A 70695-nucleotide genomic window follows, 5' to 3' on the forward strand; every position below is an offset into this window, starting at 1 on the left:
GACTAATAAGGGATGAGATGCGTCCTGTTAGGAAACATCACATGTTTGTGAGCTCAGATTCAATTATTGAACATCAGGACAAGCAGAGGGGAAGTAGAGAGAGAGCTGGACGAGCAGGGAGAGGGACACGCTCTGTCTGTCGGTGAACACGTTATTAATATCAGGTTTTTTTTAGTTAGAGGCTATTTTTTTTGCCAACCAATTTTGCCTGCTGAACAGTGGAGATGGAAACCTTGCGATACGCTTTTCTCCTGGTGTGTGCCTGCTTTATTTATCAAGCTGATGGACGCAGAAGTAAGTGGTGCTGCTTTAAAGTTACCCAGCTGAACTGAAGTTATGATATATGATTTTGAACTGTAAGTGTGACGTGATCTGATATAGAAATATTCACTGCAGACCCATCATAGATTTACATTTACATTCAAATATTCAAACTGAAATCATAGACATGATTTCATCGTATGGTTCTTGATTTAAAAGTATTATGTCGCAGGAGTTATTAGGTGGGAAATTGGCTTTTTGATATTCGATGTTTGTCTCAGAGTTTCTGTTATTTTACCTGTTCGGTCACCAGCTCAATGAGTCAGAGTCCCATGAGCTTCATTAAGACGTGAGCACTAGCAGACGGTCTCCGGGCAGATAACTAATCTACACAAGGGGGAGAACATATATCTGGATAAATCATGCTTTTCTTAATAAAAGCCTATAATTCACAAAAATGTCAAGCTGGTGTCACCTATGATTCGAATAGGGGAAAAAAACACATTTCTATTACACTTTATCAATGTGAAAATAACAAAAGTAAAGTTGTTTTATTATTATGACTAAATGCATATTTTAAAATGTTTTTCATAGAAGTCTGATTTTCCCACAATCATCTGGATTGTTCTCCTTTAATCAAATCACATATGGAATGTGTTGTTTTCCATCTGCCATCAGTTAAAACATGCACTCTCACATATAAATTAAGACTGAAGCCATAAAACAAATGTATGGAGTTAGAGAACAATATAATTGATAGATAACAGACATTTGGTAAAATCAGTTATATTCCTTCAAGAGAAGACCAGATACTATTATCTGGTATCAAAATGATGATCATCTCCCTCCCTCACAGATCAGCTGGTGTTCAAAGGTTGTTCCAAATTGTATACACTTTTTTTATGTGTTTGGTAGCTCCAGTGTTGAATTTTAAACTAAAATATTTAATTTAAAACTACCATTTAGAGAAAAACCTAATTTCATGATTATTATTTGGTATCCTCAAAAATAATCCCCACATGATAATCTTTCCTTTCAAGGAATTCCAAAGTCAGATGATTTCATTTTAGATGGGTTTTGATATATTTATAGGTTTTCATTTTTTTCTACAGTGCATGTCAGGTGACACAGCTGAAATCAAAAAAAAGAGAGAAGTCCATCATTCAAAGCCAGGACATATACCATCCTTGAAGACATGGGATAAAACAGTTTTGGAGCTTTTCTTCAAGTTTGCAAAATAAACTTCTGTTAAGCAGACATTACCTTCTATTATATTAAGGAAGACATTTTCTGGGACTTTTTTAAGTAGAAAGATAAAGATAAACTCCAAAACAAGACTCTGTGCATGATTGACGAAAAGGTTTTCACAAGGGGATAAACAAGTTTAAGTTTTCCCTTAGTGATCCTCACAGCATATTTTAAGGGACCTGGTATTCTTAACATGTGCTGTGTTCTTTCTCTCTCCAGCATACGGTGACATGTTCCCCCACAAGCATGTAATAACAGGGAAGTCACCATTTCCGATACCACCAATCCCTGGCTGGGATCCAGACACCAACCCGTGGGATGACTACCTCTACCCTCCATTAAACCCAAAGCCAAAAGGACTCATGCACCACAAAGGTGAGTACATTCATCTTTCTCCTCTGGATTATTCCTGTAATGATTTGAATTTTTCACATAATAGTCCACTCTTTCTGCAGGCAAACCCAAGGTTCATCTGACCAGCGACAGTCCGGCTCTCAATGGCTCTTCCATCTCCTTCACGGCGAAGCTGGAGTACCCTCCATGCCAGAAGGAAGATGCCAATGGGGACATCGTTTGGGATGAGCACTGCGAGGACGGTACGGAGCTCGAGGCCTCAGGTGCTGCCAAAAAGCAAGGCCAGGCCGCGCCCCCCCAACACATTACATTAACGTCAACTACAAAACATCACTCCATCATATTATACCGCTTTAATTAACTTTTTTGGCCATTTCTGGGAAACTCAACAAACTGTAAACAGAACAGATAATTAATTTATAAAGTTAATATGGTTAACATGCATTTGCCTTCTAACATATCCAGCAGACAAAGAGCAACATTAGCATTCATTTGGACTTTTGCTTCTGTCCTCCTGGTGAATGTAAGTCCAATATTCACTCTCCTTTTAGCTCTGTTTTTGGTCACCACCACCTCCTGAGGGAAACGCTCTTCTCTTTAGCCGCTAAATGCTCTGCTATGTTCACCCACCAGTCACTGACTTAGTCTGTCTGCTCTATCTGTTTGTTTGAGTGGATTTATTTTTTTATTGTGTTGAAAACAACTGCCTGCTGCTGCTAGAAACAATGATCATGAGACTGAACCAAAACAAGCAAGTTGCACGGCGTAAAACCAAAACAGTGAGCTGAAAGAGGCTAAGATGGACCGTAGAGCTGAGGGGAGCTGCAAAGTGGGAGATCATTGTCTATGGGATTTGTCACTGCATGCAACCCCTCTCACATTACTAGTAGCCATTTGACCCACTGTGCAGATTTTTTTTTGTTTGTTTTTAAATAACACAACCTCCCTCTCTTCTCTTCTGAGCAGCCAATGGACAAGTGCGTTCCGGCCACGTGTACAACTGGACTTCCTGGATGGACGACTATGGCTTTGGAAAGTGTACGGACGTAAATAAATGCAATGTGTTCCCCGATGGGAAGCCCTTCCCTCAGAGCAACGACTGGAGCCGCAAGAGCTACGTTTACGTTTGGCACGCAATGGGTGAGACACGCTGGTTTACAGATTTACACATATGCACGCGCATAAAACCAAAATGAGTAACTGTTTGACTCTCAATCCGTCTTCTGTGTTTGTCCCAGGCCAGTACTTCGAGACATGCGACGGTTCCTCCTCCAGTTTGACCATCAACACCACTAAGATCCCTCTGGGTGCAGAGGTCATGGAGGTCATGGTGTACAGGAAACGTGAGCGCAGGAAGTATAGCCCCCTCACCACTGACCACACCGTCTTCTACGTCACAGGTGGAGACAAACTCACACATTCAGCTCATACAACTTACAACATGTTTCAGCCAAACAAACAGATACAAACCTTGAGAATTAATCATTTATAACTCCCCTCACATACTCTCTCTTAGATAAGATCCCAGTTGCAGTTACCATCTCCCAGAAGGCTGCGGTCAACCAGTCTGAGAATGTTTTCTTCCGTGGTGAGGACGTGGTCTTCAAAGTCCAGCTCCATGACCCCAGCGGCTACCTCAAAACCGCAGCCGCCATCGACTACATCTGGGACTTCAGAGACGGCAACCAGCTGGTGACACACCGCGAAGTGACCACACATGCCTACAGCACGCTGGGGCGCATGAGCGTGAAGCTGGTGGTGGAGGCAGCGTTCCCTGTAGAGTGTCCGCCCACCTCTGCCACCCCGACTCAGAGGAGCTCTACGTCATCACCTACCACAGGTACTGGGCACAGACACATAAATATGACCCAAGGTGAAACATTTAAAACTTACCGTACACTGCACGTCTGACATGTACACCTGTAAAGATACTGCAATATACGTAATAATAGACAGTAATACGTATTTTACAATATTTTACTTTCCAACAAAAGTATGGTCCAGTTGCTAAAGATGATCAGTCAGTTTACACACATTACTAAAAACCCTGTTTTCTCCTATACTTCTATATTTAGCCATTCAAATCGTTTCTTGCAGCATTGCTTTTGACATCACAAGCTTCAGTGCAATATACGATATTAATAATAATAATTAAGCCTTTATTAGTCCCACAATGGGGAAATTATTTCTCTGCATTTAACCCATCCCGGAGGAGCAGTGGGCTGCAATGAAGCGCACGGGGAGCAACTTGGGGTTAGGTGTCTCGCTCAAGGACACCTCGGTATGTTGCCGGTAGAGGGGTTTGAACCACCAACCTTGTGGTTATGGGACAAGCGCTCTACCTCATGTGCCACAGCCGCCATTATTAAGAGCGTTTATATAGCAGAGAACAACTCTTTGCTATGTAAAGATATAGTGGAGTAATGTCTACCTGAGCAGAGAATGAAGTTGCTCTTTTTCTGTGTCTGTTGTTATCCAAGTTTCTTCTTGCTTTGTTGAGATGGTCAGGCCCGGTCGCAGATACTTTAAGTGTTAGCACCGTTAGCTGTTAGCCGCCTGCTCAGCCGTTGCCATGTTGAGAGCTGTTGAGAGGCAATCAAAGTTCTCATAATCTTGTATATAGCACCTTTCAACACCTTCACCTCCATTTATTGAATTAATGGGGCAGACATCCCAGGGAAAGAGGGCAAATAAAACCTAAACTATCAGCATGGTACATAACACAAGAAGTTAATAAGAAATGTTTCAGTTTTTTTTATCATTTGAAGCATTTACGCTGTTAACCTCAGGCAGGACATCGGATCACATGCTGTCACACATCTGCTCCTGCAATCTGATCTTGATTGACAAGACAAAGCAGGAGGCAACTTTCCCTGCAGAGCCCATTGACGTGTTACCTCACAAAACCAGATGTGTCATAACTGTATTCCTGTGTCTCTTCCTCCAGAGGCTCCCACACCTCCACCTCCTGGTACTCATGCTGCGACTGTCAAGATGGAGACAACCCAGGGTGATCTAACAGTGTATTTGTTTATGTGTGTATGAGTGAGAAAGAGAGCTACTGAGGAAGTGTGTGTGTCCGAGCTGGAGCTCATTAAATATGGATGAAGACCCAATAAATTGAATATAAAATACTTGCATTACAAACACTCACATTCTTGTCCAGTGAGTCCATATCTTCCCTCTTGTTTCCCTCCTCCTCCTCTCCACCTGCTATGACAACAGGAATGCCCACCACAGAGCCGCTCTCCCCTACTGCTGCCAATACGACCCCAGAGTCCAACACCACCACCCTGGCCTGGCTCCGCACCAGGAACCTCAACAGCAACGGGTGCTACCGCTTCGCCTATGGGACCTTCATGGGCAACATCACCATTATTGGTAGGTGTTAGACTGCATTTTAAAAGCGGTGCTCAATGCTGTGCGTTGGGGTGTCTTTTATGATAGTAACACTAGATGACGCCAAAGTCAGATCATTTTAAATTCAACACATACTGGCTTTAAAATATAATTCACAAAAAGTTTTGGACTATTATAATAATATGATCCTTTTAAAAGGGAATCATAGATCAGATTTAACCTTTCATTTACAATTTATTTAGTGACATGGCAATGCATTGACATTGAGATATCTCAACAACTCATGCCATGAAATTGAACAGGCATTTATGGTACTTAGAGGCTGAATTTCAATGACTTTGATGATCCTCTAGGGATTCCTTTAGTGCCATCCTTCGGTCAAAATTTATATTTGTCTATTGTCTGATTGGTTCATGGTTCAACTGAAAAAAAAAAACTATAAGACCATTCTCAGCTGTACTTTGTGTTAATTGCTATTATCAAATATAAGTATATTAATCCTAAAATGCTAAACTGAGATAGTAAACAAAGTTAACATTATCAAAAATGCTTTACTTTATCCAGCCTCACTGAGCTGCTAGCATGACTGAAGACCCTTCATCATGTTTTTTGAGGATGACACAAAACCAGTTCAGTGGGTTAAATAATTATTGTTTTCACAGCGTCAAATACCATGCAAAAAGTCAAATGTAACCCTCATTCCTTCTTTTCATTGTAACTTTAAACAAGTAGACACCATAGAGAGTAAACAAGTGACTGTGTTGTGCAGCTCCACTGAGCAGAACAGAGCTCCAGTCTCCCCGTCAACAGGGCAAATAGCCAGCCAGTGCTGGTCATGTGAAACTGGCCTTTTGTGTCTTGAGTTTAATTCTGTAGTAATTTATGCACAAATCTAATAATAACAAGAACATTTATTTCATATTCACATTTTTATGGGATGGAAGGATTGTAGTTTCATATCCAAAGTTACTCGATTCTATATTTATCTATTTATAGTGTCAAACACACCCTCCACTAAAAGACAGTGAGCTTCATCATTTTCATTTTACAAGAAAATGGTAACATAACAAAACCAACTGCATGAATCTGTTCTCCACAGAGCCTAAGCAAGCACTGACCAGCCAGTCAAACAGTCGCATTGTGGATGTGTCGGCTGCAAGAGTGACCAACACTGACATCAGCTTCCTGGTGAAATGTCTTGGCAAGTGAGTATAGAATTTTGCATTATTGAATTTAAATGAATGTTTAACAGTCTAAGTTTAAATTAATGTTTCCCTAGACTGCTATTGGGTGAAATCCAAAATTGTTTTTTCAAGTGTCATGAAGTGACCATTTTTCTCTCAGTAATTGCAAATGAAATCTGTTTTAAACATTTATGGCTCATTACAATAAATCAATACAACACGAAATTTGACTTAATATACAGATTTGATTATATTGTAGTGATACAAAATCACAGTGAAAAATTAACATCATGATAAGTTAACTAGGAAATGTAGGAAGTCAAAACACAATTTAAAGCCTTATTGTGAAGAGTTGAAAACCTGTTAAATGTTCTATATAACAGACGTTAAAGTAATTTGGAGCGTTAACATATTTCTTAAAGGAAAAATGTTTTGGGAAAAACAAAAAGCATTGGTGGTTTTATTTAACCCTTCATCTTTCCATCCCCTCATCCTCAGCATCCCTACTTCAGCCTGCACCATTGTGTCGGACTCCACCTGTACTCAGGTTCGCAGCATTATGTGTGACGACGTGCCACCATCGTCAGAGTGTGAAGTGCATCTCAGGAGAACTTTTCCGGAGCCTGGCACCTACTGCGTCAACATCACCCTGGAGGACTCCAGGAGCCTGACCCTGACCAGCACCACCGTCACCATCAACAAGTCCCAGGATACACCTGGTCAGTTACACAAAGACATTCATTTTGATATCCTACGCAACCATTAATTAGCAGCTTTGTGGACAGATTGATGTTCTCTGTCTCTGCATGCGTCTGTCTGTCCGTCTCACTGCTGTTCTTTTTACCTGTAGTGTCCAAGACTTCACACATTGCAGAGGTGGTGCTCTCTTCGACCGCTGTGCTCGTGGCTGCCTTTGCATTCGTTGCCTATCTGGTCTGCAAGTAGGTAGTCCTGTACAACTGACAAGTCTTAAAGTTTGTCCTTCCACACACAAGATGTCTAAGTGCCATTTCTTTTTGTGTAATTTTTCCCACCAAACATTCCCCCTCTCTCTCTCTCTCTCTCTCTCCAAGGCGTTACAAGGTGTACCGTCCCATTCGTAGGTCACTGCTGGAGGACGCCAGCGGCCATGCTGGTGTCGGAGGACGCATGGTCCGTTTGAGGGAGGCACTCTTCCCCTCCGGTGAGGAGAGCCATCACCTGCTGACTGAGAGACGCCCTGTGTAGGCTCCAGAAAGCTGCAAAGCTTTTCTGATCTCCTTATTCTACATAGTCATTGGATGAGGCAGTTGATAGAAGATGAATAAGGTTCAAGTCATGGTTATTTTCTGATCAAAATAATTGCTTTATTGCAAATTTTGTGCCAAGTGCTGCTTTACAGTTCAGTTTATACCATTTATAGTGATACTAATCAACAGTTTAGTATGAAATATGAGAGATAAATTCTCCAATATAAGATGTATACTAGTGAGATTGCTTGCTCTTCCTCAGTTGAATAAATTGATATTAGAATGTTTAACTTTAAATTTAAAAAGATACAAAAACAAATTAAACAAATTCAATGGAATAATGACCTGATTACTAATAAAGGTTGTGAACTAACAACTCATCTTTTGAACACTCATTTCTCTCCATGTCTTGTCATAGGAATTCTCTAAACAACCTTGCTTTAGTACAATCCACAGATAATTCAATGTTTTATGATTTTAAGGTAAGGTTTAAGCTGAAAATGTATTGTGATTGGGTTTAAACAGCTCCAAGAACAGCTCAGAAAACCCCAAATAAAATTTGGACCTTTTGAAGTCTTGGGACTTTTAAATGCCAGTGCCATTTAGGGTTAGTTTAATCTCTATGCGTAGCACAAGCTGTTAGTATAAAATACTCCTGTATAGCGCAAACATGCTGCTTGTCTTGCACGCTCACTGCAAAAAAAACAAGTTTACCATAAGTAGTAGTATATCATAATCAATTTAATCCAGTAGATGTATTGATCATGACACACAATATAGAGCGTGCCAGTAAGTCATCTTTTTTAAAAAAAGGATAGAAAAAAGGACAAACGCCACAGTTTAATTATTATTATTTTTTTTTTTATTCAGAGGCATTTGACAAGTGGAGCTGTGTGTGAAGGGGAGGTGAAGGGGCACAAGCATGGTTGCAGAAAGGGGGTGAAGGGAATATCATGCTGAAAATTAGATCACTTTTCCAAAAAAACTCAGAGACCCAGTCCCTCATATCTGTCTCACACCAAGATGTTCCACGTTACACAGCCAAGAAATGCTAACAGAAGAAAACAGCTACTGAATCAGCGAGTGAGTGTAGCAACTGTGAAAGACAAAAGGGAAAAAAGGACAGGACTTGTATCTATTTTGAAGTCTTTCAAATCAGCAACAAAAAGGCAGGCCCTTTTTTTTTTTTTTTTTTTTTTTTTTTTTAAACTGTATTTTCTCATTTTAACTATTGAATGCAAAATCAAACACGTGATTTGACCTTTTTTCACAAAAAAAACCCAAGCAAAAGTTCAAATACATGAAAGCCACACCACCAAAAATAGAAAGCAGAAAGAAATAACCATCGGTTGAGGATTTCAATTGAGCCAAAAAGAGTACATATAAACACTGACAAAAGAAAATATTTTTGATCACTTTCGATTATTTTCTCAATTCTAAGGAGTACATGATTTAAGTTTAAGTTTTCATTCATATCTGGGGAAGCATGGGGAGCCATAAAGGAGGGGGTCGGGGGGCTAAATTCTAACAAATAGAAGAATGCCTCTACTTCAAATACATGTCTAAAGAGGTAGATCAAAACAAACTGCGGAGGAGGGGAAAGGGGTGGAGAGGGTGGTTTGGCAGGAAGGAAGCAGGGAGTTGGGAGGTGTCAGGGATATGTTTAAGTATCACTTGTGCCCCTCAGTAAAGCGCGGTGTTAGGATGGCGCGCCAATATAGAAAGAAATGTTCGGGGGACTGAGGTATCAATGCGCGCTGGCGCTCAGTGGGGGCAGGGTGGGGGCCTCGTGCCACAACAAACCCCACCCCCTCAGCTGAGGTAGACGGCGTTCTACTGTGGAAGCATGGGTACACTCGAGATTTACCACAATCAACATATTTACATTCGGCATGAAGAGACAAATGATATAAATTGGAGATTTAAGTTTTGGATTCCTTTCCTCTTTTCTTACTCCCCCAGGTCAGGGTTCAGTCGGTATTTTGTGTGCCTTGTTTTTCCGTGTTTGAACAAAGTATCAAGTTACATTTGTGGGTTACAGAGAATGTTTTGTTTAAATCATTTTCTCATAGCTCAAAAAACAAACAAAAAAAAGTTTTAAAAGTTATGCGTCTATCAGTGTGACTCCCCCTACCCTCACCAAGCAGTGAACGACGTTAACATTGACTTAATGGCCTGGCTACAAGGGCCACTCCGAACTGACAAAGCTTGCTCTATGAAAATAAACCTAGTCGGGCTTGGACCTTTGCTAAGACACCATCGTCAAGGAGGTGGCAGATGGCCTGCGAACACAACAGACAAAAAAAAAAAAAAAAAAAAAAAAAAAAAAAAAAAAGACACTGCTGACTGAAGGGCAGCTAGAGAGAGGACCAATACAGTCCACACTGCACTGCCCTGACCACGGCCCTCCTAGGAAGGCCAAAAAAAAAAAAAAAGAAAAAAAAAAAGGATTTGTTTGACAAATTAAAGTACCATTACCAATAACAATGTCAATCCCAAAACTAAATGGCATTGCTGTAATTATGTACGGTTGGCATTACTTGCATGTCTTAGATGTTTTGTACTTATTTTCAGAAGATGGTGGACCCTCAGGGGAAAAAACTGAGGCAATTTTCTCTTGATACTCCTGTCAGCCGCCAGCTGAGTGGGCGCCAACTCTTGCTCCGGGGCTTCTATGTACAAATAGACTTTATGTACAGGGTCATCTTAAGTCACACATACACATGAACAATGCCACCTAAAGCACCCGAGTTGAAGGCAAGGTCAGTTGGCAGCTGACCAAATTTTAAATTTTCTTAAAAAAATAAAAATGTTCAAAGACTATCAGCTTTATAAAGTATACAAAATACCACAAAAGCAAAATAAAAAAGAAAGGAACATTTTTTTTCATATATATATAATCATTTTCTTTTCTCTTCTGAGGTACTAGATCCTGAGGTAGTTAAGTAAAATGCATATTAAATTGGTTTTCCTGGGCAGCAGCAGTTTCGGCACCGTTTCCCAAAGTGTCAGTCGTGGCGCTGCCCTCACCTCTAAATATATATTCATCTATGTATATAGGTCTATCTATAAAATGCATCCAAATTTATAAAATGCCACTATCATTACAAGGGCAGGACGCCCAATATAATCCACCCTTTTAGGGGTCCTGTCCTGAAACAAGAATCTTTCCCCTAAACATGGCCCACCCATTCTGAGCCAACCCTCCCCCAAAATAAACCTCTGTTGGTCCAACCAGGACCTTCATAGCAATGCCTTTTCCTTTCCACAGAAAATTCATGAGAAAGCTTCATCAACCAATTAAACACTGAAAGAAAAAAAAAAAAAAAAAAAAAAAAAAAAAATCTGAAGTCAACCAAAACATCCTGTCAGGTTTGAAGTACCACACCAAGGAGGCAATAGGAGGGGGATCCTTATTTCTTCTGTGTGATTGTAGTGTAAAAAGAGGACCCAAAAAAAAAAAAAGAATTGAACACACCCGTGGGGGGAGGAGGAGAGCGGTCGAGGGGTGCGTACATGTGAGGGCAGGTGACGTAGTTGGGAGCCCTCAGAAGTACATTCTCACAGAGATGCAGAGAGTTGAGGTGGGTGGAGGTTTAGATGGCGTAGGATCTCTTTTTAGCCACACTTGAATGTTCATCAAGTAAGACGAGGAGGGGTGGATGTTTGGTGGGATCTGATAACCTTTGACCCCCTGAGATGAGCGTTACGACTCCTCGTCTTCCTCTTCTCCCCCTGGACTCTTCTGCATCTGTCCATCTGTTGAGTCTTCTGGCAGATTCAGTCACCATTCCTCCAGGTCCGGAGCTTTACTTCCTGCGGGGCTGCGGAGGTTGGCCTCCAGATGAGGGTTTAGGCTGCTGCTGCCTCTTCACCTGGGCCAGGATCTCCTGGATCTTTCTCTGAGCCAGCTGGATGACACGAGAACACGTTAAGATCAGATCACAGCACAAAGAAGTCAAATAAAGAGTCCTTTATGTATTGACCATAATCAGATCCTTTTAGTCTTCTCAGCATGTACGCGATAACAGCCGAGTCTCTGTGGGCCAAGTTTGCCCTAAAGTAAATGAATGCATGACCTTTATACAAATGCAGAGCTGAAGAAAGACGATATGCCTCTGGAGCATCAGACTATACATCTTCAGTTCCTTTAGAGTCCTACCTGGCAAGCAAAGAAGTGTCCACTGATCTTGACTACGACCTGGTCATTCTCATCAGGCGTCTGGTCCCTGGGCACCACCACCTCTGCACAGGTCAGGTTCTGCAGATCAGTTACCTGCAGCCACAATAAAGACATGTGAGAATAATTACAACTTCAGAGATAATAGTTGGATAGTAAACTCCACTGTCTAACAATTCATTTTTTATTTGTATGAACAAACTGTAAGTTACTGCCAAGTTAGGTGCCATTTTTTCTTTTTTTACCGTTTTTCCACCTTTCCCGATGACTCGTCCAGCAGCAAAGGAAGGAACCTTGATTTGAGCCTCAAGCTTCACCTCTTCCTTGGGTCCAAAGAAATTCTCTTCCTTCAGCTTGCCAAAGATGCGACACTGAGCCTGCAGCCGGACAGGTTAAAATGCAGATTAATCATGGTGCATTTAAGAAACGGGATATTTCTTCCAGAAAAATAATAAACCCAAGAAAAAACATTTTCATACTGAAAGAAAATTCTGAGTGCAAATAAAAAGTCCAAGAGCTGCTTAACAGCTGCTACCATCAAGTTTAAAAAGGTGGCCCCCTTCTTTTGTTTCTACAAACAGTGTTGTGTGTGTTTATACGACTGTGAAGAGGTACTACACCTTAAACTGAGCCTCTGGCGGTCCAGCGATGGTCACCCTTCTCTGTGGTGTGGAACCCACTTCTTCTGCAGGGGCAATCTGAAGGAGGGCAGACAGACGGTATTAAATAGACGATAAAAAAAACACAACCAGAGACCGATCAGTCAAGGCAGGGACAACACGTAGACAGCCAGCATCGACACGTCATGATTGAGATTTCAAACGTCACTCACCTTGATTGAGGCTCCGGCAAAGTGTGACAGCTGTTTGATGTGTTGACCCTGTTTTCCAATGATGGCTCCAACCGCGAGAGCAGGGATGTACAGGTGAACCGTCTCCGACTCTTGGTGTCCCTGCTGGGATTAAACACGTTAGTGCTACTGTGGCCAGGAGATCTCACAGACCGTAACCGCAGACCACCTGCTTCAGCCACCAATGTGCAAGTGCAGACACTGGATCAAGCAAAAGCTGTTCAATCTTTCAAGCTGCATTGGAGCTCATGCCCCACGGTCATTACATCCTGTAGGAATATCTTACTATTGGGTTCCTTTTTCTGAAGGAGACCACACTGTATGTTCCAACACCACAGAGTTATAAATCTGTTCTACTGCTCAGAACTAAACTCTGAATTAATTTGCTAAATGTTTTTATACGTCGAACATAGTATGACACAAGCATGACTAGTAATTCCATCTTAAAAGAGAACCAGGTTGAAAGTGGCATCTGGATATAAAGTCAATGTTTAATTAGAGAAGACTGTATTAACAGATACCTTGTGCTCCAGCACATCACTTGTGTTTTAGTGTGTGATTGACTTGAGCTCTAAAAGGAGAGACGGTTTGGATCGTAGTAGCACGGATTATTTGGGATCAAGCCCAATATTCTAGTCAATATGTCATCTGACGGTATACTAACAACTCACTTTGCAGCCTACAAATCTGGAGAAGAGCTTTTAGTGCTGAGGATGTGTTTTACCTTGAGGATGTGCAATTTACCTTGCAAAAAAAATAATTCAAATGCAGCATATTTTGCAGAACACTGTAAAGAAATCTTGTGATCTAAAGTCTGACTAGTAGCCAACTACTGTTGCCCTCCAGGATTTAAGTTTTCTCATGCACAAAGATTAGGGCCGTCCTGAAAAAACAGAATGCATTAAAAAGGTCAAAGATTAAGGGGCAGCTAGCCGCCCTAAACCCGCAGCGAGCAGTCACAAGCCGTGCAAAGCACTTTGGGACGGGTGACTTACAGCAAGGGGCTGGCTGCTCGCCGACTGCATAGAGGCCCAAAATGGCCCCTCACCCCCATAAGGACTGTACTAAAGGAAAAAAGTAAACATGAGGCTGAGTTGCTAAAGACTAAATGTTTTTAAATTAATTATATTGTTTCCACTACCCTGACCCAAGAGTTGCAGAATATAGAGTTTAAAATGGAAAACGCAGCCAGTCCTGGGTTTGAAAGGGTAGCGTATGGGGGCGTACTGCTGTACTGTATTTGACAAGGAGACCGTCACTTACTCCAAATGATGAGCACCCACCGTGGGCTCCCGGAGGTGGCATATTGGACATGGAGGGACCCATGCCTGGTGTTCCACTGGGGAACAAACCCAAAGCGTTCAGATTCAAGCCTGGAATCAGGTTGGACTGGAGCTGGAGTGAAATGAGAAAATTTCAATCAACACATTAATGGTTGTATGCTTAGTTATCTTCTTTAAACTCACAACTGAGGACTTCAGATAAGAACCAAAATATAAAAATCCAGCAGGATCGGCTTGTTTTGAGCAGTTATGTTTGTAAACCAAATGTCAGCCTATCCTTCTACAGTACCAGTCAAAAGTTTGGACACACCTTCTCATTCAATGGTCTTTATTTATTTTTTATACATTGTAGATTGATATTGAAGACATCCAAACTATGAAGGAACACATATGGAATTATGTGGTAAACAAACAAATGCTCAACAAAACAGAATATGTTTTATATTTTAGATTCTTCAAAGTAGTTGAATGAGAAGCTGTGTCCAAACTTTTGACTGGTACTGTATGTTCTTGATGCATTTTCTTCTGATACAAATTCTGTGGAAAATCTTACATTTATTATGTCATTAACTAAACAGCATGGCTGCTGTGTAATAAGATTTATTTTTCCAAGGTGCAGTACTCCCTTCCCCCAAATTGACAGAGGTCACTGAGCTCAATTCTGACAGCTGAGAAGGAATTGTAGTCCCCAATCAGAATTTCCAAAAGTTGGAAAGCTTTCTATCAGCTTTAGGCATTTAGAGAAACCTAGTAGACACAGCTATAAGCCCCGTGGAAAAAAAACATTGTTTCCGTTTTGTAGTTTTATGAAATTGATTCAGGATATGAAAGTGCTGCTGTGGCAACAATATTTCCAAATCACTTTTGTACATGTTAAACCACCATTTCTCATTTCCTTCCTTAAAATTTTTTTTTTTCCCCCTGTTATCTGGCCTCTGTTTTTATGTACTATATTTGTATTTACTTAGTAACCGTATTCATCTACTGGAGCAGACTGTAGTTAACTTTCAAAGCAATAAGTCAATGGCAGTTTTCCATTAGAAAAACTGCACAACCATTTGAATATTTATAATTTTCCTTCCTGAATAAAAATGCTTACATTCATAGCAGCCATGTCGCTCTCATACGATTCCCTGATCTTCTTCATCAGCTCTTCCTCGGCTCTTGCACATGCCTCGATGGAGCCCTTCACTGTGATGGTCCGCTCTGGGTTGTACACAGTCAAGTCCTGGAGACTGGACAGAAAAATGAAGGGGAAGAAGAGTCATGAGCACAATTGTGTCGGACTATAAATTCTGACAGCATGACATGCACCTTTAATGTTATAGTATATACTTTGGTAAGTGGCACTTTTATGAATGGGCCACAGAGACCACATAAAGAGTCAATAAAAAGAGCCATCATTGAACTGTGAGCTTCAAACAGTCTTACGCTGAGATTGTGATCTTGGTCCCCGTGTCCTGCTCGATTTTCTTCAGGTTGCGTCCTTCCTTTCCAATCAACCTTCCTACAAAGTTGTTGTGTGCAAGTATCTTCAGTGGGATCTCCTCAGTGCTGCACAAGACAGATGGGTTGCTTAGTTAAATGCTCCTACGACAGTCAGATCGGACCTCTCCTACAAGTGTCTATTTTATCTACAGTATCTTACATACATTACTTCACATTATATACACAAGCTTTGCAACCTGCAATCTATCCATCCACGAATTATGACACCGATAGCCGTGCACAGCATCATGCATACATTACCATTTTACAACATGCATAACAATTATTTTTAACTGGATTGTAACACATGGAAAAGTAGCCGAAGGCATTTAAAGAAATGGCTTTGGAATTGTAATTAAGACAATCGCATAATTGAAAAGGCTGTGCCAAATGTGTAAAAAATAATATGAATAAAATTAACTATCACAAGTTTAAAGATGACATAAAATACTAAGAACCAGGTTGAAATAAGGAAAATAGTATTTTTCTCTCATTTTGTTTGGGGCAAACTCACAACTTTGTGTCGAGGGCTTCCTTCTGCATGATCTCCATGATTGTTGTACAAGCGTTCGAACAACCTTCAGGGGTGGAGTGAATTGTGATGGGCTTCTCTGCTGCACCTGCATTTTCTTTCCTATGGATGTCAATCCTGGAGCAAAGGCAAAGTGAATGTATAGTACATTTCAATAACAAGGCAAGTCAAAGTATAAGACAGGAAGGAATTAAGACGAAATATAAAAGAAATTGGATTTAAAAGGATAAAAGAAAAGTAAAATGGAAGACTTAAATAAAATCAATTTACCCATGAGTTAACCCTTCTCATGGTCAAAGTGAGGACTCAGCTACGTTTCATGACTACGGCAAGGCCATGTTCGTGGTCTTTAATGTTAGAAATTGAATGTGCACACTGATTTCTTAAAAATCATTCTTCTTTTGGTCCAAAAACAATTACTTCTGTTTTATCTTCAGAGGTGCCAACATGCTCTTCAGTTTAATAATCATTGCACTAACTCAGGGCACCACAGCCACCTGTTGAGTTATAAAATGTGTGTGCACGTTGTTCCATTTTTGTAAGATATTAAGGCTGTAGATGTTGAACAGAAGAGGCCCAACAATGGAGCCTTGGGGAACACCGTCATTTTTTTTAATGTTCAGATGTGCCATGGCTGATTGCCTATTTGAAGGACAGGTACTATTTTAGTCTGAGTACTAAACTGGTTTGAATCCTGAGAGTCCTAAACAGTTTCCCAGTCTGTCTAGTAATATGTTGTGGTTGAGCGTGTTGAATGAAGCAATTAGGTCAAATAATACTTAAGACTGAAACTTTTCCACTATATGTGTTTAAGTGGATGTCATTGAAGACTTTAACAAGAGCAGTCTCAGGGCTGTGGTCAAAAATATAACTAGAAAACCTAATTGTTTAGGGCAAAGAGGAAGTCTTTCCAATTATTTTACAAAAAAATGGGATGTTTGATATGGGCCTCTAATTGTTCATTGGTGAGATGTCTAGATTGTTCTTTTTTTAAGAGATGCTTAATAACTGCAGTTTCAGGGCCTGTGGGAAATGGCTTAAGTAGAAAAGTATGGACTATTTGCAGTCGATCTGATGTCATGTAGAGAGACTACTTTTATCGGGGTAGGAGAATAGAAAGATAATTAAAAAAAGAAAATCGGACTACTTTATCCTGGAAGTCAACGGTACAGAAATGGAAAAGGACACAGCTCACTGGTTCACTATAATTCCTGACCTCTGTCTACGTACTTTGAGTGTGTCTGTTTGGTGATGTTGCGGATGGTGGCACCTTCCTTGCCGATAATTGCCCCCACAAACTGCGTGGGAACCAGCATGCGCAGCGGGATGTCCGACTGCATTTTGGGCCGGGCGCCCATACTTGGAGAGCCGGAACGAGACGATCCACGGGGGACAAAGCCTCTCCTGCCTCCCCCTGAAGGACCCTCCGCTGCAGCAGTCTCATCTGGGATGTACGAGACTTTCAGGGCGTAGTTCTCCATCATAGATCCGTTCAGCTTCTCCATTGCACTGGGGAGCATACAGAGACGTCAGTCTAGAAAGCTCTGGATAACCACTGCGCAGGTATGATTTAACAACACAGGAAGGCTTTTAGACATCAGTCATGGAGTGAAATACCCTGAATTGCCAAACAGATTTCTTGAACCCACAAAGCATCAGGTTTGATTTCTCTCCCATTTCCTCATCAATGGGAGAATCCAAGCAGTGGGGCCAAAATCAAGGGGGTTTGGGTGTAAATTTAAACAGTTCATGTCTCAAATGACAAGAAGTTAAGGTCCTTACAAGCCTAACATACTGAGGGGCAGTGGCTTAACATCATTCTCATGCGGCACAAGAAATTCACTCTCAAGATAGCATTCACAACTCGTACAAGCCCGCCTTGTCAGCCTGAAGGATTTGTAGTGAAACAATCAATTATGCCTAAGAATCCTTCAACCACTCGTGCAGAGAACAACATTGTAGTGTGATTCATGTACACCAGGGGGCACCAGATGGCTAATTTACCCCCCCCCCCCCCCCTTCCCTCTCCAACACATACACACTTCCCCCCCTCCTCCCCGTCATCATTGCATGTCAAATTAAACTTGACTGGTTTTTGGGAGGATGAAATCAGGTGCACTGTAAGAACACTAGACAGAGGAGGTTGATGTCATTTCCAACAGAAAATGCTAGCTAGAGTGAAAAACTTGAGCAGATCCATGTCAAAGACATCAAGACAGATGAGCTGGAGGTTAATGATGTGAATACACTGCGTGTGCGTGTATATACTCACAGCCTGGCCTGGTCCTTGGCTGCATATCGAACGTTGACTACTGCAGTGTCTGTGTCAGTGTTTACTGTGGGAGAACACAGCAGAGTCAATAGACACATTCAATGGCACCGACACAATTTACCAACATGGGCTTTTAACATAGGTTATACAGTAAAAGATTATTTACTTCAGAAATTGCAATGATGCATTTTTGGAAAATAAAATAAATTCTTTAACAAGCGTTTGCAGTTGTAACATAAAGCATGTAAGACACATTTTGAATGCAGTATAAAAGGCGAGTTGAGGCAAGGTGGTGGAATTTCATTTTAGGCAAATTAAAGAAGTCAGTTTTTACCTTGTTCACAGCTCTCTACTGTACCATACTGAGCAAGCATACCATCCAAAACCTGGGAGAAAGAGAAAGAAAAAGCCACGATTACTCAGAGCCCTTGAAGGCCTTTGACCAGAACCTGTTCGTGAGCAAAGCTCATTTGCAGGAACCAGCCCAGCTCACGACCAGAACACAGTCCATTAATTCTGAACCCGAGTTCAATGTTGAGTTACGTGGATACATTTGCTACCTTCTTGTAAAAGCCTGTCTACCTCAAATTATGACTCTCCCCTCCCGTCGCTTGTATGGTGCTGAGCAACATCTTTTTAAAAAGTACCCATTATTCATTGTAAAAATAAAAACACACCATTTTAAGATTATTTTTTAAAATCTCAAATGGATTTAATTGTTACTTTTTAAATATTGGCATAAAATAAATAAATAAATATATATATTTAAAACCCAAAAAAGGCAAATGGCCAAAAAAAATTGCTTTATTAAAAATGCATTCAAAGAAAGCCACACCAAGCTGACCACCTGCCCAAATCTGGAGACCACAGGGTTTTCAATTTATAGTTGTGATCAAATGTGGGCGAGAGGGGGAGCGAGGGTTCCAAGCTAAGCTAAGACATCCGACCATGCTCAGTTTAATCCAAGGCCACACCCCCAAGAGCTCAACCCCGCTTTCTAGCCAACAAGACAGCGGCCCTGCAACCCCCCACTCAACCAACCCACCAACCATGCAACCTCCCGCCTCCCTGCCATCTCTGCTCCCCGCCATTGGCTGCTCCTGCGCCGATACGAGTTCCCTGAAGGCAAGAGTTGCTGGCTGCTGGCTGGATGCCATAACTGACCGTCTACCGAGCACAGCCAATGGGAATCCAGGCCATTCAGGAAAGGGTGGGGTGCATTCCAGCAGGAAGCAGTGGCTGGGGGAGGGGTACGACTTCATGCTACACATTCTGTGAATCAGTCCACATGGAGGGGAAAGGGGGAACGGTCCAAGGCCCATCCACCCACTACAGCTTGTGAACACGCCACTATGCTCAACACTGTTCGCTCTCTTTAAGGCTACACACACACACACACACGCACACCATGACCCATTGTCTTATCTACCTGATAAGATACATACAAGGCCTTTGCATCAAAAAGGTCTCCTACTCTGTTTTTCCATTCTTCTAACCCATCCCCCCTCTGGGGGAGAGAAACCTCCATGTCACCTTTTGAGAAAGCAAACAGCTTGCTACATCTTAGGAACATGGATGGATCTGGAGCTGTTGTTGAGGGACATGCGTAGGAAAAGCGAGCCCACCATTACAAAACACAGCCTCTCTGCAGCCATTTGATCTCACAGAGAATCAGGCTGAAATCTTGTGTTAACTTTACCATTTAGAATACAACATTTTTTTTGTTATTCTCATTAGCCTTCCATAGTCCTTATGGAGCAGAAAATTTAAACTGAACAAAGCTACAGGCACACGCTATCAGGGCTAAACCTCTGCAGAGGGAAGAGGGAAAAAAACAGTCACGTAAAGCTGTTACTGCCACATGAGATTCCACAGGGAGGTCAACAATGAGATCTTGAGTTTCACACATAGGATTTAAAAGAAAAAAAAAAAGCTACAGTGAAATTTGTCATTCAACTTTAAATATGTTGAAAATTTACGTGGGCTCAGCCGATTAGTGTGTAATCAGAGTAGAATGTGACGCAGACACTGAATACCAAAGTGTTTCAAATCGAACGCTTATCACATGCGGAGAAGGAAGGACATGCAATGCACAGTCCCACACGATTGTTGCTCAACATTCACTTTTCAGGCAGTGGCCTTGAAATCTGACCATACGACAGCTCATATCTTTTGATATTATTCCTTTTTATGTGACATCTTTTTGCCTGTTAACCCTTAATGCAATGAAAAAAACAAGTGGAATTAATTAAGATTTTAAGAGGCAATCTCAAAAGGTTTACATTTAAATAAATGCACTATTGTTACCTCAGAAGGAGGTAACAATAGTGATAGAGCATATGGCACATGAAGTATTACAAACTAGGCGTCAGTGCTGACGTACCCGGCAAAAAATGCTGTGTTACAGCTTTCTCCATTGTATGCACACAAAAAAAGTACTATGCACACAATTCTGAACCTGAGGCTCAAGACATGTTTTTCTAATGAATTTGTCTCAGACAACGTGTGGTTGTATTTTTGCGTATCAAGGGTCACTTTTAAGCTTAAATCAAGATTGCCTGTGTTGGAACAGTTGTGTGTAAAACTATCGGAGAGGATTCACTGAAAGCTGTGAATTTTTGTTTTTGTTATTTTTCTTTATGCGTGACCTCTGTCAAAGCTGCTTTGTTACAAATGTGCTGGCAGAAACAACATTTGTTTCTTATCTATTGAACTGTATCTCATTAGAATTGTACAAGTACTTTTGTAGAGTTTATGCTGCATCATAATTTAGTTAACAGTGTCAGTAGTATACAGTAGTTTGAGGTAATGGCCTTGTAATATATTCTTAGACACCATAAACTCCGTCCTTAAATCATGATACAGTAGAATCTTTACAGAATCAAAACTTTATCAAAAGCTTTAGACATTTAGCGTAGGGCTGCCGCCTTGATAAGTCGACTTATCGGTCGCTTTGGTCCTAGTCAACTAAGATTTCTAAGAAGTCAATTAGTAATTCAATGCTTTTTTTAATGCTGAATGACTCATTTCTCATAAACCTATGAGCACATCTTTGGTAGGCACAAGATTTGAAGTGGTGCTCGTGTGATTCTTTGTGGAGAAACTCAGTTTCCCTGATCACTTGATTAAATCAACTAATTAATGTCTTTGTTGACTCAGATTTTTTTTGCTCGCTGACGGCCCTAATTTTCTTTCTTGCATGGTCAGTGATTGCATGCATTGCACTCAATTGTTATTTTCTTCCCCCTCTGCATGTCAAGGAAACATTGAAATATTTGCCTCAAATTTTTTTGAAAGGCCTTTTTCCCCCAGACTCATTTTGTAAACTAGGCACACAAACATAACTGTCAAATTGAGGTAGGTCTTCTTAAAAAAAATTATATAAATATCCCATAATCCATATAACGATTAGCACGGTTGGGTTGGCCAGGGATCCGCTGAAACCGCTGTCACATGAATGTTCACAACCCCCTCAAACAAAAAAACAAACTTGGTTTATCTTGTTTTCATTTTTTTTTTCTCCAAGAAAAACACTGTGTGGAAAGGCATTTTCTTTCAAACTAGCACATGTGATCAGTGTTGAAAACACCATGACCGAACAATTAATTCATGTCTGCCTTTCTAAACACATCAGATCCTGTGTCGCCCAAGAATAAATTCAACAGCAATCTTTTTTTTGTTTTCAAAATGCTTTAAAGACATGCTTAGCAAGACGCCAATACCACTGGCCATATGATGTTACTAAGATAATGTAACTGCTGAAAGCTTCCTCGCATCCCTAACCCAGCCAAACCACACAAGACCTTACTCTTTGAACTCCAATGTCTTTGCTAAACAAACTGCGACCACCTGTCCTGGTTTCCAAAAGTATAAGGGCAGCTAAATTGTCAGATTTCAACCGTAACATCTTTACCACCGATTACTTATATTTTCAATACTTTCTGTGATACCAATCACAGTTCCACCCCTGCCAGTGCGTTTCACTGGATTGAGTTTGTAGCCATGTTCAAACAGATCATGAGGCGCATGCTCAATTGAACCCAAAGGGGGGCAAGGTGACTCCAGAGGCCACTAAATGAGAGACCACTAGGGCTGCCCGATGGTACCCCGCCCTCGAAGCAGTTAGCAGCCTGTTAGCACTCACCTCCCACTGCATGTGAGGCGGGATGTTCCTGATCTGCAGCTTACAGCTCCTGGAGAGAAAACGAGGAAAAAGGGGTGGGGGTTGGATAAAGGAAGAGGGAGAGAAAATAAATTGATGGGAGGTAGATGGGAATGAAGAGGGGAGAGAGACAGTTAGTTGCTGACAAAACCAAGAGAACAATGACACAAAAAAAAAAAAAAAAAAAACACAGCAGTAGCTCTTCATTCTCTCCACCTTCTAGCGAGATAAAAACCAGGGTGGAGAAGCTGCAGATATGACGTTTGCTTTAATTCTATTCACAACCCAGCAGGTGCACTGAGACACCCAGAGTATAACGTGGGAGGAAGTGATTGGAGAAAAAGTGGGCAAAGGGGTGATTTGGAATCACGACGCGGTGGCCTAAATTGAGTTGTGGGCGCTCAAAATTATAATTATCCTAAAACACATCATGCCTTTTATCCCAAATCACCAATTGTGTCACAGAGGGTGTGAAGATCGAGATGGGGAAGAGAAGCAGGATTGTGAAGCGGCAGAAAGAAGTAGCATCAAGAGGAGCACAGAGGGGGAGAAAAAAAAAAATGATTGGACAGGTGAAGATGCATCTGATCTCTTGTATACACAGTTCGAGGGCAAGCGTGTGCCTGGTAGCATTGCATAATGAGGAATCAACCACTGCAAGGCTCAAGTCCACTCTTTTAAACTAAAATAGACACTTATCCGGGAGCATCCAGCTGTTGTATCAAAAATGGGGGAAGGGAGGGAGGGGTGCTGCAGGTGCTAAAACAGAAACCAAAGGGAATCTCCGCTGGCCGCGTCACACAGAACGGGGAGTATCAAAATTGCATGCTTGTGTGTAGAGTGTGTGCATACAGCAGAAGCAAGTGGAGACTAGCTAGTCACAATGGTGCTGCTGTGCTCCGTCACCAGAAACGACAGGGAAAGAAATCCCCAATTCATCCTTTTAGCTTGAAAAGATCCCCAAATTTAGTTGCATGTTGTCTACAGCAGCGGGTATGAGTGGAGGTCACAGAGACAATGAAACTTGTGGATCAATGAGTCACAGAGTTTCGCAAGTGTCCGCATGCATGTGGATGTTGTCTAAAAATGTGAGAAAAGTGCAGGCCACTCCAAAGTCCACTGCCTGTTGATATGCACAGATCTAAAGGAACAAAATGTACATATGGCTGGGAGCTGAGGCTTTAACACGCACAAACAATGTGGAATCACAAACCCTGACCCCTGACACATTTCCACACCAACCTTACGCTCAACATACGTGACACATATGCAGCCAATTTAAGTCACACTGTTTACACATCCTTTCCTGTCTTCTGTTTAAAAACTTTACGGTATAGGGTGATACTACACACACAGCTTGTTCTTTTCCCCGAGCGCCACTGAGCTGTTAAAAGACGTCTAAATGCAGCTATTCCACTTGTACAAATGGCTCCGCTGTTGGTGGTTGTTTTCTAATCTGCTGTTTAGAAGAAAACACCCTATAAACGTGCAGCATTTATAAACTCACACATTACACCTAAAATTTGAGAAACAAAAAAGGTTTACACACAAGCCCTTCTAGGCAGTAAAAACGTACTGCACTTGTGCAACAAGGGCAGCAGTAGTTGAAATTCCTCAGCTTAGCCACTACGACCGTAATCAAGCTAAAGCAGCATACTTTATAGCAACTGCATATTTAATTTTGAGACATTAGGATACTCTTTAATTCTAAAAGGGCAAATTGTAAAGAAAATTCCCAAATAACTTTCAAGAGGAATTCCAGCCCTTTCCGGCCTACGGTGCCATTCCTGGCTGATCCGGCCCCCTCTCCCCACACATTCTGTATGCTCTGCATTGCGGTGGGAACGCCATGCGAAATGTGCAAATGCACCAAGCACTTCCAGTCGGATTAACCTATAGCTCCACACACAGAAGAAGTCAGCCAGGGTATTGGGTGGGGGTTGGGGGTGGTATACATTCCCTAGTCCAAGCCTTTGATTTGGGGAGGGGGGGTGTGTGTGTGTGTGTGTGTGTGTGTGTGTGTGTGTGTGTGTGAGGGGGCTAGCCCTGTTTCAGGCAAGGGTAACAAGGGCCCTCTCTGCCCTGTGGGGGTGGGGCCCTGTTGCCATGGACACGAACAAGTCCACTGACAGGAACATGTAGAGCGGGGGTTAAAAGTGGGAGGGGGAGGGAAGGAGGGGAGTGCCAGGAGTGACTGGGGAAGGCTCGTCATGTGATGGCCTAGAGGAGGCCCGGCTCCTTATTTACTTTAAAAAAAAAAAAAAAAAATGACTGGACCATATTCTACATGTTCGCCTGCTTCATTCGCCGCCCAGCTGAGACCTACGGGCCTCCACTGTGGACATCACGCACACATATGCATCCATAAAAATAAGAGGTATTAACAAGCCAAGCACCTTTAGACTGCACTACACCTCCATCTCTTAAATCATACATCCTCACTGACTATATCAACACCATCAGGGACGGTGTGGGACACATGAGACCTGGACTCAACAGCCATTGGCTGATCAGTATGCAGAGGTTCTGAGTGACTAAACTCTACACAGTCGGGTTTTCGCTGTCCACTGACAGGCCTTGTATGCACACATAAGCGAACTTTGACATTTCCGTTTGCATAGATTAGACTTCCCTTAGAGAATTCTAATGTGTTGAATATCAGTAAGAAAAAAAAAATAATAAAAAAAATAAAAACTCAACTTCTGCAAACACTATTACGCATATGTGTCTACCTCCCAGCAACATGAAATACAATTTATATACATTTAAGAAAACAGAAAACTTGCTGTGTCATTCTGATTTGAGCATAGCAGGATGGAGCGTTAAGGATCCTTGGCTCGCAGTCTAAAACAAGAGGCCACATTCATAGATCTCCAGGACCCAAAGTCTCCGTCCTAAATCCCAGTTTTTGCAGGTGGGGCCCCAGTGACCCCATGACCCAGAATTCTTGTAATAAGAACCAGGAGTCATTTCTACAAACAGCACTGACACCATCTACACCATTGTCTCAATTTATTGAGTAAAAAAAAAAAAAAAAAAAACTATATAAAAATAAAGGCAAAAAGACTGAAACTTGACACCACTCACTGAAAACAATTGTTACGCTCTGTGTGTTATCCAACTAAGCAGAAAGCCCCCATGAACAAAGCATGTTTAACGTCCGGTTCCCTCACACACACACATATATACACAAAACACACACACTTTGGGTCACACTTCCTACAGCCATGCCATTTTCTCTCCCTCTGTACATGTTTACATGGGAATGTGAAAGATACATTTATTTTGTGAATTTATCCAATAACAGGAGCATCATCTGACCCAGGATATCAAGTCAGAGTCTAAACAATCATGACTCCAATGCAACTCAGTTTACCTTACAATTAAGGATTACATAAAATATTTGGAGTGAAATATAAAAATAAAAAAAACTCACTCAATTAGTATCTGTTGGCAAAAATAAACAAGCCCTAGTTGCACTAACAAGCAATTCAATAAATTGTTGTAAAGATCAGGGTCAAACATGAAAATAAAATTGCCATTTTAAGGCGTTCTGGCCAATTGTATAAAATATAGCCATTTTAACTGAAATGTATATATACCTGTAATTTTCTGATTAAAGCTTAGTTTACTATCACACATTTCACATTCATACTCAGGGGAAAAAAATAAATTCTCAAAATGTTGTCAACAAGTGGGTGTCATCTTTAAAATGCCAGATTAAATAAAAATAAATAAAAATAAAAAAGACACAAACGCTTTAGAATCCAGGAAGTGAAATGTAAATGCAAGTTAGATGTCTTTAAGATTTTTTTAGCTAAATACTACTATAGAATGCATCCGAGGACAACATATTTAACGGCTTTTATTTGTATTATTATTATTATTGAACGCAGATGATGTTCTAGTTTCGCCTTATGTAGCTATACATGTTTTTACGAATGTGACCATTGATTACATGATTTATTTTGCCCAGCGTGAATCACCACAATACATAGCATGTCACCCTTCACGATTCTATCTTCATGAGCACCAAACTGTAGCCACCCCGCCTTGATCTCTGTCTGCTGTAGCACTTCCCCTTACTGATGGGTTCAAAGGTTAAACCATGGTGATTGGCCGAGCCCCCCCAGTTCATATTTGCAGGTTGGAATGCAAAGAGGGGCCTCAGAGCACCAGCGTGTGTGTGCAGCCTATCCTCAGAATACTGTTCCCATTGACTGCTGCTGTGTCCCATGTTGTAAAGGGAGGGCACTTTATACTTTTTTTGAAGTGTGGCTGAAACTCGACTCTGTTGCTGCCATAGCCACCACAGCAGGCTGCACTGAAAGACACAGCAAAATCGCCATTTTTTTTTTTTTTTTTTTTTTCCCTGATCAGGGAAATTTGGAGGATCGTCTCAAGATTTGACATAAAATTCCCCATTTAGCTCACCTGGTTTATTTATCCCCAAGATGCATTTTAGACCAAATAGCCTGTCAAGCTGCCAGAGGAAGCTTGTGTGACGTCCAGCTCAACACACACACACACACAAAAAAAATCCCTTTTCAACTCTTCGCACTTTCTATTAATTTACGTCACGAGTAATAGTCTAAAACCCTTTCACGTCCCATCTGGTATTTCTGCTTTTAAATGTATTTGGCGTAAAACATCAGATTATTCATTCAAACTTTTTTTCTTAAAGAGTATAAACCATGCATATTACGTGTAATGCTCATATGAAATCATTACACCAATTACCAAGCCAGAGCCATTTTTATTTTAATTCAAGAGAAGGATTAATAGTAACCGAATTGCGTCACCACTAAAATATACGCACACAATGCCAAAAAAGCAACAGTGGGCTATTTTTACGTTCTGTGCACAGATTTACGTATACTTTGCACAATATCTGCAGCACAGAGCGCCATTCACAGAGCAGAACAACCTCTGTGCGTCCCCGGGGGTCTTAGTCTGAAACTAAAGTGGGTTTCTTTTTGTGATTTGGGGCCCAAAACCTCCCATTCCACTCGCGTTTTGGGAGTCCATCTCATGCAACAGCAGCACAATGTGCAGAGGAGGGCGGAAGCGAAGGGCAGGCGGGGAGAATGACGGGCAGATCTTCTCAAATGGACGACTCCACCAGGCCTGGACGATCAGATCCAGCCTCCACCTCCACAGCACACTCGGGCTGGAGCTCAAATAATATAATATAGTGTGTGTGTGTGGGGGAAAAACACTAGTGGGTGGGCGAGTGAGAATATATTATTATTATTATTTTTTAAAGGCATTTGCTGGCTAAACCGAAATCCACAACGGTTTTAGGAGCAGCAACATGGAGCCCTTTGGCTACACCTACACCACCATACGCCCCTTTCCTTTGACCCCCACAGCATTTAGGCAAAATGAAAAATACTGAATTAACAGTCAATGGAAACATAAAAGTACATTTCCAGGCAAATATCACTTGGTAAGCATTAAAAAGGCATTTAGAAGAAAATGGTTAGAGGTTTATTTTTAAGAATAAAGATTTTTTTTTTTTTTTTTTATAAAACTGTGGCTACTACAAGTTGAACCAAGAAGCACCAAGCTATGTATTTAAACACAGATAATAATGAGACCTACCGTTGACGTTTAGGGACAGAGTGCTCCACTTCCAGAACTTTCCCATGTAGTTCAACTTTACCTAATTAAAAAAAAAAAAAACACACGCACAACTATTAGTGTCATTCAGGCATTTGACCTCCTTCACAGGCCTCATTCAGGGCCAGTGTTTACTTCTTATTTTGTGCAGAAGCCTAAAAAATTAACAGGCATATGTGTACACATGGCAACGTCCTAGATATTTACAGCATATTGTGATTCCAGCAATATAAACTGATGAAAGCGCACACAGGCATAAGAACAATACGTAAAAAAAAATAATATATATATATATAAAAGAGCCAAATGTTTTGTTTTACGTGTCCCGTTGTGAGCAGGCCTAGCTGTGATTTAATAACAAACCGTGAGAGGAGGTGAATTATTAAAAAAAATTAAAAATAAAGCAAATGAACGTGTGGCTCAGATAGTTGGCCTACATTTGACCAGCACAATTAAACCACCTGGTGTGTCAGCATGGGCGAAATGGCTTCACAATGCAGGGGGGATAGTTGTGGCTTCTGGAGAAGGCCTGTAGTTTAACAAACTGGGGAGTGCAAGTTAAATGTGAAGCTGGTAAAAGCAGCAACACAAACACGGCCTCTGCTCAAAAGCTTGCCTTAAAGTGGGGCTGTGTGATTTAAACAAGGCCAGAATGAGGTTCACTTCTCGGCGTCCATGAACGCAGCACAGCAGGGGGAAGCCTGAGTGTTCCTCATCCTCATGATTGTGTTTACGCGACCATTTTTAAAAAAAAACACACAAGCTTCACTCGGGGAAATTACACGAGCTGAATTTCACTCAACCCCCATGGCAGCTTCTTTCTTTTTTTTTTTCTTTTTTTTTTTTTTTGCTTGAGCCCACAGTGTCAAAAGGCCAAGTAAAGGTTGTGTGTGAGAGAGAGAGAGAGATAAAGAAAGAAACGCTTGGTTACACCTCCCACCCCCACCCAGCAAAGTAAAGGCAATCTACACACAATTGCAAGCAATTCGTGCGTTTTTTACTAAAACACCACTTTTAAACCACCCCAAAAAAAGAAAAAAAAAACCCCACACACACACACAACACATCTCACCTGAAAGAACATCGATGGCCTTCATCGCAGCTTTCTCGTCCGGGCAATCCACAAACGCATAGCCAGTTTTGACCAGAAACGGACCACTGTGCGGAATCTTCCACTGCTCAAAGATAGTTTCGAAGTCCTCCTCGGTGGCCTCAGCGCTCACGTTGCCAATGTACAGCTTATTCATGTTCTGCGCCGAAAAAAAGGGGGGATGAGATGTAGTTATCTGCTCTCACGGATGTGCAAGTGTGTGTGTTTTGGAGTAGCCCAAAAAAAAAAATCTTTACTACTACGGAGCGGCTGTGGCGAGCTTCCCTGTCGTTCAAGCCACAGATAGATTTAAACTGGCAGCCTCTCAGTGCGTTCGCTCTCCTCGGCCGTCTCTCTCTCTCTCTCTCTCTCTCTTTCTCTATCGCAATAAATAAATGCTCAATTATTAATCTCGTGTCTCCAAAAACGATGGCGGGCTGGGTGAAAAGGAGGAGAAACTACTTTGTGTCTTCCTCCAAACCCCCTTTGGCAAAGAGACAGAGAATGTCACACACGGTAAGGCAGGCGGCCGCCTCTGAGTCTACAGAAGAAGAAGAAGAAGAAGAAGAGGGTGAAGAAGAAAAAAAAATCCTCTGCTATTCCGGCTTTTTTTTTTTTTTTTTTTTTTTTTTTTTTGAATGAGCCACGTGTTCAAACTACAAATCAGCCCACACGTGAGGAATCCCAATTGCTCAATTAAGTGTTTGGGATTGGGGAAAATTGCACGGGAATCTGGGGTGGGGACAGCAGAGGGGAGTGGAGAGAGAGAGGAGGGGAAGAGTGGATTGGTGTTGGGGGAAAAACCTGGCGAGCTATGTGCGTAAAGGGATTCCGTGAGAAACCCAGTGTATCTCTACTAGAATCACATTAGTATGCCTTTCTCTGCAAAGCCTCCACTCCCATTGGTCGGCTGAGGAATAGTAAGACGACGTTGAATATTGCGGGGCTTTTGCGCACGGCTGTGTTAAGTGCGCTTTACTGATGACACAGGAGGAGCAGGAGGAGGGGCCATTCATAAATGATGTTGCACTATATTGTTAAATTGCATGCTGGACACGTTTTTAATTTGAAGAAACTTGACCAGGGGAGTGCCCTGCGCAGTGACACGTACTACTATCCACATGACGGCATCCATCTTCTCCAGCTAGTGGAGCCATGCCCTCCCCTGATCCACGACTCAAAGTCCAACAAGCAGGCCCACACTGCGTGGTATTGAGGGATATTTGGGCGAGATGAATGCACAGCCACGGTGCTTTTTTAAATCCAACTTTCAGAGCGTTTGGCACAACGAGGAGGCGTTGGCCATGTGGACCGAATGCACATGGCGGGTTGTTCTCTGCTGTACCTCCGGCATGGCTCTGCATTCAGGGAGGGAGGAGGGGTTTCCTACACTCAAGTGCCCCTAGCGTCCTATGTAACGCACAGCCCAAGTCAATCACATGTGGAGTCCATGTCTTAACATACAAACAGATAAATGTCAGTAAGATGTTTAGTAAATCGGTAGAAGGCCGATAGTCACTCTGCGTGGAGCTGTCTGTATTTACAGGACTAGTTGGGAGCTGAAATCATACCTGTTGATGGCATTACATTACATTACATTACATTACATTACATTACATTACAGTCATTTAGCAGAAGCTTTTATCCAAAGCGACTTACAATAAGTGTGTTCAACATAGGTATTCAAGAGAACTACTAGTCACCAGAAGTCATAAGTGCATCTCCTTTCTTAAACAAGCATCTTAAAGCATAAACCAGAGCAAAAGTATAGTGCAGAGGCAAATTACTACGAAAACAATAATTGCAACAGACTAATACGAATATAATAAGTGCTACAAACTACTACGAATAGGATAAGTGCAGTAAACAAATACGAATTCAATAAGTGCAGCGAACTGATACGAATACAGTAAGTGCAACAACTAATATGAATGCAATAAATGCTACGAGGAAGGCTCAGGGTAGTAGTGGCACTAAGGCCTGTATAATATCAGAGCTACATATACATCTATATACTTATCTATCTATCTATCTATCTATCAAATGCAGTGATATAACAGTCCTGCCGTGCTTTATACCTTCATGAAGGTCATAATGTTCAGTTATTGTTTTGTTAGAGAGGTTTGATTCAACTTTATGGACATTTTGGAAGCTGCGTTTTGCAGAGTTGTTGAACTTCATTGTGTTGTTACTGAGTGGGTTTTTTTCTAACATATATGCAAAGCTGGACAAAATAATTACAAACACTTAGCATACTGTACTGGGAGTACCCTGGTATAATTCAAGGACACTGTAAATAGCTGCAAAAAGACAATTAAGTTGAATCAACACCTGTCTTAAACAGTTTGAACCAAAAAACAACATTGAACATTATAAACTTCCTGGTGTTTAACTTATTGCAGAATTGTTTTATTAGACTGCAACAGTTTAAGATTTGTGTAGCTAATAAACTGGACACTACTGTATCTATCTGTATTGAGCATATTCATAATACCAGGGTTAAACTTAGTCCCTAAATCTCCAGATTGAGGGTTTAGGCTACTTAATTGTTTAGGTGAGCTCAATACACCGCAGGTGTGACAGTAGCCTGTATCATTTAAGATGGGTGTAACAGCCATTAAACTGGTTTTTCTTTTCTGGCACATGTGTGGGCATGCATGCATACATAATGACATAATAAATTCCAATAATTATGAGTTGTCCTATATGATTTAGGAATGTCATATTAAAAACTGAGCATGAATTGTTGCCAGAAAGTAAGAATGTAACCTGTTCTAAAAAAGTTAATTAGGAGCATTATCTTTAAATCCTTTAATTGCCACCTCCATATAGACTATCATTTGCCGAGTACTTTAGTCTCTTAACAGCTGGGGTTTTAAAAAAAAAAAAAAAAAAATGCAGGAAAAACACATTTAAGGTGTTGTAACTTCCACTGCAGCCCTGCAATCACCAGTGCAAAGAGCTCTGCAATGCTCTGAAATGATAGCAGCCTGCTGTCCCTGCAGTGTGTGTTAATGGAACAAGCCTAGGTGTGCATGCTCCTGTAAAGCAGGTTACAAAGGGACTGTTGGTTTAGTGGGCCCTTCAGCCACTAGCTCAGGCTGGGGCCATGGCTGTCTCACTGGGTTTTCTCCTCTGCTGCTGAACAAACACACAGAGCTCTCTGATTGGTCGGGACGGCCGTCCAATCAGAGGGACGCAGCCCTGCTCCGTACTACTGATGCTGGCACGGCCTCAACGCGCTCATTCATTGGCTGCTCGGCTCCACTATTCTATATGAATCAGCGCGCCAATGATGCGTCTCTCCTCGTTCTCCCTCTGCTGGGTTTGGTCACAACCCATCAGGATGTAACGAAAAACAAACAAGTGGCCATATCTGAGGCACTGTTTCTAACTCTGCTCAACTCTCCAGGAAGTTTAGATGCTGTTTACATCCATGTACCCTTCATTTAAATAAGTTATATACAAGGGGATTAAGTATAGTGTTTAAACACCCCCTCTGCTGCACCTTGTGCACACTTTTAATCAATTTGTAATTTGTTTTCAACTCCAGAAAAGTTTCTTAATAACTTTTAAGTCAGTGGTTAGATCCTTATAGGCCCATTCTTTCTGTATGGACAGATATAAGTTATTTATTAAACACAGACGCTCTCCGTTGGCCTGGTTGTGCGCGTACAATTTTTTCTAACCTAGTTTATTCGGCTTTAATGGTTTCCACTGGGAATGAAATAACGAAACGGGAAGCAGGAGCTGCTGCCTGCTGTGTAGATGGGATGTGAACGTATGTAGAGAGACAGCAGTCTATGTGTCGGGTTAAATGAGCTGATGCATGGCTGCAGCCTGTGTGTGTGTGTGTGTGTGTGTGTGTGTGTGTGTGTGTGTGTGTGTGTGTGTGTGTGTGTGTGTGTGTGTGTGTGTGTGTGTGTGTGTGTGTGTGTGTGTGTGTGTGTGTGTGTGTGTGTGTGTGTGTGAATGTATCGCTGAGGAATGTACAGAAAGTCTCCCCGCCCCCAGTCCTCGGACTCCTCGCTGTGGTCAGATTCCATAGGGGGGCTAAACTGACATAAAGTTTCAGAGCAGACTGAACCCTATGTGGGAAGATTTCTGCGGTTAATGTCAGTGCAAAGGGAAAGAAAAAAGACTCAATCGATCTGGTTAAACATAGTCTGGGATCTTTCTTTCCAGAGAGGAGATGGAGAGAAAGAAAGGAGGTGGATTGTTTAAGTAAAACGCAGTTTTATAGCCGCTGGCCTCATTCCAGGAGATGTAGTCTCCGACAACAACCACAAACTAAAAGCCTTTGGGCTGAACTCAATCATGGGATTTCTGTTTTCCGGTGAGATTGCTTTATTTCGTATTTATTGGTCTCACAATGTTTTCCTTCCCACTTGAGTTGTGAGCATTTAAATGCACAGGCTGGCCGCTGCGGACGGTCAGGGAACAGTGGTGTGAACGCCATGTTGAGAGTCTGGAGCCTCACAGGACAGTCACTGATGGAACATGTCCTACCGAGGTTAACGCAATTCTTTCTTTTTTTTTTTTTTTTTTTTTTTTTTTTAAATAGTCCATTCATATGTTTTCTATTTTTACATCAGGGAGTTTCATGAAGGCTCGAACACATAAACGTGGATGTGTTTTCCACAGACTCCTGTGTGATGACACCCCTCCATCTCACTAGAAAATGGCGGTTTGTGCCCCCTCAAAACCAGAGAAGATTTCTTACTTTTTTTTCTTTTTTTTTTTAAACAACAGGCAAAAATAGAGTTAAAACTAACTGGTTGAATATCAAAAAGGACAAATATATTTAAGCTAATCTCTTTGTTATTTTAAAAAAGAAGAATACTGGGAAATTAACAGCAGTTTTTCTGGTTTTCTCGTCACGTACTTTTTTCTTTTTCAAAACAAAAGCCAAATCCTGAGAATTAGTTTGAGAAAGTTTACTTACTCTAGATCTACAGTTACAGAAATAACCATTTAAATGGGAGGATATTTTATAGGAAATAATTGCTGTGTTTATTTTGTTCAAAACAACTCTTAAAAGCTATAAATAGCAGCCAGACATATACCGTCATACTATTGTTTAGTTTAACAACTATCCTTATATTTTGAATGAAATATTTCTTAAATTGCAAGTCGTTTGATTCAATTCTGCACAAGCTGTATTTTACACTCTGCATAGTGTGTTAAAGAAATAGATTGTAATTCTGATGTTTTTATTTATCTTTATTTCAACACAAAAATGTTTTTTTCTAATAAACATCTGTTGATTTCTGCAATTGTTGTGATCTTGAGAAGACTCGTTTTTTATTGTTGTTGAGCATGTGATCATATTAATACCACTTGTTACTCAAGTAAGTAGGTGTTTCTATGCAGAGTCCCATGCATATTTGCAGACTTGGTCACACATTGCATCTCTACTGTACCTTTGTCTCACTTAAATTAATAATATTTTTCTGGCTGCTGTTTTTTGCTATTAACAGCACCTTTATTGATTAGTTGCCATATTTGTGTTGAAGTATCTGCACTTGAAACAACCCAAAAGCAATCAATTTCTTCAATATCTTGTTTTCTAAGAGCCTAGGAAACAAGGATTGTTGTGCCCCCAGTTTTCACAATTGTTAGTGTATATTAGATTATGTTAATTGCAAAATAAAGGGCATGATTTGTTGAATCTGCAATGGACTACATAGTTAATTCTCTCAAGTGTAAAGGTTTCTGCAATTTTTTGTTTCAAATACAGCTTTTATTTACTGCATGTGAAATTGACTAGAGGTTTGTGGTCATCATATATCAACTTATTAATTTAATTTAAATAGCCCACTCATTATTAGATTTTGGATTGAAAATGCTTTGGCAAAGTAAATAACTCTTCCGCTGTCTGGATTTGTTCTTGTATTCAAATCTGAGAGGTAAATATGTGCAAAATATTGATCACAAGTTTTAACCTGTTTTCTTTAATTGAGGTCACATATTCTATTATGTTGATACAAACCATCCTACAGTTGACAAAAACAGTTACAAATAAACATTTCTGGCTCAGTAAAGAACTGTTGTTCGTTGAATTTAGAAAATGTTTCTTAGATATAAACTGATTAATGCATTTAACCAAAAACAAAGAAGTCATTTTCGGATAACATCTTCCACTGACTAAGATCAAGAACGTAAGATTATCCCAAAGTAAAATGATGAAAAAGCTAATATTTATTTTGAACATCTATACAGTCTGAACTCTGAATCATGTCCTGTTAATGTCTGGCTTTTTTTTTTAAGTGGAGCCTCGTGTTTACTGCTCCGACATGAACATATGTGGGAATTGAAGCCTCCACCCCCACCAGTCAGCCTGTGTTCACACCATGCAGAATACATGAACATTTGTAGCCTATTAACCTTTAGACATCGTCCTGTACGTTAGGAGTGTATCCTCCCGGTGATATTTTCAGAAGAACATGAGCCTAAAACCACAGGTGGCACCTGGAGTGGACCTTTGGCTCTCCCAATATAAAACATTGACCTCTACAGAATAACTATGTGGTAAAGTGGATGGAGAGCTGTGGAAAGATGGAAGTGGTTTATTAGATGGAGAATTTAAATGCATTGCATGTGTCTGTCCCCAGAGTGCAGCAATGAATTTGCTCAACTTTTGTTCTTTTTCTGTGAGGTTTGTGTGGACCATTTCATCCAAGCAAATAGTTGACATAAATCTTGATATTGTTATCTTTGAACGTATAGTACCTGAATGTTTGAATGCAACTATTACAGGTGAGAATTTGCTACATGCAATCCCCAAAATATGAATCTGTCCCCTAATGAAGACTGAAAAAAAAAATAGAAAAAAAATCATATATCACAACACAATATCTCATGGTAACCAAAAGATCAGGATCATTTTCTTCAATCTGCAGCTCTTCTCTTCAGCAAAAAGCTCATCCAGACTAAAACCAACATGGACATCTTTTTAGCTTACCAATTTTTATTACACAAATTTATAAAGGAAAAGGTTTTTCTAAAAGGAATACCAGTAGAAGTTCACTGAACATAAAAAGCTAAGGTGAAAATGAGCACAATGTATACAATTAACTCCAGCTTTCAGTGTTGAATCTAAATACTTTGACCCTTGTATCCTTCCAGCGAGTGGTTACCTTGAAACCTTGAGTTATCTTTGGGTTTGTGTGAATGAACGGATGACTCTGAGGCGCCCCAGAACATGTCAGCAGTGACTATAAACCCCATTTGAATGAATTGCCTTATGATTGAGGTTTAGAGATAAAGAGGCGTACGTTCAGGTTTACTTTTGGGATGAACGACGAAGCTTCAAGATCTTGTTCGTCCCAACTGGTTTATTTGAGACTAATACTAATCATGTGTTGACGGATTATTTGTTTAATGCTTAGAAATGTGACGGGTAACTTAAGTGTTATATTGAACAAACCGACACATTCTGTAGCATAGATTTGGCTATTTAAAAAAAAGAAAGAAAAAAGAAGTGTTTTAATACAGTCATTGATAATGTTAAGTACAGAACAGTCACATGAAAGTCACATTTGAGCACAAGCTCTTTTTGTTACTGTGAATGTGTACTGAAAAATGCTTCTGAACAAACTATGTACAGTTATAGTATACTATGAATAATAGTTTGTTTCCTACATGTGAACCTTGTATCTTAACGATAGCCACCTAATAAAGGCTTGGTATAAGCGCTTTGCATGTGTTCAGTGTTGTAGCCTGAATGAGAGAAAAATCTACTTTTGGAGAATAGTTTGTGGTTCCAAAAAGTGACTCCAGATCAGCTACTTTAAATTTGTGTGAACATAAACTTATCATGCACATCATCTTGGCACTGGTCTTGTTCTGTGAAAACTCTCCCAGCTTGTTTTTCCCACCTCACCCACTCAACTTAAAGCATTACCTCCCACCTATACGACAAAAGCTCAACATCCATTTCATGCACATTAATCAGAAAAACACGTTCAACTTTGGAGTTTTCATATATTTGTATTTCCATACAAAGAAACAACAATAAAAAATGTACTACATAATAAAACTAGAGAAACTCAAACAATGACTTCCTTGACTAAAAAAAGAAATTAATGTGAGCAAAGAACCAACTAGTGATGGCACTACATTTTAAAGCCTGAATTACCTGCTACTTACCAGTTAACATTGAGATCAATCTGTGATCTGAACATTGAGTGCATCGTTCCATTTACTTAAAACAGGTTGTAAAATTAAGTGTCACCATTATTTACAAAAACCCAGTTTACTTTCCCGATCATGACAAGGGCCACGTTAACAGTGATCAGTGCAATAAATCTTATTTAACCATCACTTAAAACAGGGAAAAGAGGTTGCATTGCTGCAGAAAGTGAAGTGGGAAGGAAGGATGCAAATCTAAGAATGAAGCATGAGTTCTTTGCTCACACTCAACATGGATGCATCAAAACGTCTAAAAATTAAGACATCTATTGCATGTGAACAAGAACCATCTCAGACTTTTAAAGTTCTGTTGATATAGACATGCTAATTCAAAATGTTCCCCTCAGAAACACCTTGATGAGTCACACACACACACCATCAATTATTGGAGGGAAGTCGAGCGTTGAAGGAAGAAACTTAGTATCGCCCTGCAAAAAGAAAATATGAATTAGTCAAGAGTCGATTACTAATAAAGTCAATCTGCTTCCACCAGTGATCAATATGCATACCAACAGCAGTCTGGGTGCAGTTAGGCAAGCTCTCTGTAATAAGCTTTCTCTTAATACTCACGTGGGCTGTAGGAGCGAGACCGTGAGCGAGACCTGTATCGGCTGTAGTACGGCGACGGAGAGCGCCTGCGGCTGCAAAGAGACCAAGATCATTTAAAACATTTACTCCCACGTAACATTGACAGTCTAATCACAAATCATTGCTCACCTGTACCTATAGTCGTACTCATCATATCTGTCGTAGCGCTCATAGCCACGGTCATAATGAGAGTCTCTCCCCCTCCTGCCGCCACTTCCTCCTCCTCCTCCTCCTCCACCACCACCACCACCACCACCTCCTCCTCCACCACCGCCGCCGCCACCACCTCCGCCGCTGCTGCTGCCGCCGCCACCATTGCTGTTGAAAGAAGAAAAAACAGAACCCATGAAAAACAGAACTATAAGCAGTATAAAAAAAAAATGTCACCGTGTCAAAACTGATTACAAAGCATATACTTCAAGAAATTATGCACAGTTGGATACAAAAATGATACGAGTCTGATCATCCCATTCAAGTGGTCTCCTCATGGCTGTAATGCCCTATTATGCTTCTTAGGAACTTCAACACCACCAGGTGCATTTTGAATTCCACACAACAAGTAAAGGAAACTGATATGTGACCAGTGTTGATCTTACTGAGTTGGTCGGCCCATGTAGATTCCTGGTGTGGGGGTATGAGCACGTTTAGTAATGGAATAATCCACTCTGATGCGCCTCCCGTCCAGCTCCATGCCATTGGCTCGCTCCATTGCCTAAGGAATACAAAAGGAGGGAGAGGACAAAGATGTTATCAGACTGTTGCTTTTTGGTACTTATCATTTATTTCACAAAGGCCCTACTACATTAAACACTGTACCCGCTTGCTATGAGATGCATGAAAGCAGGGTGAGAGACTTTATGGCAATGCAGACACCTAGTGGCTCACTTATGTAATCACACCATAAATCAATAAAAAGAGGCTTTATCTGAAACTGAGGACCTTTGAAGCTGCATGTACAAATACTTTACAAACAAAGTAGTTGACCATAAATTGACGCAGAACAGTTTAGAAGTGAATTCATCCAAGACGTGATAATAATCAACACAAGAATTAGACTTAAAACTTTAACGTAAAAAAAGTTATCAGGACCTTCCTCTACTCAAGGAATATTTTACACGATAAAACACCAAATGAAGGGGATTAAGCACATTACTAGACATAAAACAAATGAGTATCAGGGACCAGGATTGACAATAATTAGACATTTTACCAATGAAACAAAACCAAAAACATTTACCTCTTTGGAATCATCAATTCTCTCGAAGTAAACAAACGCAAAGCCGCGGGAGCGTCCCGTGCGCTGGTCGTACACCACATTGACCCCTGCCAGAGGACCGTAGCGAGAAAACACCTCCCTCAGGTCACGCTCTGTAGTGTACAGGCTCAAGCCAAACACCCCCAAACACGTGCTGGGGTCAGGGTTCGCCTGGAAGGGACAACATAAAGGTTAGAGTTGATTGTGTGGTTTACCGCATCTATGCATCTCATTCATATTTAGTACATTATAAAATCAATAGATATATTGCTAGTTGTCATGATTAAACCCATTCCTACACACATTAGAACTACAAAACACACATGAACTGCGTCTACAATCATCCAAACACTATATTTATGCAATAAAATAAACATGTTAATACTACACATAAATCAAAGAATCAAAGTGTTTTGATCCCCACTAGATTATAATTATCATAAACATTACATTGCTCTTTTCCAAAATATGTTAGATGGGCCACATACCCTTACATCAGGATCTCCACCCTGACTGTTTGCTTCTTTTGGGAAGTCATGGCTCTGTTGATATAATGAAAGGAACGGAAGGACAATAAAAGGGGTTATTACATGTGTGATTTCCCACAGCATTAATCAATTGAAAAATGACACTTCCACACAAATGAACTCATGACAAATTCACTTGATCAAAGTGATTCTCAAGTCATATAATCCTTGTCAACTCAAAGCTGAATGGATAACAATTTCAACACATTTAAGTAATTTTGCTTACTATAACCACTGTGATTTGTCTAAATCAAAATACCGACAACATAACATAATAGAAGGGAAAAAAGAGACAGTTTTGAGGAGATTAGCCTGGTGATTGATTAAGAATGTAGCAGCTTAAAATCCAAGTTTGTCTACTAAATATGTTTTTGACTTTTAAAAAAAAAAAGGTACGTTTTCCTTGAGTGGCTACTTTTGTATTTACTTCATTTAGTAAAACGTCATACGGTGTATGTTCATATCCTTACTAGATATTGGCTTAATGTGCAATAAGCCAATATCCACCAAAAATCTGAATATGTTCAAAATGTTGGCGCTACACTTTGTAAATGTGTGCGAGCATACACAAAGTGTCCCCTGGTTGGCTCCCCATAGCCTACTGTACTTTGCCCCCTTCATTTTCAGACCTCGCTTACCCTGCTGCCAGTATGACGGCGCCGGTTGGACATAGGGGAGGTGCTCTGGCTCTTCTTGCGGCGGTACTCAGGACTGTAGGAACGTGAGCGGGACTTCCTCCGCTGGGAATAGGACCGAGAACGTGAGCGGCTATAGCGGCGGTTTGAGTGCCGCCTAGATTGAGACCTGAAAAGGAGGCGGCATAGAAGAAAAGGTCAGTCAGATATAATATATCTTTGGGCAAAGAGCAAAATAGCCTCCAAATTAAAAAGTATCTTCCCCACGAAATACAAACATCAGGGAAAACCAATTTATGAAAGTGTGTGTTAATGTCTCTGCATTTAAACTTCCGGGGCTTAAAAAAAATATAAAATACTGTTGCATTTTCTGTCTTTGGGAGGTACATTGAATTTAATGGCACACAAGTTCTATATGACGATCAGTGACAGAGAAGAGAAAGACCAGGAAGCGTCAGCGCAGAGTGACATATTTTAGCCCCCGATGTAAATTATAAAATGATTTGATCACAGTAAAACAAGGGCTATTATAAAATGACAACAACATACCTAGATCTTGACCTGGAGCGGGATCTGGACCCAGAGCGTTTGGCGGCCCGGGCTGGGCTCGGGGAGCCGGACCTGCTCTCCGACTTCACCCGAGCTGGACTCCCCCGATCCGATTTAGATGGGGAGCGTGACCCCTATTGCCACAGTAGTATGTTAACAACTTTTTCATGGACACATACATGTATAACTTTATACTGAAAAAAACACAGAGCAGGAGGAGGTGGTAGAGTATGTTGGACACATACAGTACACCTGAATAAAATGTACAATTTATGTACTGTGGAAGAAGGGGTTAGTAATCTTATAATTCCAATAAATTAATCTTTGGTTTACAATGAGACCTATTATTAACCATATATATATATATATAAATAAAATATACAGAACATATCTGTTTCTATAACCACCTGGACCATCAAGGGGAAAATAAAACATGCATTTTCATGTTACGTAAAGGAAGTAAAGAAAAGACATTTGTGACACAAACAGTATATTTACTTAACCTAGGGACACATTCATTCTTCCAGATTCTTTACACGCTACTCCCTTTTCTCAGGATTTCTATCCTTCTTCGTTCTTCTTTTTTCAGTTTTCTCATTTTCTGATTCCAGGTCTGTTTTTTTCCTCTCTTCACCCAAACTGAAACCAGTTTCATTTTAGCCATTATACTGCAAGCGCTTCTATCTGACACCATTCTTCCGTCACATTTCCTCCCTTTCCACTTCTATGTTCTGCTCTGTACATGTTTTCATTAGCCTTCTTTTATCTTGAAAATGTTCTTCATCATTCTTGGATAAAACTCTTCAAATCCTTCACGATCAATTACCTTAATGAAAAAAGAACATTCAATAAAATTAAGATCATAGGTTTAAGAAAAAGGAGATTATTTAAATGAAATGAAAAGGAACACTGAATGCAGTACAATTACATTGCTGCTATGCTAAGTTTTTCAGAAATTAAGTAAACGAGCAAAGAACAAATTAAACTACAAGATATAAGCTAAGAGATTAGATGCATTTTGTAATGTTTTAATTTGATAAAAAGAGCGTGAAAGCAGGGAAGGAAGAGATGCTTAGGACTTAAGTTACCTCTTATATAACTGAATGCTAAGACAGGGAAACAAATGTCTGCAGCACAATGTACGATATACAAACACATCTCGTTTACAGTGTTATAAGAGCCACAGAGACTACAAAGGTGTGTTAACCCCTGAGAGGCACCACGTTGAGCCTGAAGCTAACAATAACTAGCATGCTAGCTCCCGTCGGAGGCGGCTGGTTGGAGCGGTGCAAAAAAACAAAACCCCCCAAATAAATGAGTATTGGCTTGGTGCAAAACCACAACACACCTGTGTCTAATTACAGGTGATGCTAGCGGACAACGAGTGTAAGCTTAGCACGTTAGCTTGTTACTTTAGCTCAGGTTAAATCGAGCATGCGGAAGGAGTTTGGAGACATTCGACACCGCTCGATGGGACTACTTACCCGTGCTTTATAGTGCCCATCCTCCGCGTCACTCATGATTCAGTGGAGCAAAAACACAACTCAGTTATTTCTCGATGTGGAGAAGGGAAGAAAAAAAATTAAATAAAACTGCGCCCCGAGTATTTTTTTTGTTTAAACGCAGTATGTTATTTTTGGCCCGGTTATTGGCTAGAAGATGGCGGACCAGTGAGGTCGGCGGAGTGTTTATGCGCTGCGCAGTGTGACGTCACTTCCGTGTCGACTCACACGCCCCTTCGTAGTGTTCTTCCGCGTCATCGTGGAGGAATAACACTCTGGGAACTTTTTTTTGAACTGCAAGCAAAAGTCATGCATTCAATTCATTCATAATAAATAAAGATTCACTTAGCATGTACAGTACCAGTCAAAAGTTTGGACACACCTTCTCATTCAACTACTTTGAAGAATCTAAAATATAAAACATATTCTGGTTTGTTGAGCATTTGTTTGTTTACCACATAATTCCATATGTGTTCCTTCATAGTTTGGATGTCTTCAATATTAATCTACAATGTAGAAAAAAATAAAAATAAAGAAAAACCATTGAATGAGAAGGTGTGTCCAAACTTTTGACTGGTACTGTACATGTTGATGCTGGATGAGATGGAGCTCGTTTAATATGCTGTATTGGTTTTCATGAAATGGCAATTTAAAACTAAAGTAAGTCTACTGTACTTAACCGCTGTAAAGTAAATGTAGTGGAGTAGGAACCTTAAAGAAATATATCATAAGGGTTTTGCAGTGTGTTCACTCAAACCTAATAAACTGAAAACTCCTATTTATACACAACCAGTCAAAAGTTTGGACACATCTTCTCATTCAACTACTTTGAAGAATCTGAAATATAAAACATATTTTGGTTTGTTGAGCATTTGTTTGTTTACCACGTAATTCCATATGTGTTCCTTCATAGTTTGGCTTTTGACTGGTACTGTACATTCACTTATACATATACACACCCCTCAAAGAGGATTTTCTCTTTTGCAAACCACCGTCTAAACATTTGGATTGTTTTGTGAGGTACACTATCTCCTGAATGAAAAAAAAAAGGTTTTTTTTTTTTCTCCAAAGGCAATAAAATGGATCTAAATAAGGGTAAATCAAATTTTTTTTTTTTACATAAGGTCAATTTATTAGTAAAGCTATCTCACAGCAGTTGTCTGGCTCACCACATTTTCTACTTTAGCATTAGGACGCAAAGTACATTCATGGCGTTACTCAATGCAAACACAGTCAAACCACTTTGCTAAATCAGTTGAGGCCTTCATTTATATTTAGGTCTGTGATGGGTTAGCAACATTTTGAAGTATTTTCCCCTCATGTTTTAGTATGACATCCACATTATCCCTGTCTCATACAATCCCAAAGTAGTATTGATGCAAGTATTGCCAATCATTCCTGTCACACAAAGTAATCATGTTAATGAGCATCATGACGTGCAAACTAAAGATCTTCTTCCTCTGGGCAGGTGCCAGATATTTCAGTATAATGGAAACAATACGCACAACCAGCAGAAAGGCTGCAAGAATTAAAATTACAGAGCCCGACGTCCACCCTCCTAAAATATCCCTCAAGTCAAAGTTGGATGAGCACAGTATTTTTAGAAAACCTGTATAGAGTCACAGTGCAACATGAACCCTGAACATGTGTAAGCAGTAGGTCAGTCATCGTTACAGCACGGAAGGGCTTAAGACTGACTACAAAGTACATTCAATGTGCTACACATCTAATTAAATCATTTATCAAGACTCAGCAAGGGAACCATTGGACTTCAACTGAGACAAAGTACACACACACACACTCATGTTTACAGTCGCAAACAGGCCTCATTCCGTCATATTCTGCATAATCCTCAAACTGCCTTGCAGTGATTGTAAATACACAATTACACTGCCTGCAGAGGGAGTGCAAATAACATTCTTTGGATTATCTCTTACAGGCAAACTATACGGTTTAATTGTTCTTAAGACTATGTGTAAGCTTAAAGTAGAATCTTCTTTATACAGTAATTTAGCAACTGCACCAACTAAAAACTAAAAAAACCCATAAAACCTACCTATCGTGAGTGTACTGTTTAGTTCAGCATTTTGATATATTGAAGCAGTATTGTATAATGGTTTCCAATGTAGATAGTTAAACATTTCAAGCCATTTTTTTCATAAAAGCGTGTGAGAATCTGGTTCAGTTTAGAGAGTATTTATAACTCTCTGCATTTGCATTAAAAAAAATCCTAAAATTCAAATATGGCATTATAAAATAAAAGCTAAAATCGAAGCCAAACAAAATCAGCAATGAAAATATTTAAAAAATGTCTTGGTAAAAAATAAATAAATATCAGCATATAGAGCATAAAGAAGTCCCCCTTTCTTCTGAGCTGGCTGATCCATTTCTTGATGTCTATATTTCTCCCTATTGCTTTTCATTTGTCTGATGTTGTATCATCAGCGATACATGCTGGGAAAGTGTGATGTGCTAAAAATAATTAAAAGGGAAAATATTACTATATCTATAAAGACTATGCGCGTTGATGTGGCCGAGGCCTATTGGGGATGTGTGGGTGGAGGCGTGATGTTTCTGGGTGTCGGCCAGGTGTGTCCTGCTTTGAGGATTTCTGCAGGGCAGCAGGAGCCGAGGCAGGGACGCCTGTGTGGGAGGTATTTGTGGAGGAGGCGTTGGCGGCCAACTCGATTTTCCCTTCCAGTTTGACCAGTCGAGTCAGAATGTCATCCAGTAGCACAGCGATAGTCCTCTTCAGATCAGCTGTGTGTGCATGTGGAAGAAAATGAGGGAAAACAAACACAAGGAAGAAAATGAATCAATGATTGAGTATGCACTTCCATAACTTTGAAGCCCAATGTTCAGGAGTAAGCAAGGGATTTCAAGTGCAGGAAAAAGAGCAGTAATAAAGATAATCCATTTATTGCACCGCATTTCTAATGTCCTCCTGAATCCTTACCGAAGCCAGCCATAGAGGTTCCCTGTAGCCCACCAGGTGCATTCTGGTTCTCCTCTGTCAGGACCTTGACGTATCGCCGGCTGAGATCCAGGATCTGCTCACGTAGCTCGGCGCTGCTCTGGTGACGAGGCTGCTGCACAGTGTAACGCAGCAGCATAAGTCCCCACACCAGGCCAAATAACAGCAGCAGCACACTCAGCTTCTGGGACATGTTCCTCCGCAGGACTGCACCCAGCATAGTACTGGGCTGGCGAAGGGGAGGGGAGCTGCAGAGGCCCCGTCTGAGGCTGAAGGTCTTTTCTTGGGTGTGGATATACCAATAAATTGATAAGTGGAGTGATAATTACTTGATTCCTGCAGGGAGATTCTCTCCAACACAGTCCGTATGTACAGAGGTCAAAGTCTAGTGCAAAGCATTCCTAAAGCCGGTGAGGATTTGGTGCCTCAATCAAGTGAGCTCCAGCAGGACACATGCTTGCATTATACCCATACAGCAATAGAAGTTTCTCAAACCACTTAAGGCATCCTGCCCCTCCTAAGAGGAGATGAGAAAGTGTTCAGCAACAGCAGAGGCCAGGAAGTGGAACCAGAAGGAAGTTGACACCCACAGACACCGGCAGTCAGGGTTTTTTGTAAAGGTGCTTTGGCTTCAAGACGTCCGACACCAAATCACTACCGCAGACTGGGCGTTCAGGCAGGGGGTCCGCAGGCATTGTTGACTATGAGGGAGAAGTTCACAAAGGTAAACAAAGAAAGATGTGATTAACCAAAAAAAAGAGAGCGAAACACAGGTAGACATTTCTTATTGTCATCTTTTTTCAAATGTTATTTGTGCAATGCTGCAATGTCATACATTTGATCAAAGAAACTCTTTCTACTCTTGTAAAACAAACACTCAAAGGGTAATTCCTCAAGCCCTTCTGTAACTTCTTCAAAACCCTGTTGAGCATTGTGGGTTTTGTTCTGAGTGGATAAATGCACAAAGATTTTCCAACAGACAAACAAACACCACTGCATTGGCTGGATGGAGAACAAAATCCACCTCATCTATATTGGCAAGGAGCTGGTGGTTACATTTAAGTGGATTTCTATTTAGACTATTTAGATATTATGAAAGTCAGATGTCTTTGCTGCTCTCGGTCTGTGTGCACAATAGTCCACTCATCAACAAATGTTTCTCAGCCCTCTTAGCCCAGAAACCTGATTACCAGTTTAGATTTCATGGGACCCACTTTGTAGCTTCAGATTGACGACAAAGCAACAACCAGAGGCATAGAGGGCATTCATTCACTAATCCCACCTCCACAATGGTTATTTGAGTGACAAATAGCCTGTGAGTGCATGGTGCAGCATGCAAGGGAAATTGGGAGATCATTTCTCAGTTTGTGCAACTTTGTAACCAAGTTCATTCTCCGCGCTCTCTTTCTCTCTTGGGTGTGGTAGCGTCACTTCCTATTGATGTCAGAAAGGGGACAGTGACTGAAGGAATAAATTATGAAAAGAAATGTAACAGAATCTGTTCAGCTATGCTTCCCAGTCACTATCTCTCACACACACACACACACACACACACACACACACACACACACACACACACACACACACACACACACACACACACACACACACACACACACACACACACACACACAGCTGTCCTACCGATGACCTGATCGCTACTGTGAATCTGCAGGCAAGAACTAGAGGAGAGAGACCAAGCACGGTGTGAAGACTAGATGAAAGTGGTCAGGATGCAAATCACATTGTGGCTGAGAAATATTTTTAACTTCTTCACCAGACGTAACAACAAAGTTTTGCCACCCTTTTTAGGTGTTGCCCTTTTAGTTTCTAGTCTCAATCAGAAGCTTGGCAATGATTTAGCATCCCATTCAGAACATGAAAAGTGTGAAATCACATTTCATAATAAGATAAAAAAGGAGTCACATTAATTTCATATTTACCGTTCACCAAAGTGATGCACATTTAAAAGGAAACAAGCACACAACACACATAATGCATGATACACAGTGAACTGTTGCACAATCAAGGACAGATAACATCTCAGGCTGGAGTGAAGATTCTGCGTATGGTGCTATGTTAACAGATTTGGGTGAGCTATTCCAGCGGCAGAGTAAATAAACCTTCAGGATGATTTTCTGCACCTTCCATACGACAGGCAACACATCACATCCATCTTTTCTTAATTAATAGGGTTGACACTTGACAAACAACCAGAAGAGTTTTTGGTACTAAGCCACTGAACCATCGTCACTGTCATGTCCTGTTATTCATCAGGCATGATCATTGCTCCATGGAAAGGCACACTATTTAGGCCACGACCTCCGACAGTGAATGTTCCACTTGTTTTGGGGACCTATTGGATTGAGTGTACTTAATGGGAGGTTTAACAATGATAAGGCACACAAGTTCAGGCAATATATCTAATCTCAAGGTTAAATATTTGCCACAACAGCTGTCACGTGTGTTTCAACAGCTGGCACTGCCCCCTGACCTGTAGTATAAACCAAAAGTATCAATAATCATTTTGTAAACGTGTCTTTATGATTGCATACACAATGTCAAGTAACACATGTAATGTTAGGAGAAAAGTCAACCAATCATTAACCAACACGTGAAATATGCACTTTTTCAATCCTTTTTTAAACCTAAAATATGTTTTTAAGAAACACTATAAGCAGCCTAACTAACTCACTTATTGTAAGTCATGAATTGAGTGTACTTAATGGGATATTTAACAATGAGGTTTTAACAATAAGGACTTACAATTCATTGTAAATGACTGTAATGTAATGTAATGTAATGTAATGTAATGTAGCAAAACCCCATCAGATCAGATACTTTACCTCAGTGTGTTGTCTCAGAAGCTACCTTGAGGTCGCAGCAGGAATAACCAGGCTCCTCTGGCTGACACTGAATGATGCTCGGGCTGTCGTCGCTCTCGAACCACCCGCTGTCCCCCCCCCACCACCCCACTTTAATAACGTTATCTACCGAGCATCACGCACAGGTGTCCGCTCTCTGTGCTTTCATTTCAGCCTCTTCTCTTACACACAATGTCGAAAACAACGAGGTCCTAGCAAGCACAACTCGGTAGCAAAATTCCAAGCATGCAACTGTGCAGACTGTCATGGTGGCCCTGTGCGTAGAACGGCCGCGTCATCACTGGTGCATTGTGGGAAATGTAGTTCCTCTAACTCTTTCACGTGGCTTGAGCTTGGACAGTTTTGTGGAAACATGCATAGGGGGTGGGGGTGTTTGCTAAGCTACATGGCTGCTACTGTTCATGTTGGACACATAAGACATAGCTGTCCTTCTGTCCTCTCCCTCTCTTTCCCTGTCAGTGTATTTCTCTGTTTGTAGTTCCATTTGGGGCGCCTACAAACATTTCCATGGCAACTACCCTTCACTGTGGTAAACAGAAGACTAAAACTGCTGTCTGTTTTGTGGTCTTGATAATGGAGAAAATAGGTCTTGATAAATCCGCTCTACAGGCAGTGGATGACTACTGGGAGTACAGAGGGTTTGTTTTAACACTAGGCCTTTAACTCTGACATTTTACACCCTATTGAATGCTAATTACACAGGAAGGGATGTATGTTAACATCTTAAGTACAATACAAATGCCCCGATAACACAATATTCCTTTGTTCTATGTTATATGACCTGAAAAAATACTGTTTTTAAGTGGTGCTTTGTCTTTTCAAGGATCGTGGGTGATGATGATGGAGGAAAACTGTTCACGCCAGAGGAATATGAGGAGTACAAGAGGAAGATGCTCCCTCAACGAGTGAAAAACAGGCTCTATGTCAGCTTTGGGGTTCCAGGAGGTATCGACTGCAAACTCATTGGTCCTGAGACGCAGTGCTTCTGTACACATAGGTAGGACGACTCTCGATAACAAATGAAATCAAGTGTCATTCCCTTCTGGCCACCACACACATTTACATTACATTACATTATTACATTACAATCATTTAGCAGATGCTTTTATCCAAAGCGACTTACAATTAGTGTATTCAACATAGGTATTCAAGAGAACTACTAGTCACCAGAAGTCATAAGTGCATCTCCTTTCTTAAACAAACATCTAAAAGCATAAACCAGAGCAAAAGTATAGTGCAGAAGCAAATGAATACGAGTACAATAAGTGCAACAAACTAATGCGAGTACAATAAGTGCTACGAGGAAGGCTCAGGGTAGTACTTCTTGAAGAGGTGAGTTTTCAGCCTGCGCCGAAAGATGGGCAGCGACTCTGCTGTCCTGACGTCAGTGGGGACACATAGACTTACATTCATAAACGCAATTGTGATTTACTGTAACTTTCTACAGGTACAAGCAACACAAGACCGACTTTGAAGTGGTTCCCTCTGAGCGGCCCCTGGCCCTACCGTGCCAGGTCAGAGGGTGTCATTGTTCTGCTTACCAGTATGTTCCCCAGATTGGGCCAAACCCTGTCCGATGCAGGTGTAAACACTTTACCCAGGATCACAGTGAAGCTACTGGCCACTTGTGCAAAAAATGTGAGTATGAAATTACTTCATTTGAAGAGAGCCGTTTCATTCTAACCGAAATTAACTCTAGCATATGGAGTCAAATATACATTTTCATAGTCAAGATGAGAATTACATTTTTTCAGGCAGTTCCTGTTCTGGGTTCAAGAGCCCCTACACCTGTGGGTGTGGTCAGCCCAGCTCTGCCCATCAGACGCTGGTGAGTAGAGTCATGCATTAAACACAGATTCTTGATGTAAAAAAATTAATAGACATAGATTTACAATGTTGCTACATAAAGTTGAACACTTTGAACTCAGATCACTTTTTGTTTTTGTCAGGTTGAGACAAAACTGGAGAGGGAGGCCCGTGGTCAGCCAACAGGCAGAGATGTCCCTTATGCTGCCATGGGGGGCTGACGGGGTTCAGCTCCTTATTGGATGGTTATCTCACTTTGGAAGCCAGCGACTCAGGTGAGAACCAGAAATGTAGCCTATGTGTGACGATTTAATTTGGAATAGAAAGCTGAAGCAGAGTTGTCCATTTTAAACTAGTGTGTGGATATGCATGTGCGCTGTAAGAGCTGCTCATCTCTCGAGGCTCGGTAGGTCTAGTCTGGAACATCCCATGCACATGCAGTCAGGAGGAGCAACATTAGCCCCCGGCAAGGACAAATACAAGCCATTTTTTTAGCTCGGACAATCTTTGATTCATGGACTGTTTAAGTGATTCAGCTTTTGTTAGACTTTTGGAGCAGGTGTGTGTGCATGCATTGCACCAAAGGAGAAGACAGTTCCTTTAAGCAGCATGTGAGGGCAGCAAAGAGCAGCACAACATCAGGGTTGAAAAAGCAAATCTGCAGCGTATGGACTTGATCAGATCAACAGTGTCTAGTGTACCCCTTAGATTTTCATTACCACACTGAGGTCTGACACATACTACATCTGTAGTAGATCTGTGATAAAGCAAAAGTTCATGCATTTGGCATTGCTGCGAAGTTATCTATGATTTACCTCTTTTAAGACATGCCTTCAGTAAATGAGACGAGCGTAGGAGAACATATGTTATGAATGGATGTCGAAGTTAAATTTGCAAATTTAATAAGAGTGGACTTCAGCAGCTTTTGAGAAATACTTTTAATCACTTCTAAAAACAATGGAAATGTAATTAATGATTGAATGTACAACATTAATAACACTTGTTTTAATATTAAATATTTATGTGTATTTAATTATGTATGATTTAATAGGCTTTTGACTGATTACTCCACAATGTAGCATTAACTTAAGGTACTGAGTTAATAGTTTGAAATGCCCCGTTCAAAATTCACACTCATTGTAAGTAGCCACCATAACTTCTATTTAAAAGTTATCACTCAATATATGGTTTGATGATTTATTGGAAATAAGCAATCTGTATTTATGATACATTAATTGTATTTGTTCATCAGTGACTGAAGATAAATGCATTCTATAAAATACAAGCTTTTATGTTTAACGACATCTGTGCATCAGATTCTGGTATAGTTGATACTCCAAACATAGATTTAAAATATGTTTCATACCTGTGAGGTTCACAGTATTTGCTGCTGCTACCGATCACATGATTTTCATAATCTCTGCCTGCCGTATGTTTTTCAGATCAAGACAGAGAGGGTGGCTGCCAGCAGAGTTGCTCTGCATCAAGGATTAAATTAACGCCTACTAAAGCATCAATATCTGTTCACCGTAAGAGAGAGACCAACAAACAGTGAAAATGAACATCCATCTCAGAGTCCATCTGTCAAACCGGCCATTAACTGCTGTGCAATATTTACCATAACAAATAAATCATACACGTCTTCTGATCGTTAACATTGCATCTTGTCCAGAGCTTAAAAAAACATTTGGATTGTTTCACAGCTTAAGTATTTTCTTTTTCAGTGAAGTGTCTGTCTTTGTTAGTGTCGTGACTAAGGGGTATAACCAACTGTCAGCAACAGTAGTGATTAAATCCCACCTCACAACTAAACAATTCACTGACAATATATTGATCCAATCAGAGCATTTAGAGCATTACAATGGTGATGCAAATTTCCAAGTTTTTTTTAAAACATCACACTTTGACAAAGCCTGATTACATTTGAATACATTCTCAAAATGAAACTATTGTTGATTTATCACATTTGTAGTAAATTGAAGTAAAGCATGGTTAAGAGATTTTGAGTATTTTGGCTGTCTTGTGAGCTGCAGAAAATTTGTATAGATATATGTCTACGTTAGAAAAAACTGAATAAGAAAAAACAATAAGATGTGAGATTGAGAATATGAAATCCTAACAGTTTTAGAATGGATAAATGTATAAATGTATTGAATTAAAAGGTCATAACCAGTTCAACATAGAAACACGTGGTCATCTCTATATATAATTCCTCACAGTAATATTTGATACCCTAACTAACCCATACATTTATTTAGTGCAGTTTTCTAACAATGCCTCATATTTCTGTCTTGATACACGTTCCATAAACCGGTCAATTTACACATCTGAGGTTTGTTTAATTTATATTCTCTTGTTGCGAGAAAGTCGCCCACTAACCATGCCACCAAAATAACACCATAACCATGGAGCTATGTGTTCAGTGATGAGCGCCGTTTTTAATTTACAGATAGATGTACGGTCTCCGATTGATTAATCCCATTTCTCATGGTAGATCAGCAGTGATGAGAGCTAATTTAATCCATGCAGTGAATGGAGATTGAAGCAGGTCATGTTTTCTACACCAGCGGCCCAATTTCTAGCGTCTTTAACTGAGAAATAAAATTAACAGGGATCTAAATGAGAATTCACTCCCACTCAGATGTTTCCACTGCAAAGATGGCAAGTCAAACTGGATCAGCATCTACACTGGTGCTGGCCAGTGCAGCTTGTAAACGTTACCTGAGGGAACTTGGTGTGTGTGTGTGTTTGTGTGTGTGTGTGTTAGTGAACTGAACAGGTGGTCTGGAGGGAAAGGAAGGGTTACGTCTGAAGGATGGCATAGATGCACCTGGGTCTCTGCATGCAGCCGGATGCTGAAGAGGAAGCAAGTGGAAGGGTCCCATCTTAAAGGTGACACTTCAGATGCAGTTTGTATCTACAATAACTAATGTCTCAGGTTGTCACAAGATAAAGTATGTACACACACATTCACAGCGGCATACATACTTTAAACCAATCGTGCTTCCTCTTTGCTACCCAGAAGAGCTTTGTTGACTGATAGAGTCAAGCATCTTTTAAAGAAACACTTCACCTGTTTCTACTGCTTAGTCATGGACAATTTTACTGGCAGAGAAAAACCCAATTAATTTAAGAGGTAAAGGCCTGACGTTAGTCTGGCGCATTTACAATTTAGAGTAATTACCTCTCCATAGCAACCCTGTTAAGGAGGCTACAGGTAAATTACTTTGGCCATTATTTGGAGGGAATGACTACTACACTTCCCTTATCCCCATGGAAACCACGCCCAGCTTGACTGACAGATTCAACACAAATCAAGACGAGAGCACAGAAGATTAAATTGGCAATTACTATGCAAGGGACAGACTTAATTACCCCAGTGACAGCTGTGGTAAGCACACCTTGAGACGAAGAACACACTCCCCTAATTTACCCACAGAGAGAAATTGACGTAACAAAAACTCAAGGGAACAGAGAGACACAACTGATTATCAAGTACCGACAAATCACTTAAAACTGTTAGATCACTCAGAGGGAAAGTACAACTTAAAAAGAATTTCCAAAATGCATAAAAAAATGGTCAAGAACATTTTTTAAGCTACGTCATGAAGATACTGTATAGCCCACGTGGATGTGATTGAAGACAAAACCACAAAATCTGTTGGCTGTCAAAACCTTTGCTTTTATCCTTTCGTAGTGATAATTATTACCCAATTCGACAGTTCTGTGGAGCATTTTTCATCATGAAATTGTACTGTACTGATTTTCTCTCACCTATATTTTCTGACGCAGCAAGAAGCACTTTTTTAGTATAAAAGCTTTGATTAACACACTGTGCACTACCTGCCCTGCACCAAACAGCAGGTAGTAGAGCAGGGATACTCAACCTCCTTTGCCCAGGTACCGCTTCTGTAAATATACAGGAGCAAAGACAGCCATTAATAAACACCTTACAGACATGCAGGGCTTTGTTGGACCTCTGTCGGGGGTGCTCCCTGGCACTTTTTTTTGATAAACATGTTCTTCAGTCTAGTTTGATGTTTTTAAATGCATTTTGGCATCGCAAAGTACAAACGAAAAATATTCCCTTGGGAATCAAATTATTTTCATTGTGATTTAGAAATTGGAAATATGATAAGTGGAGTATACGGCAGTAGAGGTAAACGGCTAGCTAGTGAACGTGGGGGAGCATTTGGCAGTTAAAAAGCCAAATTGTACCCTCTTGGAGACTTAAATAAGAGCTAAAAGAGAGCGAACGGATAAACCATCAGGTAGACAAACACACCAATGTTATTCTGAATGCTGGATCTGTAAATAAGCAACAGTTTGCTAGCACGTTAGCCATATCAACTTTTAAAGCTCATGTTGTTTTGAAAGCTAGTTACCCCAAGTTGAAGATTTTAAAAGAAATTATGAAATAAGTAAATATCTAAATGACCTAAAGGTCACATAATGCTTGAGGGTGTATTCATTCAGTCCAATTTACAATACCATATTAACAGAATAATTTACACAAGCAGGAGTTATCCCACAGTAACACAATACTATTTCCAAATGTTAAAATGCAATTGTTTTTAATTTACTAATAATGTGCACATATCATAATATTACTGTAAATAGACAATCACTGAATTACTTAAGCTCTTCCCTCACAGCTTTCTTTGGTGGCCAGACTTTGAAGAAGATGGACCTCCATGCTACTTTCAATCATCAACTAACATTTTCACAGTTTCATAATATTCTCTTTCCTCCAAGTACCCTCTTCTGGTTATCAGAAGAAACAGCCTGTTTTCTAATAAGGACAGATCTTACGGAAAGAAAATACAGCTTGTTCTGTTTCTAAGAAGAACAAAAAACCCATCACAAACTCCTAAAAGCGAAGCACAATCCTCCGTATGACTTTGACACATTGGACACATTGGATGTGTGTGTGTTGCCTCTCTTTTGTGGTAGAAACAGTGGGAAATTGACAGTGCAGTGACTTCATAGAGGCTCTGCTTCGATCCCCTCCGGTGTCGGCAGACTCCGGGAGGGGGATGGAGAGCGAGTCGTGAGAAATCGTTTTTTCTTTTTCACAAAGCACAGTGATAACAAACAGAATGGGATGTTGTATAGCTAGGTTAAATCAATAGTAATGTTTGCCTAACAAAAGTGTGTTTAAACACATGCGGCTACATGCACTCTCTCACACATATACACACACTAATGGAGTTCATATGACCAGAAACAGAGGAATTAGTGCTAATAATTCTTGTTTGTATAGAGCAGTGATATGAGTGCTACTTAGTTATAAGGTACTTTTAAATGGTTCATAAGTTGTCCTATTTGAAAATAACCAAGTCAATAAGAAAGCGTCGTAGTGTTTCCATGTTACAATAAGCCTCAGAATATGCTGTTATAAATCAAGTTATTACGTTTTTCAGAAGCTTCTGTCAACTAACTATAGGAGCAGCCCAAAAAAACAGATATCATGGATCCTTAATTCACCTTAAAGACTAGACAGCACATTTGTTAAATGTAAAGCTATGGCCAGCAGCCGGTTAGCTTATCTTAGCTAAAACGTTGTTGCACGCCTTTAAATTTCCTTGCACGCTCGGCCTGAACACAGTAAAAAGATCCTTTATCAAACAAACAAGATGCAACATGTTAATTAGTGAGCTTTAGTGGTGCTGGTTGGCAGATTGTGTTACCTTTGGACAGAACAAGGCTAGCTGCTTTAAGCTACGCTAAACTAAGCTAAGCTAAGCTAACAGGCTGCTGGATGTGCCTCTACATCACTTCACACACATGAGGGTGGAATCGATCTTTTCATTTAATTCTCAGTAAGAAAGGAACCAATAATATATCTTAAAGTAATTCCACTTTAAAAGGTTTGCTCTTATCCCAGATTAAAAAAGTATGTTCATAAATATAGATTATGGTTAATATCCTTCTCGTCTCAAGACTCAGCTGCCTTTTTGACCTGGTCCTAATTCAAAGGGTCTTAAACAATACAATTGTTGATCAGCAAGGCCTTAATGCATCACTTACATCTAGAACCTCAGAGTTATTCATAACTACGCTAAGGCACTTGTAATTAAAATGTATCTGTAGCTGCTCCTTCAGTGTGTCAGTGTCGTGTTCTCCTTGTGAGTATGTCCTTGTGGTTTTTCTGCTCCCAGAAATCAGGCATAATGCACCTGGGTAATAAATTTGAATTTGAATTGCAATTCATTTTCAGAATAAGTATTGTGACAAACTCAATGGCTGATTGACAGCAATGTGGAAAAAAGGTTTTCTTTAATAAATGCGACACACTGTTGAGAATTGATGCTTTCAACCGCTTTCTACTGCAGCTAATTATGTGGACTGCTTAAATCGCACATTTTCCATCCATTATCAGGTCTCTTGGCGGTGAAGCTTGCATCTCTCATGGTGTCCAACATGCTGGTACTCTTCAGACCTTTGCTAAATAGCTGAAAAAGGGATGTCAAAAGTGTATTCAGCAGGCACATTAAAATGTAAAACCACTTTGAGCTTCGTGACTTCCATCTTCAGTTGTATTGTGTAAATTACACAAATCTCTTCATAAACATTAAAGCATGTTAAGTGATAAAAGTTTTTTAAGAGGTCTTTAAGGAGTTTTATATGGGTGATGTATTTGAAAATGTAGTTAGAAATAATACAGTTACCGGATAATAATACTGATAAACAACCCTTATGTAAGCTTAATTAGCATCTGAGTGCAAATTAATTCATATTTAATGTTATAGAGGCTCAACAAACACGCAGACACTCCGACATGGCCATGACACATCCAGACTATTGTGGTCTCAAAGGTCACAGCAGTTATTAAACTAAAGTTTGAAGCGCTTTGACGTGGTCACAAGTTTCATCAGGTTTCCTAATATCAAGGCTCTGGACTCTGACCTGCACACCTGAGCCGAACCAACCTGTCACAGCGTTTCGGCTCAACCTTCTGTTTATCTGTCAATCAAAAGACCTTCTATGATGTCACTCTTGACGTGACATTTGTGCTGCGTTCACCCCAGGAGCAGATGTGGCAGAGACACATCGCACACAAACACATTAAGAAAGACACACACAAACACACAGATCACAGACAACAGCGAAGAACATTGAGAGAAGAGGTTAAGACAGGTACACACTGAGACTAGATAGGGTGACTCTTATTGCAGTGGGGGATTAATTAGAAAGACAGAAGAACAAATGAGAAAAACGACAAAGGACATTATTACTTGCTCATTGAGCAGTTATCTGGATTGTATTTACTCTGAAGTGAGAGTGGATGAGAGAGGTTGTGTTGAGTTCTTTGAGAAGCTACATGGTTCAGTGATTGCTTGTGAAGGCTGTCAATTAATGTCAAAGCCAAAACAAAGAAAAACAGTTTGGGGACTTGCTTCTTTGACTTGATGATAGCTTATGTCTCAGAAAGGTTGGTAGCAGAAATTATACTTCTTGGATGAGAGACCAGTTCTTTAAAAACAAGCCAATTATTGTTGTAATTTATGCAAACGACATTGAATCAGTATTAAAATCTAAAATATGTCTATTTCAACACGGCCTCTTTCAGTTGATTTCATTAATGACAAAGATCCCTTAAATGAGAACCTAATATAAGAACCTGTTTTTACTCAAATCACCTTCAGTTTGAAGCTGCAGCCCACGTAGCCAAACAGGGGGATGCCGATGCTCTATCTAAGTAATAGTAGTGCTTGCTCACCAGAAGCAACACATTGTCACCATAGCACAATAGCGTTGTAAAAAGCAGCAATTTAGATGTCAGACGTCCGTGTGAAAGAGGACTAATAGCCAAGAAAGTACCAAAGCTGTGTGAGATTTAGCATTTTTCAGCTGTTTTCCCAGTCCGTTTTCATGCAACTGCCAGATACAGACCGTACAGGCTCATCAGTATTTGCCTTTACAGTTGTACACACTATAAATTTGAAAAGTGTGATTCACAGCGGCGGAAAATTACAGCAGGCCTTTTCATCTTGACAAATCTTGGAAGAGAACTTATTGTCTAAACCAGGAGGCTGACGGGAGGAGGGGAAAACAGATTTGCATTTAAACAGCTCGCTCTCTAAAAGACTCGTTCTCCACAGAAATCATTTCTGATAACGTCAAACCAAGCGCCAAGAAATTATCTTACACAGAATTTACAGAAAGCTGCAGCAATATATATCCCTGTCACATTAATTGTAGGTATTTCGATTTTTCTAATTAGCACAAACATCCGGGACTGTATCGGAGATGATTGGCAGCTTTTTTTAAATAGCATTAATAGTATTAGTGGAGATGTTGATCAAATTAGAAGACCTCATTTCTTCTGAACACCATTCTCTCTGACACGTCTGTCATTTTTCTCCACTCGAGCTGGAAGAACGACACCTTGCTCCTCTTTGTGCTGCACAGAAATCCAGCAGATTTCTCCCAAAATCTGACCTGGTTGTCAGAGCCATTTTAATTATAGAACATGTTTTAAATATTTAATGAATATAATACAGCCTGAGAGTGATACAATACCAAGCATGGACTAATCCACTGTATGTTTGGTGATAGATTAACTCAGGAAAAAAGCTGCAAACGCTGCCAATGTAGGGAACTCATCTTCTTAATGCATGTTCTTAAGTTGAATTTGTTGATTACCTTCTATTCATGTTGGTTGTCTGCACATTTTTTATCTCAATTTCAATATGTATTTTAAAGGATAAGACCCACCTTGGAGGGTCAAGGCTTTGATATGTTCACAATAATTGAACTAAAGTACCGGAATGAATGTGGTGATTCAGCATTTCATTCAATCTGCAGAAGCAGCTCTGACATAAATTGTGTTTCTGTTTTATGGATTTGTTTCATTTTTCTAAAGTTTAATACTAAGCTTCTCTTTCTCACTGTCTAAAGACTGTTTGACTAACGGGTGCAACGATGCGTTCAAAAACCTTAAATCAATGTGTAAATATGTGGATTTGTCTGTGTGTGTGTTTCTTAATCCACTCTGTGACGAGCATATTTCGTTTGGGCTTTATATACTTTGTTGTTAACATTTTGCTCCACCTGCAGCCTGCAAAGATTATGCGAGTAAACTCAAACTCAACATAAACAAGGCATAATAGCCTGCCCAATTAGGCAGTCGTTTTGAGCATGTTACCAAGGCATTTAGCTCAATACACCACTTTGACTGTCGGTTTAACAAAGCTGCAAGCATGACTTAAGACTCCTATCATTTGTTCCTAACGGACACAAGTGTAACCCACCATGGCCTCTTCTATTTGAGCCTTTCTGCTTCAAGGATCGATGAGTTGTGTCGTGCATTCAGATTGTGCAGATTAGGTTAAATCAAGCTGTCACCTGTGTCTTAAACAATGGAGCTCATACACATCTGCCTAATGACTACTGAGTTCAGAGTCACTTTACTCATTCTGGTGTTAAAGCAAACATGAACTGACCTCTCAACTTAGTCTTACGTGCTTTATGCATCTGCTTCATTCACATGCCAAACACTTTCCTACCCGCAAGCTGTTTGCTTTAAAAGGTGTTATACCCATTGAAGTGAGCCAGTGTGTGTGTGTGTGTGTGTGTGTGTGTGTGTGTGTGTGTGTGTGTGTGTGTGTGTGTGTGTGTGTGTGTGTGTGTGTGTGTGTGTGTGTGTGTGTGTGTGTGTGTGTGTATCTCCTGAAGAGGACTAGAAGTTCTAATTCCTGCCTGCGATCATCATGATTCTGTCATGACTTTGTGCTCCATGTTCTCTCACTTGTGTCTCATTCCTCATCTCCCCCTTAACATCCTGTGTTATACAAAAAGCCCTTAACGCATCCTCTGCGCTACTTAAAAAGCAGCTCTGCTGAAGAATGCTGATTTTGATAGATTATACGGCTGCGAACCGATATACAAAAGGATTATGAATAGGATGTAAATGAAGCACTGGGTGATACAGATTCATTTGAAGTGCTATTTGGGTTTTTCTTATTAAGTGGATGTTTCTAGGAGATTGGGCTCTTCACTGACGTGCCTCGATATTCATGTTAGGCCTTTTGTTCACGTTGAGTGTCCCAGTCTCTCTTTCCTGATGGAATGAGCTGTAAAACGAAATTAGTGGACCGATTCAGTTCGAACAGCGAGTCAAAAAAGGGCTCATGTATGCATGTGAGTCTGTCTGAGATCTTTTTATTCCAGATCACCCGTGGCGTCCTTATCGGAGCCTCTTTTGGTTAGGAGGAGTCATTTGAAGTTCGCCCACAGTGTCGCATCACTGCCATTCTTTTGTGACCTCAGGTGGGATTATTGATCTCATTGTGGAAGAGAATCGCTACTTGATTGTGAAATAATTGATCATATCTTCCTCACAGGGACGCCTCATAAACACCAAAACATCTACCTCAGCATGTATTAATCTGTTTAGCAGTGTGTGTGTTTGAATGCCAGTTATTAAGAGGGTGTGTCTCTGGCAAATGTGTGTGTGTTGTGCCTGTTTATATATACACACATACACACCTGCATTTGAGACATGGAATATAATGTAACCTTACTTTTTCTAAATGTTACATGAACAACACAGTAACTTAGTTCAGTAATATTTGCAAAGTGCTTACAGTGACTTTGTTGTGAATTTAACAGACTCTCTATATTGTTTGCTACAATATCCATGCAACGTCCCCATAAGTACATCAGTCTTATTGGTTTGAATCGTAAAATGTTATTATAGCACCTTGATTGGCCACATTCTTTAAAAGACGACTTAACTTAATCCCTCTTGACTCACTGGGGGAAACTAAGGTTTATTAACTGATTCTAATTTTAGTTTGCATTATTCTACGTCTTTTAAAATTGGTGTAAACAGCTTCTTCTTTTTTCTTTTTTTTAAAAGCAAATTGATGACAGCATCACTAGTGACGTTCAGGTGAAGACGCGTATTTCTGCAGCGCGTCTGGAGCTCACAGATATAAAACCCACCGCGCACCAAGCGGCCAGAAGAACAGAAGAGAAGCCTCAGGACAGCAGCAATCCTCCCTCTAATCTTCTGGGAAATGTAAGTACCTTTGATACTTGATTTACAAGAACCTTGAGTATTGACAGGAAACTTATTGAAAGTCCTTGGGCAAGACACTTAACCCCAAGTTGCTCCTGAAGGCTTGCCATCGGTGTGGACTGGATGATGAATGTTAGTTAGAGTCTGATGGTGGCACCTTGATGGTAGCCTGTCATCAGTGTGTGAACGGGTGAATGATATGTAATATACTCCTGACTGTAAGTCGCTTTGGAGAAAAGCGTCTGCTAAATGACTGTAATGTAATGTAATGTAATGTCTCCAGACAGGACTCTGCTGTTTGCAGCTGCAAAAGCCTATTTCCATGTTTTCTTTTTACTACCAACTTTACATTTATTCCTCAAGCAATGCCCTCTGTAATAAACTCTTTATCTGAATAATAAATATTAATATAAATAAAATAAAAGTGGAACAAGTGTCCAGTTACTTGTCTCTCCTGGAGCAGATGCATCCTAACTTGGTGAGCTGGTTGGGGACTCTGGGGGTCCTGCTGTGGGCTCTGCTCTGCCTGGGAGCCCTGACGGAGGGATACCCGGTGAAGCCGGAGAACCCCGGGGATGACGCCCCGGCGGAGGACCTGGCCAAGTACTACTCAGCCCTGAGACACTACATCAACCTCATCACAAGACAGAGGTAGGCGGACTAACTACACCTCTCTGCAAGAGTAGTATCGAATAGAGAGCTTGTTATCAGAGCTGGAGTCATTTCACTTCAGTTTTAAAAAACAGGAATATAATTTACAATATTTCTTCTTCTGAAATTACTGGATTCATATTTGTCCAATTGTTGGTAGCTTCTCCATTTAATTCTAGTCTATTTCATTTTATTCTCCAGTAAAAAAAAAAACGTGTATCCACCATTGAATATATTATAGATAAAGATGAATGCTATCAACAAAAAAACCATTCTAGTAATTAAGTGGTGCTTCAGTATGTTCTTACACTTTGAACCATTTTCTTCTATAGCCCCTAATACTGTACAAGCTCAGAGTTCTGCTGAATGGGAATGCAGGTTTTTAATTTTGGTGGCTTGTTAATTATCATGGCTGCTCAGTATACAAAAATATATATTTTTTTAGTTTGCGAAAATAATAAATTCTACAGTTTACTTACCAAGATTTGGCATTTTCTATTATGTTCTTTACATGGTAATCTTAAAAAATTCACTGCCACATTTTCACATCAAACAAAGTCCACCTAAAGTTTTGCCTACTGGAGCTGCCAGATTATGTCCTGCTGGTCTGGCTGCAGTTTTTTTCCACCATGTGACAGAGCAGGGATCACCCGCTGCCCATTTACCACCTGTAAAAAAAACCGGAGGGGAAATGACTGCCTAGCCAGCATGGCATGTCCAATCACCCACAGTTTTCAGCTTTCTTCTGAATTTCTTTCTTCTACCCCAGGGGTACAGGCACGCCGCACAGCTTATCATCTGAGGCACAGAAAAGGAAATATGACCACCTGCGATGCAACTGCTGTCTGCCCCTGCAGGGTCTCGGTCTGACTGTATTCAGTCTTCACTGAGATTATAATTGGACTTATGACAAAGGAATATGTTAGTTTATTTATTTCCCTGTGCTCAATTAAGCTCTCTCTCTTTTTCTCTGATGTTTTCTTTTCTTCAAAAGCTCCATGTTAATGTTAAAGCCCTTCAATGTTCTGTCCATCTAAATGCCATTAAACTTCAATATTCTACACATTTGGTAGCTGTATTGCAATCTTGATTTAACATTAGGCTCTCTTAATCACATTCACTGGCCTTTTATGTAATTCTGTCTCTTTCTTTGTCTCAGGTACGGAAAGAGGTCCAGTCCTGAGATTCTGGACACGCTGATCTCAGAGCTGCTGTTGAAGGAAAGCACCGACACGCTCCCACAGTCAAGGTGTGTGTTAAACCGTCGGCGTGTGACATCGTCATAACTCACAGGAAGCTGACCTTGTCCTTTGCTTCTCTCTCGCCAGATATGACCCGTCATTGTGGTGATGTTGTCAACAGGGTCGGCTCCATCTTCACTGCTGCCCCGCTGCCGCTGACATCCTGACCTCTACACACCTGTCACTGCATACCCTCCCTCACCAAATGACCGCCCTGCCTCTGCCCCTCTTACCTTTATGAACCGTATATTCAATCCCTCCTCCTTACCCATCAGCTACAGTCACACCTGCTTACAGTATTTGCCATACGATTGTAAATAGTTTATTCACAGTTATCATCTGTGAAACATAAAAGTCAAGTGGGGGAGGGAATGTTGATTGTATTGTATAATTGTGCTATTAAAGATTAAATGATTGAAAGAATGCATTTATTTGATTCTGTTTGATAGATGAAATGATTTAAACTGCAGAGAAGGCGATGATTCACTAAATCACAGAAACGTTTACTAATGTTTGTTTCAAAATTTCAGAAGAGCAGACTTTTGGGGGCAAATTAAGCAATGATTGATTGCTGACATTGTATTGTATATTCTATGTGATTAATTATACTATATCTGTGTCACCCAGACGTCAGATTATAGAGAACATTGGTCCTGATTGATCAGTTATTGTCAAAATGATTTTTACTACTGCTCTCTTGACACATCCCAGGCACTGTTCGCTTAAAGTCTTCCCTCATGATGAGATCAAGTTTGGACTTGCTGTGCCGCACATTGCCTCCCAACTGAAATCTATGACTGTAGCCTCTAATATAGCTCTATGACACTGATTAATGGGCCAAAGGCACATTTAAACTGGGCCTTGCAAGCATGATAGGTCCAGTAAAGAGCAAATATGGTCAGAAGGCATCAGTCAATTTGAAGCTGCCAATTAGGTAGCTAATGGCGCTCCCTTGTGGCCATGAGAATGAGTGCCTACTCTGAAACCAAATGAAGGGAGAAATGGCATTTCCAGTTACATTATTGCAATTACAAGAGTGGTTACTCTACCGCAACCTGACATCTAATCAGCCCATAGAGCTCAAATCAAGCAGTTAAGAGGCATTTGCAGACACACAGTCTGCAATGGAAACTAGATAACCTAAAAGATTTAAAATGAAAATCCACATGGGGAACCCGGGAGTTATTGATATTCATGTGGTGGTTCAACATTTTATCCCCAAATGTGGAAGGAGCATTGAGACATGGAGCGTTAAACTTTCTGTGTGTTGCTATGGAAACTGACTATTTATTTATTTAGTGTAACAGTTTATTTAATTTTTTTTAACCTTAGTGTGAAGCTATACTTTTTTTATTTAACAGGCGTGTCTGGTAATAGTCTGACCCATTATGTTAGCTCCATAGAAAATGGAAAAGCAGCTCCCCATTGAGACAAATACAAACACTAATGTAATATTCATAACCTGCATGGAGCATATGAAACCATGCCAACAAGTATTTCTGTGAATGGAGTGTTTGACATTGTGATAGAAAGAAAACTACTACATGCTTACAATGTGTCCACTTAAGGAGGAGGGGCGGGGGGGTTGTACCTCAGCTGCCATTGGTCGAGGCGGTGTGACGTCACGGGGAGGGGGCGGGGCCTGTGTGTTTGATTGACGTCGTGTTCTCTGGTAGTCTGGACCAGGACAGACAGCTGAAGGAAGGTTGTGGGGGGGGCCTGAATGTCCAACCGGGGCATCGCACGCACGATTCACGGGTAAGTCACGGCTCTTGGTCATATTTGTGATTTGTTAAAGGTTGTGGATTCATTCATGAAAACGGGGGACAGAAGACAGAAGACACTTTGGCGTGTCGGAGGCTGCAGTGGAGTTTGACAGAAGGGTTTGTTTCATGCTTTTATTCAGACACAGCTCTGGTTCCTTCACTGGACTCCTTTTCCTTTCCCCCTGCATGTCCTGAGGAAGGACACACGGCGGATGAGTGGTTAAGTGTGCACAATGGCTCAGATGGGCAACACAAAAATGGCCGCACATGTGGTGAGAAATCGGTGTGAATGTACAGTTTGTGAGGAAAAGAGCTGCAGGTTACTGTGCTGTCAGGAGAGAAAGAAAGAGAAAGAGAAAGGGGGTCTGGAAAGCACCACCGTCCCGAAATGATGGTCTGCAACATCCAAAGGGTGGTGGGTTTATATACACAGACACAGACAGAGACAGAGAGCGCTTTTACTATAGTAGTAACATTTTTCTAGAGTATTTTTATTCATTTTTTTTGTCTACAAAAACTTTCACAACACATATCAGGTCAAGCTTTATTTGTTTTGAGCTGATGCTGGATGGTAATTGAGATGGGAGCAGGAGACGCAGCCAGACGGTCCTATTGATTTTTTTTAATCTATTTTTTTGTGTGTCCACTGCAATATATGAGTGCATCATCTAATAATGATAATAATGTACTTATACGATGTCAAACCCACTTTATGTGAGCGCTTAATGGAAACGTGAAACCACTTCTGAGAGGACAACTCTCAATGAATCGTTGGACTTCCTATCCCAGCAGTAGTAGTAGTAGTACAACAGGGTCACTTGGTAAATGGTAAATGGACTGTACTTGTATAGCGCTTTTCTAGTCTTCCGACCACTCAAAGCGCTTTTACATTACTAATCATTCACCCATTCACACCCATTCATACACTGATGACAGGAGCGACCATGCAAGGTGCCACCTGCCCATCAGGGTCTCTCTAATCATTCACACCCATTCATACACCGATGGCACAGCCTTCGGGAGCAACTCAGGGTTAAGTGTCTTGCCCAAGGACACATCGACATGGACTGCCGGAGCCAGGGATCAAACCGCCGATCCTCTGATTGGAGGACGACCCTGCTCTCCACTGAGCCACAGCCGCCCTTGGCAGGGTTTATAAGATGTTTAGCCTCGTGCACATGCGGGGGAAGCCCATGCACATAGCAACATCCTCGGGGATCCTTCCTGGGAGGTTGTGAAAAAGGCCACCAGACCACTGAGAGGGGCAGCATGGATCTTGATAATGGATCTTTCTCTCTTCCCTTCAAATCTTTCAATATGCCATAATTGGATTTGTTGAAGCTAATAGGAGAACAAAAGGAGGAAGGGAAGGAGACAGAGACCGTTCTAGTGCATTAGAGTACATCTGCAGTCCCTGGATAGTAAGACTTTTGAATCAGGATCCAGGATGAGCTTTATTGTTTGACTGACGTTGGTGGAATAAGGCACAAATGGACTTCTCCGCCCTCGTAAGCGTTTTCCTTCCTGTCTGCAGGGTGGAGGAAAACATGAATTCCAGTAAAACACATGCTCGGAATGTTAGTACACACTCTTTGAGAGTTGTCAGTGAGTCATTCAGAGACCATTGCTCAGAAGCTTCTTGTTTTCCATTATTAATACGCAGCTATGGGAGAGATGTTACAGGAGAGAGGAGGGAGGGTTTGAGCAAGAGAGAGGAGGAAGGGACACACACACACACACACACACACACACACACACACACACACACACACACACTGGAACACACACACACACACACACACACACACACACACACACACACACACACACACACACACACACACACAGACAGACTGGTGTGACTCACGACCAGCTACTGGTGTGACTCACGCATCCCAGCTATGAACAACAGGATTGCTATCTACACACCTTAAAGTCAACCCTGCCCTGCATCAGAGTGAAACACCCTAAAGTTAACCCAGTTCTTTCCCCTGTCACAGTTGTGATAAGTTAATTGCAGCTCTGTCAAGAAAGGTACACCACTAAATGAGTAACTTGCACAGAGATGAACATCTCAGAGGAAACTTTTTGTAGGAATTGCTGCAAGGCTAATGTTTTTCGGCAGTTTTTGCTGCAGCCTATAGTGCTGATTCACTAGATTGTGTCCATCACTAAAGCCTTAAAGAGGCCCACCACTGCAGACTCACAAAAAACATCATCCATTATAGTTTAGTTTTACACAGTAACACCTCCTTTTCTTTCCTAACATCCCCTAAAATGAAGACAGAAATGTTGCAACTGTGATGCAACGCTTTGATAAAACTTAACATAATGAGGTATGGAAGATAATCATTTATGCAGTAAAGTCATCTGCTGATGAGATTATTTACGATAATGATGTAAGCAGCTCCAAGTCACAGTAATTTGAAGGGTAGCGGCACCAGCTAGTATACTAATCATTTGAGACTGATTTATTTCCCTTATCTCTTCTCACTCATTTTCACCACTCGATATCAATTTTCCTATCTTTAAACTTTGCAGTAATGTAAAGTACTATTGCATCACTTTGCTCTCCCTCCAAGCCCTTCCCTTCTTTTCCTTAATGCTAATGATCAGCAACAGGAGGCTGAGAGGAAGCAGGCGCAGTCATGTGACAGGTTAGATTATGTCAGGGGGAGGTGCTCATTATTAAGATCACTGAGCGTTCGGCGCAGAAGGGTTTTGACAAGCCACGGACGGCCGTGTAATTATATCATCTCAAGCTGCGTGACAGAGCACAAACACCCAACCAGCTGCAATATCACAGACGAGGAGGTCATTTTTGGCACTTACAGATTATGCAACATATGATGTCAAAATGTGGTAATTAAAATTGCAGCATCAGGTGAAGAGCAGAGGTAGCATGAATCGGCAGAAAAGGTGGCTAAAGCTGCATTCTGGTCCTTTTTGTGGGAGATTTGGAGAGAATGAGCTGATTAAATGAACTTTCTGTAGACGGCACAATCAACAGCTTCAATAACATGTTGGAAACTGGTTAGAGGACGTGGTTATGGTAAATATTCTGCGGATGATAATAATCTGCTAAAACGGCCATTTTGGGGGTAGCAGTGTAATCCTCATATTGGGTGGCTGTGTTAACACATGGAGTGACCTAGATAGGGTTTGTCTGGAGGCAGAGGGTGATGGCTGTGAGGCAGGACAAGATGGGGTTGGTTAATTGCTGGTGGTTATATGAACACACGTATGTACGTCCACACGCATGCTTCCTTGAATCTCTTGTGCCCCTCTAGCACTCACTACCATACTGGTGTCATACAGCGCTGCAGCTCAACGCTCAGGAAAGTTTAATAATTGCCCTTTGCCGCCCCCCTCCCCTGGAGTCCGCCAATGAAGCCACATCTGGGCTCCCAGGCAGGACAGAGCTCCCTGGCCTCTTTTGTGATTCTCAAGTCATTGAGAGGAACTGATAGTGGCGGCTGCTCTGAGAGCCCTGTGCCCCCGGCTTAGTGGTGCAGAGGATGGAAAGTTTTTGTCAGGCAGAGAATAGAGGTGGACAGAATAAATATATATTTATATTTATATATATATATATATATACATACACACACACACACACACACACACACACACACACACACACACACACACACACACACACACACACACGGATTGAATGGTCTCTCCAGGATAGATGCCCTATGGGCTCGACTTTTTGTCAGGCAGAGAGAATAATGGACTCTGTGTGTGAATTTGTCTTTCATGACCTTCTGGGATGTGGCATCGTACTCCATCTGAGACTAAATGAATTCACAGAATGTGAAATTCTCTGCAGAATTTATTGAGACACCGATTCTGAGGTAGAGTGAGATTTCCAGCCGCTAGCGTGACTAGAACCGGAGGAATTAAAACCAGCCTGCGGATGTTAGTCTGTGCTTTTAATAGCGCGAGCACACACACACACACGCACACACACAGGTTTACATGTGTGAGACGGCAATGATGTTTTGTACAAAAACAAACTCTCTCTGATCCTTCCATAATCCCACTTCCACGAGCTGTCCATCATCTGAGTGCTTGGCAACCAGGGGGCACTCAGAGGACGTTTGTTGGCTTGTTCTTTTGCCACACCAGCCAATGGCAGCAGGGATCACAACAATGACCACTTCCTGTGATTTTCCCCTCTGTCCCAAGAGGAGTAAAGAGCAGCCTACGGTGATGTAAGGATTTCAGGGGAGTCCTGAATCCAGTGCATGATCGGAGTTTAACTTGGTTTAATAGGTTGTAACCCAGTTATCAGTCCTTGAGATGACTCGGCTTTCGCATGCAAACAAAAAGCAAATTCTCAGAAAGCATTCATGGATAGTCAGATGCAAATAGATATTAATTTGGTGCAACCATCATAGGAGGAACTAGAGTTACCTGGCAGTTTCATGAAACAGGGAAACATATTACCGGGGGTTTTGCATTAAACGACCATTCACACTGCCCTTTCTCTCTCTTTCTCATCTCTCCCTCTCATCCCCGTAAAATTTGAGAAGCTTTTCCCACAATTCCGTCTAATCTTAAGGGATTCTCCATTCATGAATCCTAATGTGCCTTTTTTATCTCTTCTTTTCTTCTCTTGCTCTGACTCCCCTGAAAGTCTCCCAACTCCCTCTGCCCATTTTTATTCATTCCTCTAAAATCCAGTTTCCGACTTTCCCCCTTCTTATACTGCTAGGATTTTCACCTCCTCTATTCTCTCCTCCCTCCCTTTTTTTTTTTAATGGACCGGCCCCGGCTCGTGCCCTGTGGTGCGGGGTGATTTTGTTGAGGAATTGCACCGAGGGCTTTGCCTCCATTAACATTCTTCCAAGGGATATCTTTCACTTCCAATGAGCCTGATTGTAATCTGCGTTGCGTAATGAATCGACCTCTCACTCTCTCTCTCTCTCTCTACACCTCTCTCTTTCTCTCATACGATAATTAGCTCCAGCATGATGGGTGAAAAGACCCAGAAACGGCAATATGGGATAATAGCAAAGCAGTGATTTATAGATGTCCCCTGAGTGTTGTAATCACCTTGTAAACTCGTTTCCGGTAGTCACTGGGTTGATATGACATAAACCAGAGAGAAGCTGAGGGACAACGGCTGACGGTGAAATATCCTCCTGAGTGTGTTTGAGAGTTTACTCGAATATATTAATATTCTGAAATGTAGCAAATTCAGTGGATGCTTTTGTGCACTCTTTTAAACAGCAAGTAGAGCCTTTCATTTTTAAAGAATCATCTTTCCAGCCACCTTGCTGTTACTCCTTTCCTCGGGGCAGGAGAAAGAGGGAGATAAAGAGAATGAGGACGAAAGAAATGAAGCGTTTAAAAGTGATAATCTATTGTTTTGTCCGTTATTGCAGGCATCAGTTATTTGTAATCACCCTATGTCATTGTTTTTTGCTGGCTTGCATTTTCTAATGGTGCGTTTCATAAATGCTGGGGAGAGGAATGGGTTCAGCGATACCAGACTTTGCAGTTCTAAGAGACGGATGATGTTATAAACACCGTACAGTGAGGTGGGGGTTGTTGTAGGAGAGTAAGGTCATTTACATCCACTGGCAGTCACTTGTGAATAGAAACCAGAGAAGAAGAAGTAAGGAACACGACCTTCTAAACTGAGTTTTTTGGGGCCAATGCATTCTGAATACATGATTCTTGACCTTGTAAATAGCTATACAGTCTCCAGTCAGGTTCCACTTACTTGTTTGGAAGCTTTAGTCCATCTTTCTTAGTTTCCATCAGCATGTAGTTTCTCAAATGTCATAGAATGGTACATGGTAGAACTAGACATGGTTTTGATCACATTTAGTGACTCTTCCTACTTGTTTGCTTAAAGTTTAAGGAGACAATATTTTCTTTTTCTCATGAAAACCATGGTATAATGTAACTGGACCTTCATTTGAGATTTTGTTTTGTCAACTAATTTAGATTCTGATTTTACGGTTT

The 70695-nt window shown here is 40.8% G+C and overlaps 7 protein-coding genes across 14 annotated transcripts in view; 4 read left to right on the forward strand and 3 right to left on the reverse strand.

The window, feature by feature from the left end:
- The first annotated feature begins 231 nt into the window (after window positions 1-231).
- On the forward strand, window positions 232-8081 carry gpnmb (glycoprotein (transmembrane) nmb). The gene is made up of 12 exons (XM_054606363.1): window positions 232-294; window positions 1729-1884; window positions 1965-2105; window positions 2830-3003; window positions 3102-3263; window positions 3380-3703; window positions 4811-4873; window positions 5089-5244; window positions 6323-6428; window positions 6906-7126; window positions 7258-7348; window positions 7481-8081. The coding sequence occupies exons 2-12, from the start codon at window positions 1740-1742 to the stop codon at window positions 7632-7634; spliced, it is 1737 nt and encodes a 578-aa protein (XP_054462338.1). The 5' UTR covers window positions 232-294; window positions 1729-1739; the 3' UTR covers window positions 7635-8081.
- A 425-nt stretch (window positions 8082-8506) lies between these two features.
- On the reverse strand, window positions 8507-30020 carry igf2bp3 (insulin-like growth factor 2 mRNA binding protein 3). Of its 3 annotated transcripts, none has more exons than XM_054606176.1 (16): window positions 29982-30020; window positions 29098-29275; window positions 28008-28068; window positions 22386-22434; window positions 18576-18627; window positions 18242-18305; window positions 17200-17478; window positions 15952-16086; window positions 15381-15503; window positions 15049-15184; window positions 13930-14061; window positions 12649-12771; window positions 12437-12514; window positions 12062-12193; window positions 11799-11912; window positions 8507-11547 (listed from the first exon to the last, which is right to left on the reverse strand). In XM_054606176.1, exons 2-16 carry the CDS (start codon window positions 29270-29272, stop codon window positions 11446-11448), a joined length of 1755 nt encoding a protein of 584 aa, XP_054462151.1. In that variant the 5' UTR covers window positions 29273-29275; window positions 29982-30020; the 3' UTR covers window positions 8507-11445. The 3 variants fall into 3 exon arrangements, with proteins under 3 accessions (XP_054462151.1, XP_054462150.1, XP_054462152.1); XM_054606175.1 differs by lacking the exon at window positions 29982-30020 and adding an exon at window positions 29373-29654; XM_054606177.1 differs by lacking the exon at window positions 29982-30020 and having other exon boundaries at window positions 12649-12768; window positions 29098-29654.
- A 7067-nt stretch (window positions 30021-37087) lies between these two features.
- tra2a (transformer 2 alpha homolog) lies at window positions 37088-42561 on the reverse strand. Of its 3 annotated transcripts, none has more exons than XM_054605767.1 (9): window positions 42347-42560; window positions 40863-40996; window positions 40317-40482; window positions 39640-39693; window positions 39134-39322; window positions 38493-38608; window positions 38032-38214; window positions 37879-37949; window positions 37088-37736 (listed from the first exon to the last, which is right to left on the reverse strand). In XM_054605767.1, the coding sequence occupies exons 1-9, from the start codon at window positions 42380-42382 to the stop codon at window positions 37726-37728; spliced, it is 960 nt and encodes a 319-aa protein (XP_054461742.1). In that variant the 5' UTR covers window positions 42383-42560; the 3' UTR covers window positions 37088-37725. The 3 variants fall into 3 exon arrangements, with proteins under 3 accessions (XP_054461742.1, XP_054461740.1, XP_054461741.1); XM_054605765.1 differs by having other exon boundaries at window positions 38026-38214; XM_054605766.1 differs by lacking the exon at window positions 37088-37736 and having other exon boundaries at window positions 37868-37949; window positions 38026-38214; window positions 42347-42561.
- A 932-nt stretch (window positions 42562-43493) lies between these two features.
- ccdc126 (coiled-coil domain containing 126) lies at window positions 43494-48493 on the reverse strand. Its single transcript, XM_054605769.1, has 3 exons — window positions 48185-48493; window positions 45321-46039; window positions 43494-45124 (listed from the first exon to the last, which is right to left on the reverse strand). The coding sequence occupies exons 2-3, from the start codon at window positions 45556-45558 to the stop codon at window positions 44880-44882; spliced, it is 483 nt and encodes a 160-aa protein (XP_054461744.1). The 5' UTR covers window positions 45559-46039; window positions 48185-48493; the 3' UTR covers window positions 43494-44879.
- A 303-nt stretch (window positions 48494-48796) lies between these two features.
- On the forward strand, window positions 48797-52193 carry fam221a (family with sequence similarity 221 member A). Its single transcript, XM_054605768.1, is given in 7 exon segments — window positions 48797-48861; window positions 49047-49220; window positions 49671-49861; window positions 49978-50051; window positions 50173-50245; window positions 50248-50304; window positions 51472-52193. Coding segments are annotated over 7 exon segments (747 nt in total). The 3' UTR covers window positions 51585-52193.
- A 7972-nt stretch (window positions 52194-60165) lies between these two features.
- Window positions 60166-63219, forward strand: npy (neuropeptide Y). The gene is given in 6 exon segments (XM_054606531.1): window positions 60166-60175; window positions 60930-61026; window positions 61028-61058; window positions 61522-61709; window positions 62869-62958; window positions 63038-63219. Coding segments are annotated over 6 exon segments (438 nt in total). The 3' UTR covers window positions 63060-63219.
- A 1385-nt stretch (window positions 63220-64604) lies between these two features.
- pals2b (protein associated with LIN7 2, MAGUK p55 family member b) overlaps window positions 64605-70695 on the forward strand; it is a 21489-nt gene continuing 15398 nt past the window's right edge. For 2 of the 4 annotated variants that reach the window (XM_054605728.1, XM_054605730.1), the window contains exon 1: window positions 64606-64708. The gene's annotated coding sequence lies outside the window, so the exon portion shown is untranslated. Of the gene's footprint in view, window positions 64709-64748; window positions 64834-70695 lie in introns of those variants that run through there. The other 2 variants (XM_054605726.1, XM_054605727.1) reach the window with 2 other exon arrangements.

This window comes from Anoplopoma fimbria, chromosome 10, assembly GCF_027596085.1.
Source record: "Anoplopoma fimbria isolate UVic2021 breed Golden Eagle Sablefish chromosome 10, Afim_UVic_2022, whole genome shotgun sequence".
Classification (NCBI taxonomy): Eukaryota; Metazoa; Chordata; class Actinopteri; order Perciformes; family Anoplopomatidae; genus Anoplopoma; species Anoplopoma fimbria.

Coding starts and splice junctions, on each gene's coding strand:
- gpnmb (XM_054606363.1), top strand. CDS start 1,740: ATGTTCCCCCACAAGCATGTAATAACAGGGAAGTCACCATTTCCGATA. Junction 3,704..4,810: donor TACGTCATCACCTACCACAG/GTACTGGGCACA, acceptor CTCTTCCTCCAG/AGGCTCCCACACCTCCACCT. Junction 5,245..6,322: donor GGGCAACATCACCATTATTG/GTAGGTGTTAGA, acceptor TGTTCTCCACAG/AGCCTAAGCAAGCACTGACC.
- igf2bp3 (XM_054606176.1), bottom strand. CDS start 29,272: ATGAATAAGCTGTACATTGGCAACGTGAGCGCTGAGGCCACCGAGGAG. Junction 12,194..12,436: donor CGCCAGAGGCTCAGTTTAAG/GTGTAGTACCTC, acceptor GTCCGGCTGCAG/GCTCAGTGTCGCATCTTTGG. Junction 11,548..11,798: donor GACACTTCTTTGCTTGCCAG/GTAGGACTCTAA, acceptor CGTGTCATCCAG/CTGGCTCAGAGAAAGATCCA.
- tra2a (XM_054605765.1), bottom strand. CDS start 42,382: ATGAGTGACGCGGAGGATGGGCACTATAAAGCACGG. Junction 40,483..40,862: donor CGCTCCAGGTCAAGATCTAG/GTATGTTGTTGT, acceptor CCTCCTTTTCAG/GTCTCAATCTAGGCGGCACT. Junction 37,950..38,025: donor GAGTACGACTATAGGTACAG/GTGAGCAATGAT, acceptor GTCTCTTTGCAG/CCGCAGGCGCTCTCCGTCGC.
- ccdc126 (XM_054605769.1), bottom strand. CDS start 45,558: ATGCTGGGTGCAGTCCTGCGGAGGAACATGTCCCAGAAGCTGAGTGTG. Junction 45,125..45,320: donor AACCTCTATGGCTGGCTTCG/GTAAGGATTCAG, acceptor ATGCACACACAG/CTGATCTGAAGAGGACTATC.